The following is a 72,089-nucleotide window of genomic DNA, read 5'->3' as shown; positions in this document are numbered from 1 at the left end:
GTGATAAGCTCAAGTTATAAGAAACATTTGCATATGTGCAAAGCTGCATTCAGCTTTCTCTTTAAAAGGGACTGAGTAAATCTGAAACAGAAATGTAGGCTGGTGAAAAACCTATAATAGAAATATGATGTATGTGTGTTATATTTTAATGAGGTATGAATAAGATTGAAATAAACGTGAAATAATAGAAATCCTGTTATTTGTTGGTGCTTATGTCGCCTCTAACATATTTAGGTTAAGTAAATACTAGAAAGCAGATTAGAGGAGTGTCCTACAAAGTCTGTAGCTCCGGTTCTGTAATCCATTCTTAGGCACCCTGACTGTAGATTTTATGGCAAGTGGAAGAGTAAAGCTCAAAGGACTGTTCACTCACTGCACAAAGAAGGGTAAATGATTGCTGGAGAGCTCAAAGGAGGGTGCAAGGTTTGACTCAATAGAAATTAATGATTTCAAACTAAACCTTTACAATATGGATGATCACCAGATGTTTTGTCAGGAGTGATGACAGAAATGTGGACGTCATTTGCATTTTGGAGGAGATGGGTAGAACATTCACCTTTCCCTTAGCTCTCCTTTGTAAACAAAAAAGAGCACTGATATTCCAACTGTACTGCTTCCTTTATAAGAGTGAAGTGAGAGTTAATTTAATTAATAATTTATACTTAAGAGTTACATTTGAAAATCAGAATTAAAACACTGTAGAACTTGTTAATAAGCTGAGTGTTTTTACATATATCCCCAAGTGGTTATACTTTGCTATTCCTCCAACTAAGAGACTTTTCTAGATCACATAGAAATTCATATTCATTCTTTGAAAACTAGCTTAGTGACAGTAGCAAACCATTTTAGAGGCTTCAAACAAATAAAAAGTTTCTTTTTTATAAGTTTGTTTTACAATGTATGCTTACTGGTGCCATTACTATTAATTGTTATAATTGGCCTGTATGTCTTTCCAAAGCATGTGAAACAGGAAGGTAAAAATTCCATTTCACTTATCACCTTTCAAAAACTAATGTTAAAAATGTCTCTCACTACTGACATGTGATCTTGAAGAGACTGAATTTTAAATTATGTCTAAGACTGCATTGTTATTTTTTCTGATTAAAAAGAATGTTGCTGCATATAGTAAACAAAGATTAACAATTTGACTTTAAATTTTGACTCTTCAATTGATTGGTAGTCACTGAACTCCACCCCTGAAGTAGTCTCCAGAGCTGTTTATTGCCTAAGTATAAAACAAAGAACATAGACTGTTCTGCCCTGTGTACTATAGATGGAGTAGCGGATATTGGGCCAGGACATTGGCATAAAGTAGAATTGTATACGCAATAATTGTATAAATAAACTTGTTCCTGTATTAAGTACATGACTAAAAGTCAATAGTAAAACACTCTTAAGGGCAATTAAATGTGTCACTATCAAAGAGATAAACCTAAAATGTTTACTCTGGAAGACTTTTGTTGCCCATTCACAACATATATTCTCTGGACTTTGATGAGATTTTAGTGTTTTGATGATAAAACAGGAGTAACAATATAAACCAGTCATTTAGCCGTAAAGATACAGTTGGTAACTTTCATGCATTTGTTTATGCCTGGATTGGAAGTTGAAGAACTACCAGATTTAACCCTTTTCAAATTATAACCAATATACATCAATAATCTGTAACGTTAAATTTCGGATATTTGATATCTTCAAGTACATATGTCATATGTTCTTCAATGCTTTCTGATGTATAAAATATATATATATATATATCTCCCAAGTAGTTACTGATTTAAGGAAGCTTTCTTTTCTTCTCAGTGAACTACTACTACTGTATTCTGATGGTAGAAGGGTTGTCATTCTGAGCCAGTGTCTAGTTTATTGGAAGTAAATTATGTTTTTCATCTCTGCCTAGCATTCTTATTTGGCCATGTTCCAGAGCCTAATCAGATCTTCTGCCATTCATTTGCTGTGATGAAACATTGTCACAGGTGTTTTTGATTAACATAAGTTTCTCACAGATATTTTTGTTTTGTTTTTTTGAGACAGGGTTTTTCTGTGTAGACTTAGCTGTGCTGGACTCACTTTGTAGACCAGGCTGGCCTCGAACTCAAAGAGATCTGCCTGCCTCTGCCTCCTGAGTGCTGGGATTAAAGGAGAATTCTACCATGCCTGATTCTCACACATTTTTTATTCCTAAATTTGATTTTATGTGTTTTGGAGAAACTCCTGGGCAGTTTAGTGAGATTCTAAACTGTCCCCACATTTCAGTTACAGCAACATATCTCACAGTTTCTGGGACTCATCTGGTGGTTTGTGTTATTTCTCTCTGATTTTTCTGAAGATATCCTCATAGCTTTGGTTTGATTTGGCATCATTCTACTATGGTTCTTCCTAGTTTGCATATAGTTTCCTGTTATATAATATTAACCTGACAAATCTTAGATTCACGTAATACTGACAGTTTCTGCCAGCTTAGTCTCAAACAGTTCCTTGCTGGTCTCTTGTACTTGGAAAAGGGTCGCGTTTGCCTCTGCTGTCCTTCCCAGTCGGTTCTGATGCTTTCTGCCCTGGACTTCTCTGACAGAAGAGGTAAAACTGCAGTCGGCCTGGCTTGAACGAAATGCAACCTGCAGTAGGCTTCCCCTGGGTTTGCTAAATTCTCTTTCTAAAGTGATTCTTTGTGTTCTCCTGGGGTGCTATACTATACATGAATGGTGCCCCCACATCTGGCTGTGGTATAACTGAGCTTCCTGAAAATCTGTGTTCAGTGAGGCTATATGCTTAGTTCTAACAAATAAGTTGTGAGCAGACTAGCAGTCAGTGATAGGGTACAACAGTCTCTCATTACCTTCTGATATTGTAGTTACTGACTTTCACAGTGATGGCCATTCCTTAACATGAGCCTCTTGGACTTCCAATGAGAAGACCCACCTATGACCTACACTAACCCAGCATCTCAATTGCATGAATAAGAAATTAATCTTTGTGATTTCAAGTAGTAAAGTTAAATAATTATTTGTTATTGGATAAAATGACCCTTTCCAGCAGAAATATACATGTACATCTCGGATGGCTCTATTAGGACTTTTAGCTACATTTCCTAGGGTCTAAGAAACATATTTTTCTCTGGCTACTCACAAATCATTTGTCCTCTTGACCCTGGAAATCTGGAAATCTATCACATCTCTTGCTATTACTCCATTGCTCTGAACATTTTTCTTGAATGGAAGTTGAATCTTTTCCCAGAAAGGCTTTTTTTTTTTTTTTTTCAAAATTATAACCTTCTTTGGTTTTGAGAAATGCTTGCAGAATCTGGCTTCTTCTAGGGAATATTTATCCGGCACCTCTCTTGGCATTGATATTTCAAGATTACTCTCATCTATTTTAATTCAACTTATAACTGACTTAGGAATTCTGGATGGCACGAAAATATTCCTAAGAACTCCCTACTGCAATGATTTTGGAAACCATTTCTTACATATCTTAGACATTAGTGGTTGTGAGCCTCCATCATTTTGAAGGTATCTGAAAGGTTTTGTTTTTGAGGTGGGGATGTGACAGTGATGAGATTTATAACACAAGCAGAGCTCTCCTACCCATAATATTTTTGACACTTCAAGTGTCACTGCGTTATAAGACTGAATTTGAGAATCTTTCACATGCTCTGTATAGCTTTCATTAAATAGGTGATACCCGACATGTTTTAGTTCTTGGCTCTGGGTTTCAGCTGAACCCAAGGTCTCCTCCATTGGTGTGAAAGGTCTCTCATATAAACACTCTGTTTGAAGCTATTGCTGCAGATTCTACTCCAGCAGGATATTAGGATGCAATGTGCTCCATTCTGTGTTTTCAGTACACTCATAAAATGAATTAAAAATACATTTTCACACAATCACAGTCCCAGTTTCTCCAAGGAAATGTCTGAAGATGTATTTGAAGTTCTAGTCAGTTGTTATTTTGCTAAAGTCAATATGATCCATTCACTCAGTGCTTATTTAAAGTTACTTGGGGTATTTTTAACCAGGTTGTAAAGTGGAATTAACTAATGAAATTTTAAAAATGTTTTTGTTCTTTCGGTGTTTATAGAGTTCATGGTAAAACAGTCTTTATAGTTGATCAATGGATTTATCTGACCTCAACTGTTAGTGACTCAGTGTTCCGGCTGAGGGCATGAAAAGTAATTTGGAACAATCTGTCCATGAAGGGAAAGCACAGTGGTAATCAAATAAAGCATATTGCTAAGGATAGACTGATGACTTTGGCTGGTGCTCCCTATAGAAATTAAAACTTAAAACCAAGTGGATGTTTAATTTTGTGTTGGAACATTAAGCAGTTTGAGTTTTCAAAACCTTCTAATGTGTTTAAGTACCATTATAAGTGTCCCCTGGAGGGGGAGACCTGGTGGCACTCAGAGGAAGGACAGCAGGTAGCCAAGAAGAGACTTGATACCCTATGAGAATATACAGGGGGAGGTAATCCCCCTCAGGAACAGTCATAGGGGAGGGGAATAATGGGAAAATGGGGGGGGGAATGGGAGGATACAAGGGATGGGATAAACATTGAGATGTAACAAGAATAAATTAATAAAAAAATAAGTATTCAAATATTACTTTCATATTAGAAGTGGTTGCATTGCATTGTCTGTCTTATAAGTCAAGCTCCTTTATATGACAAGGACAATGAAAAGAATCTGAGTGAAAGTACAGCATTCCATGAAGAGACATTTGAATCAATCTTTTGAAATTGGTTATGATTTGACTTATAACTGAATCTGAGCAGTAGAAGTTTCTGATTAGCTTATAAAGAAATATTTTCTATCTTTGTTCTAGGCAGGTTTGTCATATGGCTGGCAATTATGTAAAATTATAAAGTGCTATCTTCCAATATATATTGCCTATTTAAACTTCATGTTTACTACCATCCTATGTTTTAATTTGTAATGTCTATGCAGTGTGAATGTAATGCTTATGCACTATACATATGCATAGATTATGTGATCGCAGATTTGAACCCTGCAAACACATGGTGTCCTAAAGGAATTCTGTCACTTGAGTCTACCACCTAACCCTTTGGACTCCATGTGATGATACGCAAGGCAGAAAACCCTATTAACCTTGTTTTATATATTAGGAAGCTAACACTTCCAGATATCACATACTGGGCTTCATAGTGAGATCCTGTCTCAAAAATAAAAATAAGCACATACCATGCAGCTAACAAATGGCTAATCCTAATGAGTAACAAGAAGCCTTATACTGTGTAATAAAACCCAAATAATCTATTTAGAAAGAAAATTGAGGGCATAAACAGTTACTTTACTAGAGGATATATTGACAGTAGAAGACATATAAAACTATGTTTAAGCTCATTAGCCATAAGGGAAATACGAATTAAAAACTAAGATGAGATAATAATACACACTTAGGAGAATGCTTAAAAAAACATAAAATGTTGGCAAGGAAACACAGATAATTCATGTACGGCTGCTCTGAATTTAAATTTTCTACAGCCACCTTATAGAAATGTTTGTCAGTTCTTTTCTTTTCTTTTCTTTTCTTTTTCTTTTCCTTTCCTTTCCTTTCCTTTCCTTTCTTTTCTTTTCTTTTCTTTTTCTTCTTTTCTTTTCTTTTTCTTTCTTGTCTTTCTTTTTCTTCTTTTTCTTTTTCTTTCTTTTCTTTCCTTTCCTTTCCTTTCCTTTCCTTTCTTTTCTTTTCTTTTTCTTTTCTTTTCTTTTCTTCTTCCCTATTAAATCTCTGTGCGAGGAGACATCAAATCCAAGGAATCATGCATGGCAAATAAGTGGCCTCCTATTGATGCACTTACAGAGCCTTGGTTTGGCAGTTTCTCATAAAACTAAACATGTCTGTAATACATAGGCCTTATGCTACATTCTTAGGCAGTATTTACCATTGGGAAATAATCTTTAAGTTTACATGCAGACAAAAATTTATATGTGCATAGTCATAGCATATATTTTCATAATGACTCCAGACAATCATATAGTATTAAATGTGTGGTCACTTGAACAGACTGTGGTATCTTATCCTTAGAATACATTGTACCAACAAAGAGGAGATACAGGAACTACCTATCAACATCTCTGAAAACCTAAATAAATCTTGAAGGAATTTTACTGAACAAAATTATCCAATCCAAAAAGCATTTGTAGTGTTCAGGTTAATTTGTTTAATATCTTTCTAAATGACAAAATTACCAAGATGGAAAACAGTGTAGTATTTGATAGGGTTTTGGAATATAGATAATAGGTCATAAAAAGGCAGCACACATCTTCCTTGTTGTATTAGTTATTTTTCTACTTCTGTGATAAAATACCAGGAAAAAAAGCAGAGAAAGGGTTTATTTTAACTTATGGTTCCAGAAGGAATAAAACATCCTAGCAGGAAATGGATAACAACAGTCACTAAAATCATGGGAGCAAGAACAGTGAGCAATGTGATCACAGTTTTAGCTGTGAACAGGAAGCACAGTCAGAACAGGAAGTGGGCTAATGAGCCCTTGATGCCAACTTGCTATGATGTAATTTCTTCAAGAAGGTTGAACATATTTAAGTACCGCCAACTGAAGATCAGGGGTTCAAATAGCATAAGCCTATAGGGGACATTTCTCCTATTACATCATATTACACATATGATATGGACTTTAAATGTTTTACAGCTGGACTGAAGTCGGGGTGCAAGAACCTATGAGTGGCTATGAAATTGTGCCAAATTAAAATTCTATATTCTGAACGTTAGTGCCTGTCACACGGAGAAATCTGATGAATGGTTTACTTCAGTGACAGTGTCCTGAGGACACTGAGTGATTGTTCTATGGGATATTAACCTTGAGGAAATCTGGGTAAAGATTCTATGAAATTTCTCAGAAAAGATTTGAAGATGGACAATAAGGAACACATGAAACATTCTCATTTTGTTGTGAAACTATGTAAGAACCCATTGCCACCTGTTAATCAGAGCTAACTTACTGCAGTGGAAGTAAGTGCAGTGGAAGAATTTGTGTCTTTCCTTGGAGCTTTGAGTAAAATGAGGCCTGTTATTTGAGCATATCGAGAAAATCAAAGGAAAAAAAAGAGCTTGTCTTGAAGCTGTGCAAGATAGCAGAACTGAGAAAGTGAGCTGGAAGAATGTCCTCTAGGTCTGTGAGGATGACATCTGCTCTGGTGGGATGTGCATGCTGTACACAGTAGGGAGCACCAGGGAGAGGGAGCACTAGATGTAGGCCTTGTGCAGTGAAGCACAGCAGTGTTGGCCTTGGAGTGGGACATTTAACAACCAATTAGGGAAGCACAGGGCAAGGCAGTGTGCACCACAGAGGCCTGTATGCTGCAAACTCTTATCACCATAGGAGTGCAGATCATAGAGTTTTCACAGAAGTTCTCTCCGAAGGGGCCAACATTGGAGGCAGCTAAGTCTTTATTGAATGTTATCTTTGCAACTTTTCCTTTCGCTTCTATCTTTCCAGCTCAGTAGAAGCCAGAACTAACAAAATATGTGTCAGGAAAAAAAATTGGAAGAGTGAGGCAGAAAATGTAGTGAAGCCTTTTCTCTTCTCATTTACTGCTACTCCTATTCAAATTAGGCAGCTTTCCAAGTCTGAGGCAGTGAAGATTAACTTTAAATTCCATTACAAGACTTGATACCCTATGAGAATATATAGGGGGACGTAATCCCCCTCAGGAACAGTCATAGGGGAGGGGAATAATGGGAAAATGGGGGGGGGGAGGAATGGGAGGATACAAGGGATGGGATAAACATTGAGATGTAACAAGAATAAATTAATAAAAAAAAATTACAAAAAAAAAAAAGTAGTGTTGGGCATAAAAAAGAAAAGATGGGTTATCAATATATTTCAATGATTCAAGGCCTTTGACATTCCAAGGGTTGAAAAGAGAAACACAATAAGTGGACTAAATGACAATAAAGAAAAAATGTTTATAGGTTTGCATTCCACTGCATCTAGCCATTTAAAGATTGCTATATGGGTGAATTTAATGTATTTCCCACACTTGGTTTTACTTTTTATTGTCAAAGTGATATTATTTATTCCAGCTCTCATTTTCCTTTGTGAAAAGAACTCTCAAGACAATTTTTATTTTTACATTAGAAACATACCATGTGATTTATGTATACATATCATAAAAACATCATGCATATTAAAATATACACATTGTAATCTCTACACATAGGGTTGCATTTTCTCTTCAAATCATCTATGCAGTTCCATTTTGAATATTTTATCAAATTTATTAATCTTATTTATATTTTCTACTTTTTATGATGCATTTTACTTTTAGAATTTATAATTTCAAGACAATGTTTAAAGCATTTTGAGCATCAATTGAAGAACTTTATAAATGCAACACTACATGAAGGTGTTATGAATAATTATTCTTCTAACATCAAAATTTCAGAATCTAATATTTTCAGCAATAAAGGAAGAAATAATCCATGGTTAGCTAATTTTTTAATCCATACAAATCTTATATATCTTTTCACATGGTAACATACTCATTATCCTTTCATGTGTCAGATATTTCTAAACACAATAGAACACATAAGATCCATAAGTGAGATGCAGACAGTATGAATCAGAATATTTGGGAAAATTGTATCTGAGCTGAATGTGTAGAGATGTTTTGTCAGTATTTTCTTAGCCATGTATGACAACTATTTTCATTGGTCTAGATACAGGAAATAATTGAAACATTATTGAAAATTTACATGAAGATGTTGTTAGTTTATAGGCAGATATCAGGCCAATTTATACATGGGCCTTTAGCATCTGAAAATCCATGGAGTAGAGATTCTTGAATCAACCCTCAAGCATAGTTGCAGAGGAGTGCAATGCAGTCTAAAAGAGTCCCTTTCCTTGAGCAGCTTAATGTGGACAGAAGAATCAGTACAACAATACAAATTGGAGTGGATCATGCTAAGTAGAGACACAGAAGTGGTATTACAGAATCACAGACACACAGCATTGACTGCAGCCAAGGGAGAGTATAAGCTCATCCTATTTGAGCTAAGACTTGAAAAGAAATAGTGGGACAGAGAAGTAAAGTGGAGGGTATCAAGCTTCAGAAACATCCTGAGACGGTCATGAAGACTGGAAGAAATATGAAACATTCCTGTTGACACTAAACATGAGGAACTGAGAGGTGGGCAAGGCTCAACGCTAAGTAAGCAGGACAAGGCTGAGTGCTAAGTAGGTTGCAATGATGTAAAACAGTTTATTAGGATCCAGAAAGCACAAAGCAAAGGCTGAATTCAGTGTTACTCAAAGCAAATGAACCTAAATAAAGATAGTCATACTGGAATGCATTGGGTACACATTATTAATGTGCTAGAATGGGAAAAATGAGGCCAAGAAGTAGAGTCAGGAATAACTTAGCCAGTGCTGATATGAACTTCTAATTAAACCCATTAAACTGAGACCAATGTATTTCTTTTTTTTATTTGATTATTATATGTTTTGCTTAAATTATATCATGTTTGAACTATTTCCTTCCTGACTCCAAGACTGAGCTAGTGGGAGATGATGCATGTTTGTAATGGCGGTACCTGTCCGGACTCTCTCACCAAGAAATAATGAGTTGTATAAATTAATACATTTCACATTAATGTTTAAAATTATGTAGAATTATTTTGCTTGTCAAATTCTTAAAGTTTTAAATAACTTTTCTTGGAGAAATGTGAAAAAAACAACTGTTCACTCCAGGTAGGACACCGACAATAGAACAATGAAATAATTGCACCAAAGTGTTATCTGTTGGATTGGATGTTTATTGGGTTACTTATAGAAGGCAGGTGTGTCACCAAAAAGAGTTTGCGCCAGCATGGGTAAAGACCCACAAAGGCACATCCCTGGATCTCTCTACAAGACAAGCAGACAGCCTGGATGACTGGTAACTCTTTTCCAGGAATCATTACTGCAATTAAAAACCTTCAGGGAGCAACCCTACAAGAGGAACTTTTGTGTTTCAGGAGCTTTTGAGATATGGGAGTGTTGTTTACTTCTTGAGCCATATGGGTATCAAATATTTCCTGAGTCTTAGTGAGTTTTTCTCTTTCCTCTAGGAAAGAATATTTTAGTTTGGTGGAAATTACTATAAAACATCTATAGGAGACCTTTTAGGAATCAGGAAAATATGCTGTTTCTTGAGAGATAATAAAAAGTGACCATCTCTGGCAGAATATGAAGAGGTACTGTCTTGTAAGTCATCTCAGATGCTATAACAAGGCTTTACAGTTTGGCAATATGATTGTGTCTGAGCCCATATTTGCCCCTCAGTGTGAATACCCTTTGCAAGATGAAGAGAATTTACAAGCATGGAAAAGAATCTTGGTATTGGAGCAAGGTTTATGAATTACATAAATCAAACTAGCATAAAATACAAACATTTTATGTGTGTTTAATTGAACTGGGACAAATTAACAATATGTAATAATGATAAAATTCAGAGAAGAGAGAACATGTAAGAACTGTTTTATTACCAGGATGTTGTTTTTCTAGAAACTGACAAAATGTTAATGATTTTATGATGAAAATACTCCTTTCTGTGTATATAAAGAGATCAGAGTTTTTGCTTTAATTTTTTACAGTATGTCTTGGGCCAATATGACTTCCATAGCTGAAGTGTCCATTTTAATAGCTAAGATTAAAATGGAAAAGAGCAGTAAAGAATAAAAATGCAGGTTTACATTAAAAAATCACCTCTTTTTAGCTGTGCCTGTAATATCACCTACTTATGAGGCTGAGACAGGGGTAAAGTAATGCCATCTAGTATACAAAACAAAATATTAAATATGGGCCAGGGCAAAGAAGCTCAGTGGAAGAGTGCTCCTTTATATAGGTGACACTTCATCTTTAATCCCTGTACTAGAAAAAACATGTCATTCATTTCTCAGAATATATTATACAAGTAGACTAAAAAAAGGTTATTTACAAGATATTTTCTAGTATCTTTTCTTATTCAAAAGCAGGTTGTTATACTCTGTAAGAACTACAGAATTAACACTAAAACAAATTATGAATTAACTAATAAAAATTACTATCTAATTTAACTCATTAAATCAACACCTTACAGCAGAAACTCTCTTATACATAACTTTGACAAGATTGCTAATAATCTTTTTCTAATAATACAGTTCACAATATTGGTCCTGTGACTGGGAGAAGGTTAAAAACCTGCAGAGAAGTTTATTTTGTTTAGATATATTAATTATGTCAGCTGGTCAATACCACATCTAAACCCTAGAATATTTTTTATCAACATTGTTACTATTTTAGTGGAATGCTAAGATTACCCTGAGACAGTATGATCCTGACTTTAAAGGTGAACTCAGAAGTCAACTTGGAAGCCTCCATAGAAATCACAGGGACCAGTGATCACTAGAGAAAATGTTCACAACACATAGATTGGTGTTATTTATTTCTATATGATGTTACTCATATCTGTATCCTGGGATTTTAGCACAGGTTCAGACACTTAGTGTTAAAGTAGTCATTAATAGAACAGGAACTGCGATAACATCTAACCACAGCCTCCACCACTCTGCTGTTAACAGCAGAGAAGCCAGACAGTGAAACATATAGAAAATGATTTTTGTTCGCTCAGATGAGGCAGTTGGTGCATCTTTTCAGATAGAAGATAACTTTAAAAGTAATGGTGATAGTAAGACTTGGTTCACTAAAATCAAGCTCCAGGTGAACAGGAATGCTTCTTTAAAGTCTTTCTCACCAAAACAACAAAATTGTACTATAAATCACAATTTCACCAAACTCCTACCATAATAAAACTATAGAAGCTAGTCCTTGTGGCTGAGTTTGTAATCCCAAACAGGAGGATTACAGGTTCCAGTCCAGACTAAATTAAAGGCTGATTTTAAAGCCAGACTGGCCAACTTAGCAAGATTCTGTCCCCAAATCAAAACAGATGGTTGGAGATATAGGATAATAGCACAGTGTTTGATTGACATAAAGTTACTCTGGGCATAATGCCTAGTGTCCATGTGTCCATCCCCAAACAAAAGAAAATAATAAATAAAACAAACAATAAAATCCCAAAGTTACACATACATCAGAACTAAAATAATATATATATATATATATATATATATATATATATATATATATATATATATATATATATATATCCCATGCTCCCATTTCTTACTTGTAAATAAAATGTGAGCCTTGTATATAGTGTTAGAAATCCTCAAATGATACAACTTAGTTTTAATGTTTCCTTACATATGCCAAAGCAACAGTGAATGAGGCAATCAGATACATCTAACATTCTGAATGCTCCCTAGGAAATATGTTAATTTGTGTATTTCATTTTGACTTGATTATTGTAAGTCTTGCTTAAATTATATTATGTTTGGACTGCTTTCTTGTTGATTCCAACACTGAGCTAATGGGATTTGAATGTTTGCAGTGGTAGCACATGTAAGGAATTTCTCTCATTTCAAGAACTAATACATGATATACATTAATATCTACAACCTTGCAGAATTATTTTGCTTGTCAAATTCATCTAAATAGGTAAGAACAAGATATTGGCTATCCTATGTTTGAGAGTTCTTATAGAATTTCTCTTTATTACCAAAATTAGTTTGACTTTAATCTCACTAAAGGACCAGTAAACCTTTATTAGGAGTTCTACAAATAAGTTAAATTCTATGTATACTCAAAAATTGAAGATTATTAAAATTAATAATCTTCAGCTGACCTGCTGGCTGTTTAGCATATAGTTTGAGTGTTAATGATGTTAAATTATTATGTTTTCATAATTAGAATGGAAATTTTGAACATTAAAACACCTACAACTTTACATGTTATAGTACCCTGTTTGTTTTTCCTCCACTGATAATACTTTTGTTTTTGTGTTTGAATTATCTGAGATTAGCACATGAATGCATAATTACTGTGTTGACATTTTCCTCTGTCAATTTATTAAATAGTACTGCCCAGTCATTTTAATTATATGAGCCAACAGAATATTTTCCAGGAATCTTTTGAAAATAAATACATAAATAATGCTACACTAATATTTTAAAACAAGTTAGCTTTTTTTTTGGAATAAAATAATATGTCTTGGATATTCATTTAATTCATTTAAATGGCAAGTAATCCAGTAGAAATAATACAGGCAAGTTTACTAAAATCTTGTTTTAATGAGCTTTTCAGCAAATAAAATATGCTTAATTATTATAGTTGTATACTTTGTACATTTTATTTCACTTAGATAAGCCATCTGTCTTATGGCTTTTTAATCTGTTGTGTGTGGTAACAATCTCTAGACTATGACTCAGTTTTGGCTGCTCTTTTAAATAGAAAAATGATTTTTATATTATTATTCACTCTATTGTGGTACTTCTTTCTTTCTTTCCTTCCTTCTTGAATTTTTTTTTTTACAATTTATTTTAAATTTATATATTCACTTTAAATCTCTATATCAGCACCTCCCGACTCTATTCTTGGTTCCCTCCCTCCTTCTCTCTTCCTCTTATTTCCCCTCCCCTTATCCTCAGAAAAAGGGACCCCTGCTCCACCAACCTACCCCACCATATCAAATTGCACCAGGACTGAGTTCATGCACTCGTCCTTCTCCGCTGAGGCCAGGCAAGGCAGCCCTATCAGGGCAGAGTGATCTAACCAGGTACCATGGCACACACCAGTTAGCTGGTTGTCCCAGCACTCAGGAGGCAGAGGCAGGCAGATCTCTGTGAGTTCGAGGCCAGCCTGGTCTACAAAGTGAGTCCGGAACAGCCAAGGCTACACAGAGAAACCCTGTCTTGAAAAAAACCAAAACCAGACAAAATAAAAACTGAAAAGATTTTTTTTTTAGTACTAATTCACTACTGAAGTATGAGGATCAAAGTAAGCTATTTCTCCAAAAATTAAGTTGTGTGCTTTTCAATTTTCAGATTGTATAATTACAGAGAGATGGACTATGTATAGTATATACAATTATATGTTAATATATAATTATATTATACCTTATCTTTTTATTAAACAATATAGATGTTGCAGGTTCCTCTTCATTCATTTTCTTTCTGCATTGCCCCCCAACCCATTAGGGGCTTCCCTCTCCACTGTTTTATTTCCTCCTGCATATCACCTCTACTTCCTCTCAAAACACATGGTTCCTTTATACTCTCACGGTCTCTGAGGTCAGTACCAACGAACATGCCGATGCAGAAGGTGGACAATCTAATAGTGCCTGTCTAGACAAGAGCTATAGGTAACTAGTGACTGCTGAGAATGAGAAAGAGAGTTAGCCTTTCCTCTCGATAAGTCCCTGTTTGTGACACAGGTTGCCATCTGTGTTTGTGTGTGTGTGTGTGTGTGTGTGTGTGTGTGTGTGTGTGTGTGTGTGTGTGTGTATAAACAATAATCAAAAGAGTCATGCAAAAAAGGTCATCAGTTTGAGAGTGTGAGTGAAACAGGGTTGGAAGGAGCGGACATAGGAAGGGTTGAAGAGATGAAAAGGAAGGGGGCAACTGATGTAATTACAACTTAATTAGAAATGTAGAATATCAATTAAAATATGTATAGCGTCAAATTGTGTTCTTGTGTTTATTTTATAAGACATAGTGGTGAAAGGTTAGACATAATTCAAATAATCCCAGATGTGTGCCCTAACTGTGGATAATCCTCAGGAATAGGTCATCTTTGTTATAATATTTCTGGAATAACACTTCACATAAATGTTATTTATAATTACCTTGCTCTCTCTTACGTTCTCTAGCAGAGTGGGCCAGGAGTAAATATTATTTTTTAAACTTGCATTTGGAATCTTGGTTGGATGAATGATGGTCCATGCAGATGGATCGACTGTGGAAGAGCAGTTTATCTGAACCTGTGACACAGTGGGTAAAGTCCCCAACCTAGACTTCCAAACCTTCCTCCAATTTCTGTTCTGTGCTTTTGTTAGTTTCATGGTTGTGCAAGAAGCTTAACCTCGTGGCAGCTCTTGGGAATATATAATGGTTTCTCTGTCTATAATCACAACATTTCCATACAAAAACAAATGAGAATTCTATGAGAAACCCCTGTGAGATGGTAAAATGCTACTTTTGTTCTACACATAAGAATACAGTGTGATTTCATTTCCTTGTGTTCCAGGCATTATGTTACCTGCCCTGTGTACTTTAATCCTCAAAGCAGAGATGCCCAGTAGCTTTGCCAGGAGTCCTAAGCGATGAGGGAGAAAATTGGCTCTTCCCAGAGAGTGGTGACACCAAAATGCCAACACTTTTTCTAAAATCCATGCTGTTATGAAGTATGCTTTAGGATATAACCCAGTGTATTGCTTTATGCTGAGATATCTATTCTAGGAATGAAGTGGCAGCCATATCAACCATAGGGCGATCTTTAAGGCAGTGCAGTTTTCCCTCTCAGTTGTGTTAAGAATATTTGGAAACCAATTATCCAGAGGAGCAGCAGTTCTCAAAATGTCTCAACATTTGGTAGACTATTTTCATTGTTTGTAAATGGTCATGCTTGTTAGGAATAATGAAGTTACTAAATGTTAGTGCATTTAAACAGTGTTGATCACCTAGGGTGCTTCCAGTTCCTGGTGATTGTGATAAGAACAGCAGTAAAAGTGGACCAGAAAGTATCTCTGCAGTAAGTCAAAGAGAACTTTGCAAATATGCCTTGAGGTGGAATAGCTGGGTTATATGGCAAATCAGTTTCTAGTGAAAGTCTTCACTTACCAGGAGATTGGGATAGATGTGAGAACATCCTACTGAGACTCTAAGTAAGAGAAATATAGGAGATGGGAAACAGAAGGACCCAGAGGGTCCTAGAAACCTACAAGAAGAACATTATGATGGATGGATCAGGGCCCAGGGGATCTTCTCAAACTATTGCCCTAACCAAGGACAATACAATAGTAAACATCGAACCTCTACTCTGATCTACCCAATGGACGAGATATTCTCCACAGTCATATGAAGAGTGGGGACTGACTTTGACATGAACTCTGGTGCTCCATATTTGACCACCTCTCCTTGGAGAGGAGGCCTGGTGGCACTCAAAGAAAGAATAAACAGGCTACCAAGATGAGACTTGAGAGCCTATGACCATATAGTCAGGGAAGAGGTCCCCCTTGGTCATAGACCTAGGGGAAGGGAATAGGGTGAAAGTGAGAGGGAGGAAGGAATGGGAGGATACAAGTGATGGGATAACAATTGAGTTGTAATCTTCATAAATTAATAAAAATTTAAAAAGATTTAAAAAAGAAACATCCACGTTTATTTCCGTCATAGCTGTACCAGTTGTATTCCCACCCACAGTTGAAAAAACGTTTCCCTTTTCCAACATCCATGTCAGCATTAGTTGTTATTGTAGGCCTTTTCTATATCTAATGAGGTGATGATGAGCATTCTGTCCTTGAGGCTATTTGTGTTCATTGATATACATATGGGAACTCCCTTTGCTTCTCTGGATAAAACTGGGTGGACCATGGTTGATAATAAATTTGATGTACTTAGATGTTTGTGCAATGTTCATCATGGAGATCGGCTTATAGTTCTTTTGGCTGACAGCTCTTGGCCTAGTTCCGGTGTCAGTAGATGTGTTCTTCCCTTTTTTATTTTAGAGCAGGCTAGCCAAGCTCACATTATCAGTTGACACCCTAGGAAAAAGAACATACAGCTAGTTTCAAGTGGATTCAATGTGTTTGAAAAACAATGAATTTAAGGAAATATTGGAGAGGGTGGTAAGGGAGGACTTGGTGGGAAGGAAAGTAGGGGTGGATTTGATTAAAATACACTATATGTATGCATCAAATAATAAAAATGTAATTAATTTTTAAAATATTATGGCCACTGAATATGTGGTGAGGCAGACTTTTATCATACCATATGGATGCCTTGCTGAGCACTTGATGAATGGAAAGCACACATACGGAAAGAGAGAAAAGAAAGCATTTATTATTTAATGGATTGTACTTTAAGAGTATATAAAAAGTTTTGCAACTCAAAGTCAATTTTAGATCTATAGTTAAACTGCAGTTTATTTATTGCTTCCTACACATTTTAGTAAGCTGTAATGTAAATGTAGTCAACAAAATTTATCTGAAAGGCCTTCTCCTTCAAGTTCCTCGATTTATGAATGAAAAAAAAAAAAAAAGAAAAGAAAAGAAGAAAAAAAAAAAGAAAATAAAAGAAATTGAGAAATACAGTAACATTGCCCAACTCAAAGAAAAACGACATACTTTGGGCATTTTCAGTGGAAGGAATTTGACTGACCTGAGGGAAATATGTTTGAGCTGGTGAACTTGAACAAACAGTCTCTCCAAAGGGCCCCAGAGCTTAGATGTTTGATATTAAGGTTTTTGCATCACCAGTGGCCCTTTGTCCATTACTTTTAGCAAAACCAGGTTAGGTTCTTGAGACACATTCTATGTTTGAACCTTTAAAAAAAGAATCTATTTTGATCCCGGTATCTGGAAGAAATGCAAACCTTTTACTTCGGGAGAATGAAATTGCACATTGTGAGTATGAACAATTCTCAGAGGGTTTAGTTTCACAAATCCACATTGCCTAAAGCAAAGACATGTACCTTAAAAACCCATATTGCTCAAACACAGTGAAGATTATATAAATTCCTCCTATCAAATACATAAATTGATTTCTATTTCTAATTTTTTGATGAGAAGTAGGCTTATTAGTATTGTAACCATTTTGATCACTACATGCCTCTTCTCTTGATCTGATTGTGTGGCTTTGAGTGTGTTTTAGGTAATGTACTGAAGATGTTAAGTGTACAAATAGTCCCTTGTGTATAGTAAGTATATGTGGCAAATGAAATGCAGAAAGTGCCTTCCTTATTCACGTTTCAAAGTATTCATGCTCCTTAAAATGCTTCTTTGTTAGCCTTCCCATCAAGAAGTATATTTTTCCTCACCCCTTGAGGCTTGCTTTGTTATGTAGAAGGTTATTCTGAAATGTACCATTTCTGACCTAAGCCTCAAAAGACCTGGTATGTTCTGTTCTTCTGAGTTCTGGCTGCCCTATTAAAGGGTTCCTGATCCATCCTAGAGAAAATTCCCGTGTGGAGTCTTATTCCAGAAGCTTACTCTCTTCTCATCCACCAGATCTGGGAGTAAGCTCACGCGAATCCCACTGAGCTGGGTGAAATCGAGGGTGCTTCTCATCTGGCCCTGCAGTCTGCTTATGCTCCTGAGGGAAAAGTGCACTAATGTTGTCATTTTGAACTACTCGATCCTGGCAGGGCTTGTGACAGAGAAATAGCTGACTGACAGCATGTACAGCCAAATAAAGTGACATTATTGCTATTAGCATTTGCACATATGCTATACATTTTTGGATATAGTTATTATGTGTATCTAGCAACATTTTTGGCTTACATTATAATGTAACTGTTTTCAACCTTCAGAGAGCCCATTGCAAAAACAAACAGAATCAATAATGAAGGATATAATAATTGGAATTTCTGCTATATAACTGTAAAAAAAAAGAATGCATTAGAATTAAGGTTGTGCATTATTCCAGCAATTAATTATTCAGTTAATTGCTAAGTTATAGACACATATGTTCTGAGACTGTTTCATACTTTAATCATCAACCTGGCTTATAATATTCAGAAGTATGAAGTCATCTTTTTCTGTTCTCCCTCCTAGTAGATTGTGTATTTCATGTGCTTTGAAATACATCCTCTTGACAGCCCCAGGAAAGATAATCAAAACTTTGGATACGACATTGCGAGTAGGTTGGATGACACTTTTAGAGCTGATGTAGAAGGTACTTTTCAGTTTTCAGGACAGAAAGTGTTTCCTCCTTCCTTTATTATGAATCTATCTGATTGCAAGCTCAGTGGGCCACTTGCTCCCCGTTTGAGCAACTTCTACAACATGAAAATGACACAGTCTACTGTATTCTTTCTGAACATATTTGGCATTTTAAGCAGTGGTTTCCTGAATGTGGAGCACACTTAAGCTGCTGTATTTATGTAGGAAGATATATCTTGTCCAATTACTTTCTCCATCCCTGTTATTCATGTGGTGGTGCTTTAGATAAGAGCATGTTCCTTTGCTACAATCTTCTTATTAAATTAACTTTATTTTTAAGAAGCTCTAAAGATGAAAAGCTCTCCGGATGTTGAATATCATTTAGGTATTATATGAAGTGTCTCTTAAGTGTTATATTTGCAGATGGTGTGTGTGCGGGGGGAAGGGAGAGGAGGAGGGGAGAAGGGAGAGATGAAGGGAGAAAAGGGGGGATGAAAGGATGGAGGGAAGAAAGGAGCTAAGGAAGGAGGGGGAGAGTGGAACTGTGAGAAGAGAAAGAGAAAGGAAAGAATGGAGAGGCAGGCAGGCACTGTTTCAATGGGAAGTGTAGGAGCAACTTAATGGTTTGTGTTGCTGCTTTGAGTCTGATCTTTAATATTCTCTGCTTTCATCAGGGGCTTAATAAAAAAGAAGCACTAACTAAGAGGAGAAAATACCTACTATCCAAATAAAATTTGGATTCTTGGAATATAAATTAAATGTTTGTTGACTGCCTCTTCTTTGTGTTCAGAATATCAGCTTACTAACTAGAGGACATTTTTTTTTTGTCATCCTTCTACTAATTGACTTGCCAGACTCAGTCACTGATTTATACTCAAAATCCTATGCCATGAGAATTGGTCTACTCTCAACCTGGCTCTCACCCTTATTGATGGAGCAGGATGATGGAACTGCAGCACTGTGATGCTGTAAGCCTCTCAGTTTAGCCAGTGAAAGTCTGTGGTGTCTCAACATGTAGCCTAGGGTTTTTCATAGAAAAACTGACCAAGAAAAAAGATATGTAAAGGCATAACTCTATATAGTTTTTCACCTAGTCTTTTGCTGATTTTCTTTTCTTTCTTTCTTTCTTCCTTTCTTTCTTTATTTCTTTCTTTCCTTCTTTCTTGTTCTTCTTGTTCTTATTCTTGTTCTTCTTCCTCCTCCTCTTTTTTTTTTGGGGGGGGTGGCAAAATCAGTTCCTTGGATCTTCCAACAAAATCAATTGCCCCTAAGCTATGAAAATCTATCTGTTGATGACTTTTTGAAAAGTTCTTTAGAAATAGAAAACTATTTTCTTGATATTGTGGTCTTACTTTATCATTTGAAAATTTATATTCCTATTCAATTCACATTCTTCCCCCTGGTAACATGGTTGTATGCATGCGTTACTTTGCATTTTCCTTTGTCTTTATGGGGAGGTTTGCTCCCATTCCTCTCACATACTTTTGCATCTACACACCCTAAGTAGGTGTTACTGTCTATTAGTATTCATATGAGTGGCATTGGCTGTATATTTTTATTCTTCGGATAACCGGCTGTTTTCAGCACATATGTTGTCTCTTGCTTACTTTGCTTCTTTGGAGAAATGATTTAAATCAGAAATGTGTTGTAGATTTAAGAATATGAAAATTTACACACTGATCTTCTCACTTTATTCACATCTCTCACTTCCTGTCATGAAAATTATCAATGGAAGGCATAAAAATATAACTCAAGGACAGGGGGAAAAATGAGAAGAAGATAAAAGAATACAGAAAAAGATTTCATTTCTTCATTATTTTGCTTGGTTAGTAGGCATAACGCATAAAGTAAAGATTTTTTTATTGTCATACTTTTGATTAATTTGCCGGTTTTCCGTAGGTAGAAATCTTGTCTGGTATGTCTGTCAATATGGAGACCCAGAGAACTGGTGAGATTATGATGCTCATCTCTGGACCATCTGCATTTACATCTGTATACCTTTTACTTCTATCGTGGCCTCTCTTTTATCTTTACATTTTATTTTCCTACAAGTTCTTAAAAAAGCCCATGTCTGAGCCTGAACTATGCATCTCCTTGTGTACATCCTGCCATCCCTGTATATTTTACAAAATAATCATTTCTACATATTTATGACAAATAGGTAGGCTGATGTGTCTGAAGGTACCCATGGATTTCGTGTGATTCTTTCTAAGTAATAATTCGTTGGGAGAGTGATAGATGTAAATGTTTTTATTCAAAATTAAGCATATAATGCTTTAGCTTTCCTGAAGACATGTACGTGGCATAGGCATTTTAAGTGCGCTGGCAGAAAAAAATTCCATCATTGCCAATTGTACCTCATAGTCAGTGTCCATCCTGAACTACAAAGCAATCATTGCTGATTTTCACAGTGGCCCCATGAGGTCAATATCTTGGTCCCATTTCAGAGGTAAGGCTTTTAGAAGTTTGGTGAATTATTGAATGCCACTGGCTCACTAATAGTAGAGTTAATATTTTTATTCCACCTTTCTAATTCCCAAACTTCTCATCTAACATATATGTATGCATGCATACAGCAAGCACCTTGTTTCTATGATTGCAAAATGTTCTTTTCATAGATGTTGACCCTAATTTTTCTTTTTATTCTTCTTTATTCATCTCTCATATAATACACCCAAACACAGCTTCATACCTCCCTGTCCCTTCTACCTCTTCTATCCTCTAGATCCACCACTACTCCCTTTTTAGGGGAGGTCTAGGAGGGACACATGAATTTCACTTAGAATGGGAAAAAGAACAGATGCTATGGATAGACTCGGGGATGGGGATGAGAACAAGAGGAAACAGATGGGAAAGGGAGGGATGGAGGGAGACAGTACTGGGAGAGCGGGCTGGAATAGGTGGACTTTAGAAGGCTATGTGGAAATCTACTGCAACGGAAACTTTATGGAACCTATGAGGTGGATCCTAGTAATGGAGAGTAAGGACCCTTATCTGGCCATCTTATGTAACCAGGCTAGGCTTCTAGTGGTGGAATCAGGACACAAACACAGCCACAAAACCTAGAACACAACCTGTCCTGCATGCAAGATATGATAAGACAATGGTAGCACAGAACTTGTGTGATTGACCAGCCAAATACTGGTCTAACACGAGGCCCAATCCACCCAAGGGAGGGAGCTTATGCTAACACTGTCTGGAAGGTAAGATTCCAGAAGTTGTGTGGCTCTAAAGACCCTGTTTTTAAGAAGGAAACTTTAGTCAGAATCACTACATCCAAGCTAAGCAAAAGTAGATAAATGGCTTGAAGGTTTTATAGACTGTACATAACTGTTCTGTCTGTGAAATAGTTTTATGCCTCTTTGTTGTTTATGTTTGGCTTTCTTCCATTTCATCCCTTGCTGCTATTTTTTAGTTCCAGGTACTGTAGTGAGGACTTGACTGAACACTTGCTTCAGTGGATCTACTCTGCTTGTTTTCCTTTAGCCATTATTCAATGGAAAGAGCCCAGATACCCTCGGGGTATTTGGAAACCATTTAAACTAAAGCAATGTTTTATACTATGGGAAGGTGTAAAATTGGAGCTGTGTTCCAGAAGCCCTTTTTTCCCCAAGTACTTGACCATATAAGGCAAACAAACTGGAGAAGTAGAGGTTTTGAAATGTATTAAATTTGGTGCTGGAGAGTGATTAAGAAGGAACAAGTGAGAGACATATTGGAATTGCCTTATCTTTTGCCTGGATTTCAGAACTTCTGGTTCCTGAGCCAATAGGTAATGTCTTAAAGGTAGAAGACTGCCTGTAAAAACATGGTGTGAAAGAATATGCATGTTCTCAGATGTACCATGGGAAACTCCATTAGGTAATAGGCCCATGATGTGTACCTCTCATTCATAATCATAATTTTCCATACGATTTTAGGTTTGAGTAGAATGCAACAGGAGCCTACAGTTGTACTGAATATTTTAATTTCCTCTCAATCTTCATGTTTGTGAGGGTAAACGAAAGGTAAGAAAATGCCTATATCCTCTTTGATTTGTGATGAATGAAATAGATCAATTTAGATACTCTCCCTCTTCAAGAGCCTTTTTTTTTTGTAGTTTTGGGTATTTTTCATATTTTTACATATACATTATATTATTACACATATATACAATGGACTACCTATAGCAGTAAGAACCATGACACATCAGGAATTATATAAATGTTGCATTCTTAGTGATTTGGCTATTTGTATTTTGGTGAGTCTAAAATTCAGAATGGAAATCAATCTCTATCACATCTTTGCATCATCAACTTAAAACATCTATCTAGACCTAAAAACATCTTAACCCCTAAGGAACTAAGCTTCGTTGTATTACTAGGCTACCTGGTCTTCAGTCCTATCAGTGTCTTGAGAAGGACTAAACTTGATTACCTGAATATACCAGGAATGCAGGTTAGTAGCTTTCCAAATGAGAAGATGACAGATAGTTTTCTGCCTGAATAATCACCCAACACTCTCTGTAAAGTTGTAACATCACTATCAGCCTTCCCAATATATCCGACAGACATATTTGTGAAGCAGGAACTATTGAGGACTTGCTTAGCCTGTCTTGGCAGAGTTTGGCCGACAACTCTGCCTGCATCCAAGATTGCCCTTTTTAAAAAAATTTTTTATTAATTTATTCTTGGTACATCTCAATGGTTATCCCGTCCCTTGTATCTTCCTATTCTTCCCTCCCTCCCATTTTCCCCTTATTCTCCTCCCTTATGACTGTTCCTGAGGGGGATTTCCTCCTCCTGTATATGCTCATAGAATATCAAGTTGAGTGGAGAGTGGGGTCTGACTTTCACATGAACTTTGGCGCCTCATATTTGACCATGTCCCCTGGAGGGGGAGACCTGGTGGCACTCAGAGGAAGGATAGTGGGTTACCAAGAAGATTGCCCTTTTTTAGGCAGAATTCTATCTGTGGTAGAAGTCAGGACATTTTTTTTCCAGTGGTTTGTTTGCTACATTTGAATCCATCTCCATGAATATGTTCTTTGATGCTCATCATCCTCTTTGATGTAGGGTTGGTGTTGCCAGTAATTAACCTGTCTCGTTGTCAGTGAATCTTTAAACGAATAAAAATATTTCTACATGCCATATTCTGCATGTCTCTGATGTTTGTGAAGACCTTATATAACTATCCTACCTTATCTTTCTATAGAATCATATCTATCTGCTGCACCTAAGATGTATATTCTTGTGATAAAAGTAGACTAGCAATTAACATGACCATGATTTGATCAACTAACAATTAACTTGTATAACTATTTATCTTAAACAGCCTGCAATATCACTTTCGAACTATTGGGAATAAAATCAAGAGCCTTTTAAATAATTTGCAATGCTTTTCTCTTACCTACCTAGTCATTGATCATTTTGAATATTTATTCATTCATGTTTATAGAATATATTTTTCAATAAGGTAGTTGAACTGATTGCTTGTTTTAAATATAACTTTATTGAATTTCGAGTCTTGATTTTGAAAATAAATCATTACAGAACTTCAAAAATAGTATCTTAACAATTATGATGAGACTATAATACAGGCTTTTGCCTAAAGCCCCCTTTTTTGTGCATTTCAAGATATTGTTTACTGTAATTTATTTGGGAATATACTTCCAAACAATCCACAAATATTTTTAAGTATTCATTAAGCCACAGGAAAGGGACATACAAATGCTCATGAAATAAATGCTCACACTAAGAAGGAACTGAGCATAGCTCAAAGCAGTTTTGAGGTTTTTCTAGGTTAAGTGAGACTGTAACTGTGTTTTCTTAGGGGGGAAAACTTACCTAGGAGTCCTCCTTTGCTTGAAGGCTATCAATAAATTAAATCATCCTGTGGTGAATGGATATGCTATAAAGCAACACAGATAGATTGAAAGGAGATCTACATAGGAATAATTTCAGGCTTATAGTATTAAAGAAATGTTTATCATGTCATTGTTGAAGAGTCAAAGATCAGATCCTTTAACAAGCTCTCTGGCCTGAAGTTTGGTGCTTTCCTGTGTCTATTTACTCACATCAGAATATAAATTCACTTGTACGTCTAGGACTCCTGATAAATATATATAATATCTTGAAACACAAGGGGAATTTAGCACTCACTGTGCTGTCAATTATTTGTTATTCCTCTTTCCTAGGATATATGATAGGAGGGACAGTGATTCTTTGAGTCACCTAAATATCATTTTCTGGTTCTCTGGCCAATCTATGTAGCTGTGAATGCTCACTGGTTCATTAAATTAGCAAATAGTGGCTAGATGTATGAATGTATAGATTGTACACTATAATTATATTTATAGAGAAATGGATTTAGAATAGCAAATAAGGAGACAGGAAAGGAGACAAATAGGAAATAAGCAGCAGAAGTCATAGGGAGATGGGGAATGATGGTGAAATATGATGAAACCTGGGAATTATTTTTTAAAGAGGTGTGATTACAAGTAGCAGAACTTAATAACCACTGGTTTTAGTGTTGACCCTTGAAAGGTAAACTCAGATCAATGCTGTCAAACTCACATTTGGAGTTTTGAATTGTTTTGAACGTGGAGGGGGGGTCTTATTTATTCATCACTATTTTTTTATATGGTGGTGTTGAGATTAACCTATTTTCATATCCACATAAAAAGAGCCTTCACTGGCCCTCCTTTAGTCTTGGCAGCCATGCTCAGGCAGCATGCCCATTTCTAAAAGCTGTGCCCAGTCAGCTGTGGCCCTCAGCCAGCTGACTGGCTCCTTCTGAAGGTGCTCAACCCGTTTCTAGTTGCTCAAAGCTTTTTCTAGTTTCAAATTCCTAGTTGTCAGTCAAGTGCAAATTGTGCCTTCAGGGAGTATGGTTATTGGATAACTTCCTTTCCTTGCTGCTACTGGTTCTTGTTAGTCTGTCAGAATTCATAAGAAAAAAATAATTATAATAAAAGTAAAAAATTGCACTGAGGCTTGAAAGAATTTTGGTTTCATTTGTAGAACATCTGTCTCTTTAACTTGACAGTTGCTCATATTTCTGCAATTCTGCCTGTGCTCTCTGGCCACAGCAATTCTTAGAAATGAATTACTGTATTTTAGCTTCCTTTCTTAGTTGTTCAGTTTCTTGCACAGAATGTAATTAAACCTCTATGAGTATAAACTTAAGGACAGACACACAAATTAAGCACAATTTGCATAATACACCATTTATATATAGCCATTTGGGAATATTTAAAGGAAATCCAGTATGGCCAATCGTGTATGTGTTTGTGTGTGTGTGTGTGTGTGTGTGTGTGTGTGTGTGTGTGTGTGTGTGTGTGTGCACACGCACAAATGTGAAATGTTATGGAATGGAGACACTAGACAGACAGGAAGAGTGAAATAATTTTCAAATTGGGTCTGCTTTTCTTGCCACTTCTCCTCTTTGGGGGAATTTGGGGATTTGGTGTTATTTCCTGCAAAGGGCATGTATCTGTTGCAGGCCTGGTAGAAGGAGGCGGGGCAGTAACTGAAACAGCATCATAGAGACAAGGTGCTATTTGGTGAATTGCTTCTCTTCTCAGGATATATTTTACTTTCTGTAAAATAGTAATCACCACAGTCAACCAACATGGATCCTGTACATACTAAATATGACAAAACACATGAAAGTACTGGAAGTTCCTAGATCTGCAAAATGCCTTTTCCTCACAGAATAGATTTTTAGATGGAACATGTACACACCAAGGGCTGTGCACCAAGCCTGGACCATAGGAGACTCCTGACTGTGCAGGGCTGTTGTCAGAGACTGAGCGTCCTCTCGTCACACATACAACAGGCAGCTGGGGTCAGGGTGGAGCTTAGAGGAAAGAAAGAAATAGAATGGGTAAAGACTGGAAAAAATTTGGAAATAAACTTTTGTTTAAGAGCCTTCACTTTGTATTCTCAAATATGCTGTTTAAAATGTTGCCCAGGAACTCATATCCAAAGAACTTGGTTATGAGTAGGCTTCAAGAACCCTGAGATAGGCCATAGTTAATCTTCATCTTCAGAGCAATTGATTAACACGTTCAACAAAACATATAATAAGATATAAAGAAACTGTTTTTGAAAAGGACAGAAGTAGGTCTTTCTAAGTCATCTTCTTTATAAAAATTCTAATAACATACTTTTTAGCCATTTTTTCAATGAACAGTGATCACAGAAATAAGAGTGGCTATAATTCTATTGATTGTCTCAGACAGACAACTGAAAGATTCTCGCAATGTTGACAGGGTGAATGGCTGATGGAGTGTTAATGCTGCTCTTTCTATTTAATAACTCCCACATGAACTATTTTATATTTATAAAGTATCTTAAAATATTGGCCATAGAAGGCTGCTGTTGAATGACAGCATAAGTTTTTCAGTCAGTCTGGTCTACAGAGGCCAACCTGGGCTACAGTCTGCTCAGTCTGATCTACAGAGGCCAACCTGGGCTATAGTCTGAACTTTAACCCAAAACAAAAGCATTAAACAAAAATGTTGTTGCTTTGGCCAACCGCATCTGCCATTCAGATGTTTGTTTTTGAATTTTAATTACTTAATTAGCAAATTAATTTTTATGTTTCTGTGCATGTGTGTGTACTGAATGCATGTATGGTATATGCACGTGTGTGTAGGTGGGGGTGATTTTACATGTCCATGTATAAGCCAGAAAAAGATGTCAGAGTTTTTACCCTATTTTATCTACCTTATTCTTTTGAAACAGCTTCTCACACTAAGTTGGCTCTAAGCTGGTGACCAGAAGACTGTCGCAGTTGCCTTGTCTCCAGCCGCCACATGGATGGAGTGTTAGTTGCCTATGGTCACGTTCGCATTTGTATTTTATTTTATATGTGTTTCTTTTTAAATACAAAAATTTTAAATATTAAAAACAAGATAGAATTTGTTTCACAAAGTGTCCTGATCACTGTTTTCTCTTCCCTTATTTCATCCAGGCCTTCTATCCCCTTTCCACTGAGATACACACCCTTTTGTCTCTTCTTACAAAACAAACAGGCATGTAAGGAATTATATTAAGATAAAATAAAATAAAACAAAAACAAACAAATTATATTAGGACTAAGCAAGCAAAAACGCCGAAGAGAAAGCACGATAAACAAATAAAAGCTCAGAGACCCACTATTTGCATATACAGTAATTTCAGAACACATAAAACCAGAAGCCATAATACATATGCAAAGGACCTGTTAGGTTAAAAAAGAAAAGTTCTGACACAACATTATACTAAGAGAACCTCCAAAAATGCAACTGAGTTTGTTTTGTGTTGTTCATCTACTGCTGGCCATGGGGCCTTCCTTTAAGAGTGGTTTGTTTTCCCAGTAAGACTCCATTGGAGAAAACTAATTTTGCGTTTATAAGTGCTCATCAATTAAAGCTACTACTGGCTTAGAGATGGGGGCATATGTCCTTTTTTTCATTCAGGTCTATGGCCCTACCTGATGCAGACACAGCCAAGGCCCCGTGAATGCTGCTATCGACTCCCTGAATTCATATGAACACCAGACCTGCTGGGTCTAGTGTGCCTTGATTCCACACTCTCCTTCATCTCCTCAGACTCGGACATTTTTCCTCTTCTGCAGTGTTTCATGAGCACTCAGGGAATTTAATGGAGTCATCCCTTTTAAAGCAGAGTGTTCCAAAGTCTCTCACACTGCATGTTTTCCGGCTGTGGGTTTCTGTGGTTCCCATCTACTGCAGGAGGAAACTCCTCTGATGATGTCTAAACAAAGCATTAATCCACGAATAGCAGAATACCATTAGGAGTCATTACACTTCCATATCCCTTTAGTAGAACAGTAGAATTCGGTTTTCTACTAACTCCCTGACCCATGTAGTCTCAGTTTCTTGACTGCTCAAGCAACACTGGGTATGAGTTCTAGCTCATGGCCTTGGTTGACAAATACAGTTAGGTGTTGGTTGGTTATTTCCACAAGATTTATGCCACTTTTGCACCAGTATATTTTGAAGACAGGCCACAATATAGACCAGTGAGTTTGTAGCTGGTGGTGTTTACTTTTGTCTATTAGTAGTGTGCACAGTAGCTTCCAGTACAGTGGACACTAGTCTGAAATGGTGAAGGCAATAAATAGGCACCAGATCAGCTTCTCTATGAACAATAACTTGTATAGGTGTTGTCTTCGACAGCAGGGCCTTACTGTCAAGCCCTTAATTTGTAGAGAGCCACCAAGAGCTTTGGCAATAGCCTATGTGGTTGAGGTGTTCCCATAATACCCTTTAGCCAAGAATTCACAGAGATGTAAACCAAGTTCAGTACAGGAAGCTTCATTTTATGATGAGAGCTGTACATGTGGGCCTCTGTCTTCCTCATTGTTTGGCAGTTTCATTCATATTGCGTATATATATATGAGCCTACCGTATTAAGTTTCCTTACTACTCTTCAGATAACTCCTAGTTTAGCTGTCTCTTCCCATATTCCTCCCTCACCCATTTTCTCCCTTCCCCCATGCTTGATACTCCTATTCCAGTCCTCTGACCCTTGTCCATTCATTTTTATTTCTCCTTCATAGGGAGAACCCTCCCTTCTCTCTTGTCTCTGATTCTCTACCTACATTTTGTAATGATACAGACTGTAGATTGCTTTTCAGTAACTTAAGAGATCACTGCTGTATTTGTCTTTCTGGGTCAGAGTTACCTCACTCAAGATGAATTGTTCTGGTTCAATCATTTATTTCGGAATTTTATTTTTTTTTAATGACTAATATTTCAATGATTAAATGTACCACATTTTCTTTCTCCATTCTTCTGTTGATGGGCATCTGGGCTGTTTCCAATCTGTGGCTTCCATAAATAACATGCCCAGCTTTTGAAATGGGACCCAGACTCAGGATCGTGCTCTTGTACAAAAGTTCTTACACACTGATCCCCTTCTCTAGTGTCATCTGGAAAGACTTTTGCCATTCAAGAAAAAGTGTAACCTGAAATTGTAGTTCCACCATGCCACTCCACAGCCTGCCATGCATGTAGCCCATAGAAGTGTAGCCTGAATTGGAGTTCTACCCTGCCTAAGTTTCATGTGCTTCTTTTGGACAAAAGTGTTTTTATTTTCACTATTCATGGCCAGCAAATGTGTAACTTCAGTAGTTTTTTTAGCTTATTCTTTTTTTTTTTTTTCAAAAAAACCCCTCACTTTATTTTTATTATGTATATGAATGTTGACGTGTGTATCTGTTTTTGTATATACATTTATGACAACCAGAGCCTAGAAAAGGACACCAGATGCCCTGGAACCAGAGGCATGACATGCCTCACACAGGAGCACACAACAAATATTGGGCACACTGAAGTAGCAATAAGTGGCCCTACCTGCTGAGCCATGCCCTGCGTCCCCCGCGCTTTATTCATAATAAATAATAGATGGAGGTAGTTTCCTCCAGGCATAAAAGCTATTCCACGTAACTGCATTTAAGATTATGTATTTTTTAAAAGTTTAGTCAAAGGAATGAATGGTGTTTAAGAAACTGATTTGGACCTAGGAAACAGAAAATAATAGGAATTGCTATCTTTAAGTGATATACCTTTGTATGTGTATAACATGAAGGGTTGAAAACAGTTAGAGCTAGTTTAATTTAATCCGTTGGTTAGTCCAAAAAAATTTTTATTTTGCCTTTCACCAATATAATTTTCAGAAAGGATACTATCTTGTATAAAACTTCTTTAGATTTATCTAGATGCCCTGCAGAGGAAAAATGACAAGTCCAAGGAGAAAATGAACACTATAATATTCAACTTTATTTTAACCAATGTAAAAATTGACACATAAACAGTGAAATAGAACATCTTATTTAATTTTAAAGCTTGTTTTTTAAAAAGGATAGTGATTACTTTTTCATATTTTATATTAAGTATACCATCATTTTAGTGTGGTTTTCTTAAGCAGATAATTATCTCATGATAATGAGATGATATCAAGTGGATGCTCTAGCCTAAGTGGTTTTTCTTAAACCAATTTGAAAATGATTAGTATATTTGTTTGCATTGCAAGAATCCTGTCACTGTGTGTAATACATGTGGAGAGGTGGAAAGAACACAGTTTCCAAAGAATGCAGGACATGAGTATTCATAATCATTTCAATGAAGCAAGAGAGCTTACTAAAAATAGGTTAGAAACTTATTCTCATTTTCTGATATTTTAATTTCCTCCTTGCCCTAGTTAGATATTCCAATGAATTGCACATAATAATAATTTTAATAGTTATTTTATGAATGTGGGCTGACTTTCCCTTTTATATAGTCCAAGGATTTCCTTTGAGACTTTACTATATATCTTTCTTTTTTCCTTCAAGACATGTAATGCTTCTTCAGAGAGATGAAATTCAAATAGCTACTGTAGTTTAGTAGATTTATTTTCACAAGTGGATTTCAAGTGGCAGATATACGAGGTATATTGGAGAAGACAAAGTAATGAGGGATTAACAATAACAAGAATGGATGGAGGTTTTTTTTTTTTTCTTTCTGTAATCATGTTTGATTTTCTTCTCCCCAAAACAAAACAAAAAAAAGTTCACAGAGACTAAAGCCACTGAATATGACAGAGATGTAGCTGGGAAGCACTGGCTTCCTGCTGAGATATGGTCAGAGAGAAAAGAAAAGCACTTACTACAGTTTTTGCATTGAGAACCTTCCAGTATCCGGTGCTTGCTGTCAAGAGAAAAGCATGTGTTCTCTTATTATTAATAAGATGAATTGTAGCATACAGAGTTGAACCCTAACTTACCTACTGCTGTGTTAGAAGCCACTATTTCTCCATACTTTTCCAAATTATTGAACTACACTGAGTCTTGAAGTAGCGACTCCAAGGAGCAGAAGATACTATTGTAAGCATGGATAGGTGGCTGCCCTACTTCCACTTCAGGATTTTGTTGTTGTTTTATTTTGGTTTTTGTTAGTTAGTTTGTTTTGTTTTCAGTCTTTTGAGTAATAATGCCATGCTTGTATGTGTGCCTTTGAGTGTGTGTGCTTGTGTGTGTGAGCACACCTGTGCCAGAGTTTGTGCAGAGAGCTCACTCTGAAGTTAGAGACTGTCACGTATGTAACCAGTCAAATGGTACCCACGTATTCCATTGTGTGTGTACAAGCTCGTTCTTTATTTCCCACTTCTTTCTTAGTTTTTTTCTGGTGTCCCTGCATTTTCTATAGTGTTGTTGCTTCCATTAAGTAAGGCTTGATGAAAGGAAGATGTAATTACAAGTGTAATAGTTGAAACACAATGATACGATAACCACATTCTTAATGATTATTATGATTTACTGGGAGGATATAACTTTTCTTCTGTAGGCTGCTGTTCCTTCTGCTTAACATATCCCTATATTTTCCAATGATTTTTAAATGTTTCACAAATGTGTCTGAAATATCTTCTCTGAAATTAAAAGCTAGTTAATGTATTTCTCTTTGTCTTGTGACATTTTTGGCTTTAATAACTTTTTGTGACTAAATGATTTTAATAAAAGAGTGCAGTAATTTGAAATTACTTTGAGGATTGACTGGGTCCTAATTTGTAAGTAAATGGAAGAGAATTTTCTTTGTGAATAATTAGAAATTAATGATACATCACTGTTTGCCAAGAGTCATATTATAGCAAGTGAGTGGATGGAGATTATCACTTATGGCTGGTAAATTGGAATGTCCTTCTCTATGGCTTTCATAATAAAAATAAGTAACAATCAAAATTCTCTAATAATGTTTATAATTCTGTGAAAATATATCAGTATTTCATTCTCAGGAAGTACTTATGTTTAATTGGTTTTAACAAAACCCGTGGACAGATTTCTTGTCTTGGTTTTAGACAACTATACAATGCTTTAATAATTGCGAAGAATGTAATAGTTTTACTGTCTCATAACACTCTGTTTACTTTGAATAAAAATGAACTTTTTAATTGCATGGTAATATTTATATGCATTTTATAAGTCACAAGAAACATTCATAACAAAGATGTTCAAATTTGTAACTCATAAAAATGTAAATTGTTCATCATATACAATTCTAGTATGTTTCCATCAGTTCTCTCAAAATGTATCATTAAAAAGCAGTGTAGATGCCTTTCTTTGAAAAATAGCCTACTGTAATTCTGGTTTTTCTGCACATTAATGTATATGGGATGTATTTCTTACAAGACACTTCATTCTATCTTCTTATTTTAGTAACTGTTTAATATGATTGAGCCATGATCTGATATTTGATATTTGATATGTGACCTGTTAACTTGTTAGTGAGAAATTTATTCTCAGATATGGCCTTTTTAAGAACCACAAACTCATGGTCATAGGTTGATTTCTGTGGTGTTGGTACATATCTAATTGAACAATTAGTGCCATATGGGAACACTACGAAAAATCCTCAACAGGACTTTGCTCACAAATAACCAAAATGAGAAGGGGAATATGTAATATATATGGAAGTGTGGAGACTGAATGGAAATAGAATATAATACAAGTTCCACTGGAAAATAACAAATATGATGAATGTTATTAAGTTTTTACATTTTGTACATATGACCATATGATACTGGTGAAGCACTTAGACCAGCAACTAATGGTAAGTGCAATGCTTTCAGTGCACCATGCAAAAACAGCCTCACATTGTCATTTGGAATTTGGCAAGTTAAAGAAAGGAAGTAATATTTATTTCATGTTCTCCATATATCTGGTATATGATTTCTATGTTTTTAAATATTTATCAGCCATTGTGATTTCATTGTGGACATTGTCTATTTTGTTTTGGGGGAAATTCAAAATACTCTGAAGAGTATTTCTTTAGCTTAGAACATAACTATGTCTTTTTAGCTTATATCTTAAATTTAAGCATTATAAGGCAATATTTTCCATGCATTCCACTACTGCATATTTCTTAGAAAATATTGAATTGAGCCAAGATTTTAAAAATTGTTCTTATCATTATTAAAGTTAAAAGTAGACACATTTTGTATCTTTATAGTTGCAATACAACTATGAAATAATGCATGTCTCAGTAGAGAAGAAATACTTTGCATATGATGATACTATGAGGAATAACATTTCCTATAGAGAGATATCACACCCAGCTTACTAGTCATAGCTGTCAGTAAGGAAGTGTAACTTTTCTACCATCTGTGACTGAATACTTTCTCCTAAATCCAAGTAGAAATGTATTAGCTATAGGAACAATAATAAAACGTGAGTCATTCAGGTAGCTGATTAGTTCAGGGGCGTGGCCCTCATGATGGATTACTGCCATTTTACCAAGACTGGGGCTTTGCTGTGAGGGAGTACCTTCCTACTGTGTGTAGGCATGAGCAGGCTTGTTCGTGGGCTCCTACCCTTTCCCTGTGTGGCATGCGCTCACTTGCCCTTCCATCATGCTGTGATGAAGCAAAACAGCTCTCACAGTCACCTTCCCAGAAGGACTCCAGGTACAGAGCGGAGAGAGTCCTCTGATAACCCGACATCAATTATCTTTCATTCTAAACAGCCAGAAGAGTGCTACTAGACAATATTTTTTAGAAAAATGTTAGAAAAAGATTCAAAGATGATCAAATAATAAGAGGCTACTAAGTCTAATATACAAATAAAAGGTGTTAAATTTACAGTTATTTTGTATGTATTAGTCTTGGTTTTTCTGGCACTTTTTTTCTTTTTGAGGTTATAATAAAGTTACACTGTTCCCCTTCTCTCCTACTCCCTTCAAACCAGCGCACACACCCCTCTTTCTTCACTTTCAAACTTATGGCCTTTTTAAAATTACTAATTACTAGTGGTGAAATATGTTTTTCAGCATAAATATATGCACCTAAACATAACCTCCTGAGTTTGTATAATGGTAATCATATTATATTTTCAGGGATGACTATTTGATAATGGAAAACCATTCAGTGTGCTCAGCCTTTACAAAGACCATTTCTCCAGTAGAGGACTCATGGGCTTTCCACCTCCACATTGCATGTCTATTACTATTTTGTTCACTCCGGGTGTAGATAGTCTTGTTGGGTGATATTTATGGGGTGTAACTTTTGACATTCCTTAGAGTCACAGTATCGCAACAATCCTTGATCCTCTGGCTACAAACACATGGAAAGACATCATCACCAGAATTCAAATTTATCATTTTTTAATTAACGTACTTAAGCATTATAGAATGCCCTGTTGGCATGAGAAATGTACATAACAAGCCAAGTTAAGTAATTTCTCGCAAAGGAAAGCACTATTACTTGAATAATGTTGTATGATGGTATTCCTGCAGAGATATGAAAAAAATATTTTCTCACCCAGAAGACAGAACAAAAGATACCCAGAAGGGAAAATTTGGTGAACCAAAGAATTTCATTGGGGTGCCTTACTGGAGAATAGGCAAGGGCTTATGTAACAGGAACTTATATAACTCAAAGACAGCTCCATCACTGAGTCCCACTCCTGCACTGGTGACATCTCAGGAAAGCTAGAAACCCAAAGCACATTGTTCACCCTGCAGTCAGCTCAGCAAGCTCGAAAGTGTCCTTTCTCACAGGCTCAGGTGGTCTAAGTCTCTTTCACACAGAATGGCAGGGCACTGTTTCTCTCAGGTTGTTCCTTTTCTCAGGGAACTTCCAAGCAGGTTGGCTTGTCAGCCAACATCTCTCAGTAGACCTCACAGCTTATATATGTTGGAGAATGAGGACCTAGTGAATCTGCCATACTGGGACCAAACATGATGGAAACCTCAGCCTCACCAGGTGGAAGTGTAGGGGAAAAGACTTCCTGACTTTCAGGAATGTAACCTAACGGTTTTGAGCAAGGCAAAGGGAATGGGGAGAAGGCAAGGCCTGCCAGAACCAGGCTCTCCAGAGTCCCTGCATTTGTACTCGTCTTTTTTCCCTCCTAACTATTAGAAAGTAATCTTTCCTAATTATCCACCCAATCTTATATTGTAACAATTCATCCCAAAGTTACCTAAAATTCCACATCAACAGCTCTTCAGACTTTACTGTTTATACATCTATCTCTGCCCCTGTCTCTGCCTTTGTATGTCTTTGTCTTTCTCTCCCTTCATCCATTGTTCCTTCCCTACACATTTCAAATGATAATTCAGCATTAGGGTCATTGATATCTGAGGATCTGGTCTGCTGACAGCCAGCCAAGGTGAAATCCCAGCTGAGATAAACTTAAGTATGAAGGCAGAAGGATTTCCTTAGCTTCATTATGAATATTCTACATACTTGATGTAATAAAATATGGTCTGTCCAGATCCTTATTATGGTATGATCATTTAATTTTATTAAGTGTATTCTTATACAGGAGAAATGCAAACTGACAATCCCATGGATGTGTATAATACAGTGTTGAATCATATAATCAAAGTAAAAAGTAATAATTTCTGAATTACCTAATTTTATGTTACTTAAGCAGATTTTGGTTGTATTTTCTTCCAAATGGAAATTTTAAAACTGCTTTTTTTGTGAAAATAATTCTAAATTAGTAAGACATTTCTTGAAAACATTATTGAAAATAAACATTTCTTTTTATTTATGTATTTGTCTGTGTGTCTTAGAGCATCCTCACTGTCTTTGCATATTCTTACCATTTCTTCTTTTTTAGGGTGGGTAGGAAGAAGATCCATATTATGAGAAAGTAAATCAATTTTGAGGTCTTCAATAAATTTAGAGCTACTTTGTGTGGATGGGTTTTAAATGTCTTAAAAAATTAAAGAAATTAGCTGAAGTTATTTAAGGACTTTATCACACATTTATGTTGGGTGTGCATCAGACTAGAAGTTATATATTACCCTGTAAATTTAAAATATTGGATCAAAATATATAGTTATACATTAAAGTTCTATAAAATACAGTTAATATAATAGCAGTAACCCTGTTTATGTGACCTATACTATTATGTATCTTCTCAGCTTCTTTGTTTGAGTTTGTAAAACAATAGGCTGAGCAGGCAGTCATATGTGAAATAGCTGTTCAGAAAAAGATTGACAGGGATAGAAGGGAATCTTTGAACTAAGGAATTGAGTTCATGTTTTGTCTAGGTTGTGTCAGCATCTTTACCTCCTCACTCCCTCCTGTCTTCACATTGATAGCCTACTTCTGAACTAAGATTGTAAATAACATTACACCCATGTCTGTTTCTGTTTGCTCTTGCTTTTTAAAAAACATAATATTTTTATTGATTATATGGAAATGTCACACAATGCACCTAGATCACATTCACTCCCCAGTCCTCCTGGTTCCACCCCACCCTTGTTAGCTCCCCCAGAACAATAAGAAGAAGGTGAAGAAAGGGGAGGAGGAGGTGGAAGAGGAGGAGGGGGAGGAGGAAAAGAAGAAGAAAAGTTCAATTTATGTTGCCTATTACACAGGTGAGCATTGTCATATTTTATGAACTTTGGGGCAGATCATAGGGAAGACCTGGACTAATTAAGAATTGTTTGAAGGAAAGTTGTTTAGTACAGATAGTATAGACCAATGAAATTTAAATTCTCAGAAAAAGATCAAGGGTTTAGTGAGAAAGGCACCTCTTTCATAATTTTTACTGACATGGCTCCTAACTGCAGTGTACAAAGACCAAAGGAAATGAATAGTGAATCTAGACTAATATCTATCTATCTATCTATCTATCTATCTATCTGTCTGTCTGTCTATCTATCTATCTATCTATCTATCTATCTATCTATCTATCTATCTATCTATGTATCTCATGCGCATGCCTGTGTGTGTGTGTGTTAAAAACATTCACACGTGTATGCACTTGTCTTCATGCATATATCCGTGAGCAATTTATTTTAAAAAGGTGTAATGATGTTTGCTTATTTTGCCTTTGGTTTTATTCTGAAGTAAATTGTATAGCTTGATAAAGAAAAATTCTTTGAATATAGGTAATAGTAATAATAGTAATAATAGTAATAATAATAATAATAATAATAATAATAATAATGATAATGATAATAATATCTAAAGAAAGTTGTCTTACATTTCTGAGAGACATGGAGTATATTATTCCCAGGGAATATTTTATGCAGAAAAAGGGAAATGTGCCTTATTTTTAGATTGAACTAAAAGATATATGTGAAATTAATATCCAAAGAGCTATCTAAGAAGCCTAACCGTTACAATGTGTTCCTTGAGTAAAGAAATGTTACTTTCTGGAGAAACAAATAACTTTTTAATGTACTTTCAGTCTTAAAAATCATCAGAAAGAAGTTAATAGCATGAAATGTATACTGGAATTTTAGGTTTATTTATTGAAATTCTATTTATATGCATAAATGAGATATAATCATGTTCTGAAGTACATTTTTCTGTTGTTTCAAGATTAGGACTAGGTAAGAAAACCAGCTAGAAATGGAAAGTGTTTGTTTTATCTTTCCTTCTAGCCTAAAGCTACCAGTTGATTGACTGTTGTAATATGAATTTAGAGGTAACTAAAATCCCAATATTGTTGAAACTATACCTGTATATAATCTTTGAGTTCTTAGTGATGCATATAAAAAGCAGATATATTTTCAGCATCTCAGTGTTTCGTGAAAAGTATGAAGGGTTTTTTTTCTCTTTGCAATTTCTCTATAGCCTTAGAAGTTGTATCCCAAGGGCTGAGTTCTCGTTTTACAGTGAGCTTCATAATGAGGAACACACAAGGCTCTGCTGTGCTTGTATTCTCTTAAAGCCCTTCCTATGTGCACGTTCAATCAAAGCCACGTATGGAACCATGTAGAGAAGAAGAGGACACAACTGTCATTTTAATGTCTACTGTAGGATTCCCTGTGTGATATTTTCATTGCCACTACTGGAATGTTATGCTAAGAGGGTTCCAGATGCCCAGTTGATAATCACTTGTTAGTGTTTCTTTGTCTGGCTATGGCATCTCAGGACAATAGGAGTTTTTGTTTTTAACCTCATAAAGATGAATTTTCTGTACTCTCATCTTCCTTGAGATGGCAGTGTAAGCTGTTTACTTTGTAATAAATTGCATTTTTTATTTTTCATGAAATAAAACAAATGTACCTTTCTTTGATGCTAATATATATTAATGTATCTCAGAGTTTCTTAGTAATTTGTCTGGCTTTTAGTCTTTTAGATTATGCCATTATAAATAGACAAACTTTATTTATAATTTTAGAGAAGTTTCACATTTTTAGAAAAGCTCCATTTAAGAATTTTTATGATTATTTTTTAACTTATGTTTTTATTCACTTTACATTCTGATCATAGCTTCTTCCCTACTCTCCTCCTGGTGCCACCCTCCCTCCCTCTGCCCCTATCCTTATTTCTCAGAAAAGTGGTGCCCTCCCCTCACCAACCCACCACAGCACATCAAGTCCCCTCAGGACTGAGCACATCCTCTTCCCCTGTGGCCTGTGGGGGCAGCCTGAGATGCCTCAGTCAGATGTTTGCTTTTGTTAATTTCTGGATCGTAGATACTTGTGAAGAAGAGGTGTAGTCAAAACGTCACAATATTTGTGTCTCACGTCAGTATCATGTAAGGCACAAACAGTGGAGTAGAGGTGATAGAAGAGAAACAGCTGTCTTCCCATCTGCAAGGGATAAGCCCATTAAGACTGTATTTTCAGGCTGGAGCCTTGGGGTATTCCTGGAAGGCCAGGGTTTGGGATTTGAGGCAGGAGAACTAATCCAGGATCGAAGCCAGCCTGATCTACATGGCAAGCTGTGGGTCAGCTGGCATTACAGCACTGTGTCAAAAAAAAAAAAAAAAAAAAAAAAAAAAAAACAAAACAAAACAAAACAAAACAAAACAAAACAAAAAAACTATTTTCTACATTAAAATTTATTTTGATGATTTTTTAGTTGATAAAATGAACTCATTTTTAGACTTTCTGCCAAAAAAATAAATAAATAAAAGCACAGTTGATTGTTCCAGGCAAAGAGCAATGTGAGAATGCGCTTGTCCTATTGGTTGGAATTTGGAGTAGGCACATTTTTATTTTCTCATAAAGTGATGATACTCTTAACAATACTCTTTATAATTTTTTGGGAGAAATGCTTCCTATCATTCCATATGATCCTTTCTAAACTCATGATACAATAACTTTTTTTTTCCTGCTACTGAGGAAGTGTGTGTGTGTGTGTGTGTGTGTGTGTGTGTGTGTGTGTGTGTGTGTGTGTGTGTGTTTAAAGAAACTGATGTCACCAAGAAAGTAGAGATGGAGTAGAGGTCATGAATCAACAGGTATTTAGAGTTGGTGTTCACTTTAAGACAGAGACTTTCGTTTTGGAAGAAACAATAGTATGGCAATTAAAAAATTATTTATTTATTCACTTTACATCCTGCTTGTAGCCTCCTTTCTCTTTTCTTCCTGGTCCCACCTTCCTTTGTTTTCTTATTGTTCCTCCTTACCTACTCCTCTGAAAAGAGGTCACCCCCAACATCCTACCCCAACACATCAAGTCACATCAAGATTGCGTGCACCATCTTCCCCTGAGGCCAGCCCTAGCAGCCCCACAAGAGCAAAGCGATAAAAAAAAAAAAAAGCAGGCCCAAAGTCTGAGACAGTGCTGGCTCCCCTTACTAGGCGGCCTTCATTAAGCCTGAGCTACCCTTTGGCTACATCTGTGTAGGGACTCACGTCCAGTCAATGCATGATTCTTAACTGGTGCTTCAATTTCTACAAGCCCATCTGGGCCCAGGTTAGCTGGTCTTCTTGTGGAGCTCCTGTCCCCTCCACACTCTTCTGTCCTCCCAACTTTTACACAACACTCCCCATGCTTCTTGCAATGTTTGATCGTGAGTCTCAGTATCTGTTTTGATCAGCTTCTGGATATAGCCTCTTTGAGGGCAGCTATGATAGGCTCCCTTCTGCAAGCATAGCAGAATATCTCCCATGGGGTAAGGCTCAGGTTGGGCCAGGGATTGTTTGCACATCCCCTCAATCTCTGCTCTATTTTTATCCTTGCACATTTTGTAGGCAAGGTAAATTTTGGGTTGAAGGTTTTTGTGGGTGGGCTGGTGTTCTTCTCCCTCTACTAGAAGTCATGTCTAGCTAGAGCATGTCCTATTCTGTCTCCATGACACCTCTAGTAAGAGGTGTCAGATAAAGTCACCTCCATATGCTCCCAGAAGCCTATCCTGTTGTAGGTCTCCAGTGTGTCACAGAGGTGCCCCAGCACAAGGGTTTTCTTCTCCTACAGCTTTTCACAGAGATGCCCCTGCCCATTGTTTCTCTTCCCTCTGTCCTCCTGCCTCCACTCTCCTAAGATCTGATCTCCACCCGCATTTCTCTATACTTTCACTCCTATGGTATCGTTTCTTCAACCACTTCCACTGTTTATTCCATTTCCCCTTGTGGATGAGATTTAAACATCCTATCTTGGATTCTCCTCGTTACTTATCTTTGCTTTCTTTTTTCTTTTTCTTTCTTTCTTTCTTTCTTTTTTCTTTTCTTTTTTCTCTTTCTTTCTTTTTTGCTCTGTGAATTGTAGTATTTTTGTCCTGTACTACATGGCTAAAATCCACTTATAAATAAGTACATGCCATATGTGTTTTTCTGGGTCTGGGTTACCTCTCTCAGGATGATTTTTTTTTTTAGATCCATCCATTTGCCTGACATTTTTATGATTTCCTTGTTTTTAAGGGCTGATAAATATTCCATTGTGTAAATGCACCACAGTTTCTTTTATCTATTCTTTATTTAAGAGATATATAAGTTGTTTCCAGATTCTGGCTATTACAAATGAATTTTCTATGAACTATAGTTGAGCAAGTTTTCTTGTAGTATGGTGGATAATGTTTTGGGTATATGTCCAGTAGTGGTATATCTGGGTCTTGAGGTAGAGCTATTCCAAATTTTCTGAGAAAGCCCCAGAATGGTTACCAAGTGGTTGTACAAGTTTGCACTCCTACCAGCAATGGAGGACTTTTCCTCTTTTTCCACATCCTTCCCAGCATGTGCTGTCACTTGAGTTTTTGATCTTAGCCATTCTAATGGGTGTAAGATGGAATCTCAGAGTTGTTTTGATTTGCATTTCCCTGATAACTAAGAATGTTGAGCATTTCTTTATGTGCTTCTCAGCCATTTGAGATTCCTCTGTTGAGACTTCTCTGTTTAGCTCTGCACTCCATGTTTTAATTGCGTTATTTGGTTTGTTGGTGTTTAATTTCTTGAGTTTTTATATATTTTGGATACTAGCCCTTTGTCAGATGTAAGGTTGGTAAAGATCATTTCTCAATCTGTAGGCTGTCATTTTGTTATGTTGATAGTGTTCTTTTCCTTACAGAAGCTTTTTTGGTTTTTGTGGTCCAATTTAATAATTGTTAATCTTAGAGCCTGGCCTGTAGGTATTTTGTTCAGGAAATATTTTCTTAGGCCCTGAGTTCAAGCCTCTTCCCCAATGTCTCTTCTAATAGATTTAGTGTATCTGGTTTTATGTTGATCTCTTTGATACACTTGGAATTGAGTTTTGCGCAGGGTGATGAATATGGATGTATTTGCATTTTTCTACATATACACATCCAGTTAACAAGCTCCATATATTGGAGATGACTTTGCCCCCCCACCCCCACTGATTGGTATCAGGTGTCAATAGGTGTGTAGGTTTATTTCTGGGTCTTTGATTCAGTTTTGTTTATCAACCAGTCTATTTCTATGCCAATACAATGCACTTCTTTTCCATTTTATTATTTTATTCATATTACATCTCGATTATTAGCCCTTCCCCTGTTTCATCCCATTCTTCCCTCCCTCCCACTTCCCCCTTCTCCCTTCCCCTATGTTTGTGATTGAGGGAGACCTCCTCCCCCTATATATGCTCTTAGAGTATCGAGTCTCTTCTTGGTAACTTGCTATCCTTCCTCTGAGTGCTGCCAGGTCTCCCCATCCAGCGGATGTGGTCAGAAAAGGGGCACCAGAGTTCATGTGAGAGTCAGATCTCACTCTCCACTCAATGGTCGAGAATATCATGTTCGTCGGCTAGGTCTTGGTAGGGGTTCGAAGCTTACTGCCTATATTCTCCTTGGCTGGTGCCTTAGTTTGAGGAGGACCCCAGGACACAGATCTGCCTGTCATAAAGTTCTTCTTGTAGGTTTCCAGGACCCTGTGGGTCCTACTATTTCCCTATTCTTCCATGCTACTCTCGCCTAAAGTCTCAATAGGATGTCCTCTCCTCTGACCCATTTTCTTGGTAAGTAAAGTTTTTCATGGGATGTATCTCTTGGACTAGTGTTTTGATATAAGTGAGTATATACCGTTTGTCTCTTTTTGCTTCTGGGTGAACTCACTCATTATGGTAATTTCTAGATCAATCCATTTGTCCACAAATTTCAGGAATTCCTCTTTTTTAATAGCTGAGTAGTATTCCATTGTGTAAATATACCACAGCTTCTTAGTCCATTCTTCTACTGAGGGACACTTAGGCTGTTTCCATGTTGTGGCTATTATGTATAGAGCAGCTATGAACATGGTTAAGTGTATGTCCCTGTTATGTGGTAGGGCATTTTCTGGGTATATTCCAAGGAGTGGGATGGCTGGGTCTTGAGGAAGCCCTATTACTATTTTTCTGAGAAAGCACCAGATAGCTTTCCAAAGTGGTTGTACTAGTTTGCATTCCCACCAACAATGAAGGAGTGTTCCTCTCTCTGCACATCCTTGCCAACATGTGGTGTCATTTGAGTTTTTGATCTTAGCCATTCTGATGGGTGTAAGATGGAATCTCAGTGTCATTTTGATTTGCATTTCTTTTATGACTAACAAGGACGAGCATTTCTTTAAGTGTTTCTCAGCCATTTGATATTCCTCTGTTGAGAATTCTCTGTTAGGTTCCAAGCCCCATTTTGCAATTGGGTTGTTTGGTTTTGTGCTGTTTAATTTCTTGAGTTCTTTATATATTTTGGATATTAAACCTTTGTCAGATGAAGGGTTGGTGAAGATCATTTCCCAGTCTGTAGGCTGTCGCTTTGTTCTATTGACAGTGTCTCCTGCCTTACAGAAGCTTCTCAGCCTCATGAGGTCCCAATTATTAATTGTTGACATTAAGTCCTGGGCTGTTGGTGTACTGTTCAGGAAATTGTTTCCTGTGCCTATGTGTCCCAGGCTCTTCCTCGCTTTTTCCTCTAACTGAATTAATGTCTCTGGTTTTAAGTTGAGGTCTTTAATCCACTTGGACTTGAGTTTTGTGCATGGTGACAAATAAGGGTCTAATTGCATTTTTCTACATGTAGACATCCAGTTAGACCAGCACCATTTGTTGAAGATGCTATCATTTTTCCATTGAATAGATTTGGCTTCTTTGTCAAAAATCAAGTGAGCAAATGTGTGTGGATTCATCTCTGGGTCTTCAATTCGATCCCATTGATCCACCGGTCTATTGCTTTGCCAGTACCATGCTGTTTTAATTACTGTTGCTCTGTAGTACAGCTTGAGATCAGGTATGGAGATTCCTCCGGAGAATCTTTTGTTGTATAGGATTGTTTTTGCTATTCTGGGTTTTTTATTTCTCCATGTGAATTTGAGAATTGATCTTTCAATATCTTCAAAATATTTTGTGGGTATTTTGATAGGGATTGTGTTGAATCTGTAAATTGCTTTTGGTAAGATGGCCATTTTTACCAGTACAATGCGCTTAAAAAAAAAAAAAAAAAAAACAAACTACTGTTCCTTTGTAGTACAGCTTAAAATTACGGATGACAATAGCACCAGAACTTCTTTTATTGTATAGAATTGTTTTAGTTATTCTGAGTTTTTGCTTTTCTGTATGAAGTTTAGGTTTGTTCTTTCATGGTCTGTAAAGAACTGTGTTGCTATTTTGATAGGAATTGCACTGATGTTCGGGATGTAGCCAATGGGCAGCTCAACCCTTCTATGGGTCCCTGGTCAGGGTAATGGGAGCTGACTCTGGCTTGGCCTCTGTCGCCTGCTTTTCAATCACTCTCTGCTTGTGGTGATACCTGCCCAGGACACAGGAGAACAGGAAGAGCTCAGCCGAAATGAGACTTGATATGCTGAGTTGGGTGGCTGGGAGGGGGTCCCCCTTTCTGAGGAGTAGGGGAGGAGGGATCAGAGAAACAAGGTAGGAGGGTATTACTGGGAGGAGAAGAGGGTGGGGCTGTGATTGGCATGAAAAGTGAATAACTAGTGAAATAAAAGAAATGTTAAAAAGGAAAAAATTGTTCACACGTTTTCTTTGGGGTGAGGCATTCTTTTCTACCTTGTGTGTGTCTACACTTTGAATCCTAGCAAAAAACGAAACTGAATTCTTGTTTTTGAATATTAATATGATGAAACTTTAAAAGACATGTTGAAAAATTGATACTTCTTATTGTATAAACGGCTTGGTCAAGTGAGTGGGGAATCCTTCTTACTGAGGGCCAAGTGATCAGGCAACTTTTCTTCCTGAACTGAGTGCAAGATACGTATGAAATAAAAAAAAAAAAAATCACACAAGATATTACCATGACAAGTTGCATGAGAGAAAATATAATAGTGAAAGAAAATAAGATGATCATGTACAGGCATTAAACACCAAGAACTTTAATTGAAAATTTTCTTAGTGCTACAGATTTTATAATTGATTTATTTTAATATTTCAACATGAATATCTAATATCACTGTAACTCCTGAAGTCAAGAGCTATGCCAAAATACAGGGGACTTTGCTTCTGTATTAGGTATTGTATTAGGTACTTTTCTGTCACTGTGACCAAAATCTATAACAGACTTTGCATAAGTGAGGAAAGGCTTATTTTGTTTCATTGTTTCAGAGGTTGTCGGTCCATTAGGACAAGGAAAGCATGCTACAGCATATCAGTCATTAGTTGCGGAAGTGTGTGACAGGGGTTGTTTACATCACTGTATGCCAGGATGGAGAGAAGGAAGTAGGAATCACGTAAATTTTAAGGGCATTATGAGTGAACTGTGTCAGCTTGGCCCAATCTCCTGACGTTTCCACAGCCTACCCAAACAGAGGCAACTCTTGGGAAAGGAACCCTTCAAAGCCAAACCATGGCAGCATCTCTAGGGAACAATAATATGCATTGATTCTTTTTCAAAGCTTTACATGCCTTATTCCATTTCATCTTGAAAACTTAAATAGATATTTTAATTAGCATTTTATATGCTGAGAAAGAGAAACCCAGAGGGGAATGCCTGAAGTTAGTAGGGTTAATAACTAACTCTAAGACACTATGAGATGTTTTATATCCTTTGGGGGAAAGAGAGTAGGATATGGTGGGCACAAAATTCCATCATGTTTAGACTGCTTTCTGCTTTCATAAAGGTTTAGTTTTGAACTTTGATCTATTCAGAGATGGATGCAATCTAGGTTCAAGAGCTACTGCTGTCATTCATGATTTGTTTTAATAATGTTACTTTGTTCCACTTTTTCTATAAAATTACAAGCCACCATTTCCTATATTTTAATTTTTGTTATTAGACAAAGAACTATAAGTTAGCCCCAGTAATTGTAGTGCCTACTTACTAACTCTAACAATAAATTAATAGGCAAAAACATGGTGGAGTATGAGTTGTATGCCTTGGATTTTATTGGATGCATAATGCTGTATATACATATTTCTATTTTATTTTTTATGCCAATATGAAAATGTTGCTTCTATGTCAACCCATAACTGGTCACAGGTTGATTCCATTTTAGCCCTGATATTTGCACAGTTCTGTACCTATGTTAGTGTACAACCTAACGCTATGTATCATGGTAACTGATTATACTAGTATTTTTCATTAAATAGCAATTAACTCATCACAAATTACAATTATTTAATATTATGAATAATATGTTACTCCAATTTGTAAAGCATTTAGCCTACTTAAAATTAATATTTATAAAGCTATGACATTAATCTAATTATGGCTAATTAGTAGTAATAAAGCATACAATGTAATATTAACCTTATATAAAATGAAGAATACTATATTCAAATACATTATACAGTGCAATTGCATATACAATGAGTATTTTACTTTTATGTTGCATTTTCAAAGATTTATTTATTTTAATTTATTGTGTGTTTTGTCTGCATATGTTCATGTATGCCACGTATGTGCCATATTTCCAGGTACTGGAGTCACAGATAATTGAGAGATTCCACCTGGGTTCTGGGAACTACACCTTTATCCTCTGTAAGAGTACCCAGGTGTTAACTGCATATCATTTCTCTGGACCCTCATAGTTTATTCTCTGAATGTGAGTATTGTTATAAGGTCATATTATTTAATACGGATTATATGTGGAAAAACTAGAAGTATGATGATAAGATACTATTGTTTTGATGAAAAACTATGGCAAAAAGTTTGCTAGAACAAATTTTAAAAAGCAAAAATAGTACTCAGAAATTTACAAGTTAAGACACATTTTATAGCCTTGAGAATTGTAGCAGTTAAGGTTCACCAATGTTCTAAATGTTTATCTATTAGCAGAAAAGCCAAACAAACATTTTTGTCTGCAGGTAAAAAGCTATTTATATTCTGCTTAATGTAGATTATAAACAGTTTTCCCATGACCTTGGACTTTTCATCTGAAAATTTCCTCAAGTTGTGCTGACAATGTCTGTGAGAATGTTGACTGATAATTTATGTGAATTGGCGCTCACCCACTATGGGCAGCACCAACCGTAGGCAGATAGCCGTGATATGTATAAAAAGCTAAGTGACCATAAGCAAGGAAGAAAGCTAGGAAAGAATGTTCTTTACAATCTCTGCTTTGGTTCCTGACTTGAGTTTCTGTTCTTAATTCCATCAGTCACATACTGTTATGTGGAAGTCTAAGTTAAATGTTTCCTTTCCTTTCTCAAGTTGCTTTGTGTCACCATGTTTATTCTAGCAACAAAAAGCAAATCAGAACAGAGATACTTACAGTTGTGTTACTGGATTGAACTTAATTTAATGAACTAAGAACTAGTGATCTTCACCTCAAGTTCTCTTTTTCATAAGAACTAATAAAAATAAAATCAGATATTTAAAAACAATCATTAGGACAGAAAGAACCTAATGTGTCATTATTAGATTTTTGTCAACTTCACAGAAACTTTGACATGCCTGAGATGTGGGGGATCTAAATTGAAGAATAATATGTATCCTATTGCTCTGTAGGCATTTCAGTGGGGACATTTTCTGGATTATTACTTTATTTAAGAGGGTCCTTCCCACTGTGGGTAGAGCCATATTTGTATAGGTCAGCCTGTGCTGTATAGGAAAGGTAACCGAGCAAGCCAGAGGGAAGAAGTCAGTAAAAGTAGCTTCCTCCATCTCTCCACATCATCTGCTTCAGTTCCTGCCTTTTGCTTCCTTGAGTTTCTGCTTTCGATTCCCTTGTTGATGGAGTGGGAGTTGTAAGCAAAATAAACCTTTCCTCCTTAACATGTGCTTTGTCAGGGTGTTTATCAGAGAAAGGGAGAGGCAAATACACTAATATCTGGGTGAGTTTATCCCCAAACAGTTTCCCTATTCATAATAAAGAATAGTAAAATTGTAAACATTAAAGAAAATCCCAGCCTTTTGCTTAACCTTTGGCATTTGTTGGGATGTGAGTAATTTATTTCATAAATCTTGTAGAATGGACTCCCAGGACAACCATCCACACCTGTAGATTGGTACCCACAACAACACTAGAGTGGCTTCTAAAAATTAGTGGGCTCTATCACATAGACATAAGCTGACAGCTGCTGTCAACTATTTATGGCTTCTATGGTTAACTGTGTTTTTGTTCCTTTTTAATATTTAATCTAGCATGGAGAAGTCAAAAATAAGGAGAAATGAACGCCTTTCATGTAAAATGTTGCTACACACCCAGGATACAGTACAAATACAGTGTTTGAAGTTTGGATAGGTTGTCATGATACAATGGTTGTATTGTAGTGAACTGTGAACAATTAGAGAGACTGTAAATGCCGAGCCTGGAAGTTACTAGCGGTTGGGGAGAAATTATTTGGCCAAGATCAGAACGTTCGACCCTCTGTTCTCTTCTCTAGGTGAGAAAAAGAATCATGTTTTGTGGGAAGAATCAGCTACCTGTGTGAAATGATAGTGGGATTGACGTAATTAGAAATTAAAAATATACCCAGAATTTATGGAAAGTTTCATTGCTGAGAGGCAGCAGTAGTTCACTGTAACTATTAGGTATTATGTCTATGATATAAGCCTTTACATTATTATGTAAAACATCTTACAAAAACATTGTTATAAAAACAGATACTTGTCAGAAATAATACCAGGCGAGGAATCTTTAAATATAACTTTATTGTAAGTACATGAAATGTTTAGAAATGTTTGTTGGAAAATAGCCAACGAATCACTAAAAACATATACTCATTCTCACTAAGTAGCTTATTTCATTTTTCTGAAGCTTCTGAACATTTGTTTATATTTCTGATACTTTTAATTTGTGGTGGTTTTAATAAAAACTGAGATATTCCATTACACAAGCAAGTAAGCCAGAATCTATCTGTAGGTATGTAAATAGATGTGGTATGGAAGTTTTACTATTATAAATATCAAACATTATCTAGGCTTCAGAGTGGCATGAGGTATGCGTTTAGGACTGCTTGAGGTGTATGTTGATTCTTACCAGTTGGGCTTTGATGATTCAAAGGATGAAATTAATGAAAAAGGGCCATGCGTTTTAAAAAGAGTAAGGATATATATATATATATATATATATATATATATATATATATATATATATATATATATATATATATATATATATGAGCGTTTGAATGGGGTAAAGGGAAGGAAAATGATGTGATTGTAATCTAAGAATAAATGATAAATGTCAAAAAATTAATTAATTAAAAAGTATAGAGATGGTTCTGAGTATTATGGAGTCTTTGGGAGTAATTCATATGAGACTTCCGAAGCTCACTGATATGATGTACATACATTCTATGAAAAGTGTGTACAAGTCCCCAAAGTGAGTCTTTGAAGGAACAGTATTGGCAATAATTTGGGTTGACAAAGTTTTAATTAACACATATGTAGGTTGCAGGATGAAGTAGTAGCATGTGATTCTAGGCATGGATGTTATAAATTTATTATTTTTAAAAAGATTTGTATACTCTGTACTATATAGTGGCACATATATTTTTAGTAAATTATACCTGATATTTTATAGGTCTAAATTAAAAAGAGCTATTTATTTATTTATTTATTATGTATACAGTGCTCTGCCTGCATGTACACCTACAGGCCAGAAGAAGGCATCAGATCACATTATAGATGGTTGTGAGCCACTATGTGGTTTCGGGAATCAAACGCGGGACCTCTGGAAGAACAGTCAGTGCTCTTAACCTCTGAGCCGTCTCTCCAGCCCTACATCTAAATTTTTTGGACATTGGATCTCTGTAATGCTACTACATTCTCTTTAAATATAAGCCATATTGTTCAATGTCTCATGTCATTTCTAAACATTAAATTATAAAACATGTAGGAAATTTGAAGAAACATTAATTTTATGGATACAGTTGAAAGGTGTATCCTTCAGTATTTAAAAAACAAATACTTTATGTAATTCTTATCACCAGTTTATTAAATCACATATCCTGAAATGAGGTCCTAACAACACAGAATCATAGTTGAAAATTTATCCTGATCCATTAAAAATAAAAATTACCTCTTTATGTAGATAAAAGATTGAAAAAGGTGTTAATTCCTTACTGGGCATTATATTCATGTGATAATAATGCAATAATATTGTTCAAAATAATGCACTAAAATAACTCTCAAAGTAAACAACTATGAAACTTAGAGACTCTTGGGTGTAACTCAAGATATTTCATGTTCCAATATAGTTAGAAGAATAAAAAAAATCTCTGGTAACAGCAAAGATAATTGGCCAGATAGACATATGTCTGCACACCTGCATCACCATGCTGCAATCCTACAACAATCAAACTATACAACTGATGACACTGACACACTATGAAGTTATAACTATCTCTAGGGGCTCCTTTGGATGACTTATTACTCCAAGAAGCAGCTGCCAGAACTTCAATTGTACTTTACACAAATTTCCTAGAAATACTTTTGTAATTAAAGAAGTAATAATGCACCATTCTACTATAGAGACATTTCTGACATAGGACACACACATACACACACACACACACACACACATACACACACACAGAAAATATCAAACATTCATTATCCCTTTTTTCCCTCACAATTTACATAAAATAGCACAGATGGTAAATGTTATTACCAAAACATAGTCCTTTTTGCAAGAAATGAGACATTAGGAATACGCACACAGACAACAAAACCATTAATCCTCAATATGTTAGTTACTCATGGATTGGTGTCTTTGCCCAGTTAAAACTACTGGATTGTGCTATTCTCCTGGTGGCAAGTGATGCCTCATGATTATTTACTGGAAGCCCTTTATGTAAGACATCCCTCCCTACTATACAAAATAAATATTGCTAATCACCTGGTCTGTGAAAGTGCTCAGAGTTTCAGCTTATGCCAGGAGAATGGAATTATTTTCTGTAATATGTAATAGTGAGAGAGACAAATATATATATATATATATATATATATATATATATATATGTGTGTGTGTGTGTGTGTGTGTGTGTGTGTGTGTGTGTGTGTGTGTGTGTGTGTGTGTGTGTTTGTCTGTGGGGGTGTAATATTGGGTCAACATCCTTAACAGACCTACTGAATTCACGTAGCACTGTTTCTATGTACTTGTGTTTAAGGCTGACCACTGGGAGCTCATCCATGATGATGATGATTCTCCCTCTCTCATCAGTCATTGGTTACCTTCTTCTATGGTGGGGACTTATGAAATTTTCTCCATCAGTGTTTGGCATGCCAACTGGATTTGACAATTTCAGGTATTATTTAAAATACCATATTATTTGAGAGTTCATGGGTTGAACATCCCTTTAATTTCTAAGAGATATTGTTCCTGGCCTTTTATTTCCATTTCTATAATGGTTCCCCAGAAATTTTATTGGACTTGCATTGACTCTACATTATTGTGCCTAGAACAGAACTTTTTACAACAAAACTCTTCTACTCCATGAACAATTGACTCAGTGTTTGACATCTTGGTGCAAACACTTCTATTTAGAGGTGGCTTCACTTGTTTATTTCAGATAAATTTTATAATTTTCAGCTTTCTTGGTTGTTTATTTGCTGGATATTGTATATATTTTGTGATATTGTAAACAGAGTTATTGCTACTGATTTCACTTTAGATTATTTGTTATTGTCACTATGGGACGGGGACCCTTTTGGGAGTCCTTGGTTTCCTAACATTTTAAAGCTAGCCAGATGGGAATTCACGAGGGAATCACTGGATTTTTTTGTGAGAAATAAAACCAGTAGGAGAAACTTGTAATTTCTACAGCTTCCCAGAGATAGGAGATGAAAATAGAAGAGAGGCAGAGAGAAAGGACAGTTACACATTCTGAATTAGAAGTCAGGAAGCCCCAAATGGGCAGCGGCTGTGAAAATACTTGTTTGTGAAGTGATGACTTGGTAAGTACTTAGGCTGTCAATGGGATGGATACCCCTTCCTTCTCCTCAGATATATAATACCTCCTTTTGGAGTTAGAATGGTTTTATTAAAGGTTGTAAACTTGGATTTTTTTTTTCATGTGTAGGGCATGAGGAGTCTTATCTTAAAAGAGCTCCAAGGGCTTATCCAAGATATGAGAGGCCTGTTGCCCACACCCATGAAGGGTATTACTGAACACAGATCATTTCCGTTGTGAAAGGGATTAGTTCTTATTGACTATTGGTCATGATATTTATGCCGGAGGAAGCTAACCTAAGGACACTCATAATTCAATGGTTCCTGGGAAGCAGATGATGCCTTTTAATTCACTTTTATCTGCCAAGGATCTCATCTTATTATTAGTGTGGAGTGCAGAAATAAAGCTGGCTTTTCACTTTTCTGAGCTGATGCTTTCTTATACTTGTTAAACAGTGTGTGTGAGATTGAGTTTTCTATAAACAAAATAATTTCATCTTTCAAGAGGGATAATATTTTTATGTCTAAATAGATGTCATGTTTCTGTTTATTTAGTTACAATTGTCCAAGTGTTCTGGCTAAGACTTGAATATTATGCACAATAAAAGTGTCAAACCATTTTATAAGCACAGAGGGAAATCTTTCCTGGATGCATTTGATATTACTCTGAGTCTTTCATGTATGACTTTAGTATGCTGGAATAATTCTTTTCCTACCTAATCAAGTGAGCTTTTTTTTAAACCACAGAAGTATGTTGAATTTTGTTAAGTGCATTTTTCTGCATCCATTAAGATAGTCTTGTAGTATTTGTTATTTTTTATGGTGCCAACATGTGTCACATTGACCAGGTATAGTATGTTGAACTATTCATGCATGCTTTATAAAACTCTCATTTGTCATCAGGTATGGTACAATGCAGGTGCTGTTGACTTTGGTTTACTTGATGTTTGGTCTTTTTCCTCCTTTCATCAGGGATATTGCCCTGGAGTTGCCTTGATTGTCAGACGTATCAGTGTCATATTGGCTGCTTCTGAGAAAAAATGCTGAGAGTTCTTTCCTTTCCATGTTTTCATGGTGTTTGACAAGGGCAAGTGATTTGCAAGTATTTGTTGAAAGAAAAAAGTGTATGATAATCATCTAGCATTTGGATTTAATTTGCATATTTATTTTACATTATTAATTTAGTCTTCTTAATAGAAACATATTCAGATTTTTTATCCCTTAATAGTTCAGCCTTAGTATACTGAATGTGGAAATCTCCTTTCTATTTGTCATTCCTTTCTCACTTAGTTCTGTCAATGTCAGTGTAATAATACTTTTTCATACATGTCACTACAATGATGGTAGGTATGTCAACACTTCTTTTGGTGAATTTACTTGTCAATATTTGATGCTTTTTTATTAATTTATTCATATTACATCTCGATTGTTAGCCCTTCCCCTGTTTCCTCCCATTCTTCCCTCCCTCCCATTTCTCCCCTTCTCCTCTCCCCTATGTCTGTGACTGAGGGAGACCTCCTCCCCCTATATATGCTCTCAGAATATCAAGTCTCTTCTTAGTAACTACCTATCCTTCCGCTGAGTGCTACCTGGTCTCTCCATCCGGGGACATGGTCAGAAAAGGGGCACCAGAGTTCATGTGAGAGTCAGATATCACTCTCTACTCAACGGTGTTGGCTAGGTCTTGGTAGGGATTTGAAGCTTACTGCCTATATTCTCCTTGGCTGGTGCCTTAGTTTGAGGAGGACCCCAGGATCCAGATCTGCCTGTCATAAAGTTCTTCTTGTAGGTTTCCAGGACCCTGTGGGTCCTACTATTTCCTCTTTCTTCCATGCTACTCTTGCCTAAAGTCTCAATCGGATATCCTCTCCTCTGACCCACTTTCTTGGTAAGTAAAGATTTTCATGGTACGTATCCCTTGGACTAGTGTTTTTTTTTTGTTTTTTTTTTTTTTTTTTAGTGTTTTGATATAAGTGAGTATATACTGTTTGTCTCTTTTTGCTTCTGGGTGAACTTACTCATTATGATAATTTCTAGATCAATCCATTTGCCCACAAATTTTGGGAATTCCTCATTTTTAATAGCTGAGCAGTATTCCATCGTTGAAGCCTTTTTAATGTTGGATAGGTTTTAACTCTGTCTGCTTTATGTGGTGTGAATCCAACAACTGTGCTTCTTTTTGTTTTATAGTTTGTATGGTTTTTATTTTCCATCCTTTGTTGCTTTTTATTTTAAATTACCTTTTGTTTGTTCACTTTACATCCTGATCACCCCTTCCTTTTGGTCCCACCCTCTCTCTCTATTCCCCCTCCTTCCTTCCCCTCATAATCAGGAAAGTAGAGCATGCACACTGTCCCCACATACACGCACTATCAACCCATCACAGCACATCAAGTGTGTTAGTACTGAGAGCAACCTCTTCCACTGAGGCCAGACAGGCAGTGCTGCCAGGAAGTTGTGATACAAAAGCAGGCAACAGAGTCCATGCCATAGCAGCCCATGATCCCCATATGCAGTTATGACCACAAGGATATGCATAGCTAGATCATGGATGCCTGAGCCAATTTAATCCACAGTGGGATATACTTCCAACACCATCACCCACTGCTTTCATACATCCTACTTCATTCCTCATTAAAGTGCAGTTACAGACAGAATATTATTAAATATAATCATTTAAAAATTTTTATTTCACCAATATTAAATTTAAATGTAATTTGATCATATTCTTTTCCTCTTACAAGTTCATCCAGATTGTCTTCATCCCACTACATTCTCAATTTTTAAGTTATTTCTCAAAAACAACCCAAAAACTCAATAAAACAAAAAAGTGCTCAAAACCTAGAAAACAAAATACAGCATCACCAAAACCTCCCAAACAACAACACTAAAACACCAAAATATAACCAAATAAAAGCAAAAACACAAACAAATAAGACAAAACAAAAACCAGACCCCCCCGCCTCGAAAAAAAAAAACAAAACAAAACAGCAAAAACAATGGAGTTCATTGTTCCTTGGTCAAATACACCCTGGAGTTGTGATATGCCCAGTGTTATCCCATTGTAGAAAACTGACTTCCCCCTCTCCCAGCAGGTAAAAACAACAATTCCATTTTTACCTTCACTTTACTGGCTAGGTGTACTGGTTATGTATAACTTGTTTGCTATCTTTGTAAAAATATAATACAATAAAATATAATATAAAAGAAAAACTGTCACATCAAAGTTGGATAAGACAAAGCAACATTTGGAAAAGAGCCCTAGAGAAGACACAAGTGTCTTGTTCACATAAAGGAATTCCATAAAAACACTAAATGGAGAGCTATAGTGCAGATGCAAAGGTCATGGAGCAGATTCTCACAGGCCCTATATCTGTGGCCTCAGTCACAGTGAGTTTATCTGAGTTCTGTTCATGTTGACCTAGAGGACAACTGCTATCTTTTGAAAGAGCATTTTTCCTGAGGGGGAATACATCCCCCTATATATTCTCATAGGGTATCAAGTCTCTTCTTGGCTACTTGCTGTCCTTCCTCTGAGTGCCACCAGGTCTCCCCCTCCAGGGGACATGGTCAAATGTGAGGCACCAGAGTACGTGAGAAAGTCGTATCACACTCTCCACTCAACTGTGGAGAATATTCTGACCATTGGCTAGATCTGGGAAGGGGTTTAAAGTTTACCTCCTGTATTGTCCTTGGCTGGTGCCTTAGTTTGAGCGGGACCCCTGGGCCCAAATCTGCCTATCATATTATTCTACTTGTAGATTTCTAGGACCCTCTGGGCATAGGGGAGGGGAATAATGAGAAAATGGGGGGGGAATGAGAGGATACAAGGGATGGGATAAACATTGAGATGTAACAAGAATAAATTAATTAAAAAAAAAAAAAGAAAGAAAGTGGGTCAGAGGAGAGGACATCCTATTGAGACTTTAGGCGAGAGTAGCACGGAAGAATGGGGAAATAGTAGGACCCACAGGGTCCTGAAAACCTACAAGAAGAACTTTATGACAGGCAGATCTGGGTCCTGGGGTCCTCCTCAAACTACGGCACCAGACAAGGAGAATGTAGTCAGTAAGCTTCGAACCCCTACCAAGACCTAGCCGACGATCATGATATTCTCCATCGTTGAGTGGAAAGTGAGATCTGACTCTCACACGAACTCTGGTGCCCCTTTTCTGACCATGTCCCCTAGATGGGGAGACCTGGTGGCACTCAGAGGAAGAATAGCTAGTTACCAAGAAGAGACCCGATATTCTAAGAGCATATATAGGGGGAGGAGGTCTCCCTCAATCACAGATATAGGGGAGGGGAGAAGGGGAGAAGTGGGAGGGAGGGAAGAATGGGAGGAAACAGGGGAAGGGCTAACAATCAAGATGTAATATGCATAAATTAATAAAAAAAGAATACAAAGACAAAAAAAAACCAAAAAAACAAAAAAAAGAAAAAAAGAAAGAGCATTTTTTTTAAATTTTACTAATTTATTCATATTACATCTTAATGGTTATCCCATCCCTTGTATCCTCCCATTCCTCCCTCCCTCCCATTTTCCCCTTACTCCCTTCCCCTATGACTGTGACTGAGGGGGACCTCCTCCCCCTGTATATGCTCATAGGGTATCAAGTCTCTTCTTGGTAGCCTGCTATCTTTCCTCTGAGTGCCACCAGGCCTCCCCATCCAGGGGACGTGGTCAAATATGGGGCACCAGAGTTCGTGTGAAAGTCACACCCCACTCTCCACTCAACTGTGGAATTTTAAGTTCATAAGTTCAATCCAAAGCACTGCTTCTATGCTTTTATATGCATTTTCCCATATACTTTGTGGTTGGTTGCATTACACCTTTTGATATTGTGTATCTGTTATTCTTTTACATTTTTTGTTTAAATGTAAAAGCCACATTAAATTATTTATTAATTACCATTTCAGTACCAAAGGATTCTGCCTTTTTCTGAGTATTTACTTTTATTAGAAGCTTGATGACAGTATCTAGTATCCTTTCATCTTGAAATCTTGTTAGCTTTTTGCCATTCATCAAAAACCAAACAGGCTTTTATGTGATAATAATAAAAAATAGTATAATATGATAAAACAGAACTAATATATTAGAGTCAGACAAAACAAACAAAAGGAAAGAGGCCCAAAATAAGGCACGAAAAACAGAGACCCACTCTATGTACAGTCAGAAATCCCATAAAAACACTTACTTGCGAGTCATGATGTATATGAAAAGGACCTCTATGGATTAAACAAGAGACAAAAACTGTACAAAAATGTAAATAAAAATAATAAAGTAAACTTTAAAGGAAGAGTGAGCCCTGTCAAAACACTATAAGACAAGGATTGTCCAAAGGTGCTGTTGATTTTATTTCATGTTGTTGACATATGGCTGGGCAAGCAGCCTACCCTTATGAGTAATTTGATTCCCTGGTAAGACTCCTTTGGAAAAAACTAAATTTTCATTTGCACTTGACGATGGCCTTTAGGTTAGGAATGAGAGCATGTGTCCACTTCTTCCTTCTCCTATGAAGCCATTTGTTACAGACTTGTCAGACCCTGTACGTGCTGCCTAGGTCTTTGAGTTCATATATGCATTCATCATGTTGATATAGAGAGGCTTGTTTTCTTGTTGTCTTCCATCTCTTATGGCCCTTACCCTCTTTCTGCCACCTCTTCTACATGTTTCCCTGAATCTTGTGTAGAGAGATATGATAGGGATTTCTTTAGTGCTGAATCTACCAAGGTCACTCACTCTTTATATATTGTCTGGCTATGGTTCTCTGTTTTTGTCCCCGTCTTCTCCTGGAGAAAGCCCCTCTTCTGATGGTTGTGCAAGGTGTTGACATATGAACATAATGCAAGATCACTAAGAATCATTTAATTCTTAGGGTTTTTTTTTGAAAAGTAGTATTTAGTTTAGTTAGTCTCAGGATTATCTAGTCTCAGGCTCTTGGTCACCCAAGCAGAACTGAGAATGTGTTCCATCTCATGGAATAAGCCTTAAATAAAATTAGATATTAATTTGTTACTCCCACAAATTTTGTGCTACTATGACACTAGCATCTCTTGCAATCAGTACACTAGTGTAGATCACAGAATTAATGGGTGGATTGATGTTTACACTTCACTTTTAGTAGCACAGTTCCTTCCAATACCAATGACAGACCTTAGAACACAGTGGTAAAGGCTCTATGTAGGTACCAGCTTGACTTCTCTACGGGCAATGAGTTTCGTAGGTGTTGTCTTCAGCTGTGGGGCCTTTTCATCACTTTATGGTGAGCAACCTATAGTCTTGGCAATTGGCTTGTTTTGGGGTTCCTTTAGAACCTTTTTTGCCCGCAACTCAAGTAGACATAATTCAACTATGGTATTGAAACCTCATTTGGTGACAAGAAATGGCTACTTGTGTTTTGTTGCCCCTGCCATCCACCTCCATTATTCGGTGATGTAATTTAGCTCACTTTCATATATGTATATGTTTTAAGGAACATGTACATTTTAAGAGCTCTTCAAATGGCCCTTAATTTTAACTATCTCTCTCCCTGTATGTCCAGCCTCATTCACCCTTTTACTCCCTCTCGTTTCTTGGCCATCTTCTTCTAATCCGCCCCCACCCATCTATTACGTTCTATTTTATTTCCCTTTCTTAGTGAGATCTATCTGTCACCCTTAGCGCCTTGCTTTATACCTATCCTCGGTGATTCTGGCTTGGAATTTCTATTTTTGTAATCATTGAGTTACAGCTAATATATCCATATAAGCAAATACAGACCATGTTTGACTCTGTGAATCTGGGTTACCTCACTAAATATGGTTTTTATTTTCTGATCTCTTCCATTTTATGGGAATTTCATGATTCATTGTTTAATGGCTGAGTAATAGCCCACTGTATAAATGTACTCAATTTTCTTCTTTCATTTAAAAATAAAACTTTTGAAAGCATAGTGTTTTTGTTTGTTTGTTTGCTTTGTTTTGTTTTTAGTTTTTGAGACCTCATATCCTATATTTCAGGATAGTTTCACAGGTTTTTTGAACTTCTTGTACTCTAACCCCCAAATCTCAAGTGCCAGGAAGTGTTGAACAAATGGACTGATACCTACATGTGGCTTCTTGTTGGAATTAGCCATAGTCCCATACCTTATAGCATCTTCAAATCAAATACAGATAATAAAATAGCAAGTACATATTGTTGTATGTGAGAGCATACAACAAAAAGTCATAGTTTTTAGGAAATTTACTTCAGAAGTGACATTCTTTGTCAATAAGAAACTCCAAAAATATAAATTATTTACACTGACAGAACAGAGGACCTATATACAAATATTAATCTAGATACTTAATTAATCATAGAAGAGATTTGTTAACATGTAGTTTAATACCAGGAGTTGAAATGGCATTAGGACAGTTCTACGATGATAATAATAAAAAGTAACATTTCTATTATGGGTATTTTTATGGCATGAGAATGGTTGGGAACTGCAATATTTCAAGCCCTCTTTGTATATTACGTCTTACATGAGTGTGTGGAATTATTCAGTTGGCAATGATCTTGATGGAAGAAGGATTTGAAAAGAAGAGCAAATCACTCAGAGATCAGAGAAACTAGCCAACACAATGTTGTACAATGACACAGCAAATAAATATTGTAAAATTGAAGTATATAAGCAATCATACCAAATGCCCTCAGGAACCAGCCAATAGAATGACTAAATGTAAATTTAATTTTACAACTAAGACGTTCATTAATGTAGACTAGACAATATCCTGAGGGAGTGTCAGACAATGAAGTAATGCATAAGATCAAGAAATAGAGAATATTTCAACTAAATGTTCAAAAGTATAATTGCTATTGGAAGCAAAGAGAGTATTTCATACAATGGGAAATTTTTGATAGATATTTTCCAAAAAAATTGTAATATAGAAAACTTCTAAGATTTGAATATCCAAGTGAGAAGAAATTGAAGAGTATTATGGTGTGAAAATTCAAGTCATGCCTGCCCTTATCACCCTCATTTCTATATTGCATTTATGAAGGAATTTGATCTGTCCTATAAGATATTCATATAAGATGCTTTCAAGTAATAGTGGATATCCTGAAAAGGAACTGGGTAGGATGTGATCGGAATTCCAATCTATGTAAATTGGAGGAGACTGGTTTTGGTTGTGAGCAGATTATCCAAAGGACAATAAAATGCAAGACATGTACCCTTAAAAGGAGAGGGGATTCTAATACATTGTACAGTACGAGCGGAATCTGAGAACTTTTTACTAAGTGGCATTACTTAGTTACAAGGTGACATGTACGTATGATCCCACTTAATGTTTGCAGAGTAAGCAAGCTTTCACAGAGAAGAAGCAATACTGAATATCTCCACTCTCTGGCATAGAGAGAGTGGCAAGTGTTTAAGAGGCATATAGAGCTTTCACTTTGTAAGATAAAAAATTCTAGTGATTGGGCGTATGATATTATTAATCATTATTACTAATTATGTGTACACTTGATGCATGGCTACTTCCCCTAAATTAAAATATTCCCTCTGAGCGGACCTTTGGATGGCTTGGGAAGCTAGCTGAAGCATACGAAGCCCAGAAAACTCAGGGCCTTTTAAAGTTTACTCATGTCAGTGGAGCCCATTGCAAATTGTTTGGGGCAACTTTTCAGCTTTTGAGGACTCCCAGCCTTGTAAGGGTTTCCTTTGCACTGATGCTGCAGCCTATGAGCCACTTGTACTATTTTTAAGGTATGCCTCTACCACACTTCCGCAAATAAGTCTAATAAAGCCCAATATTTCAGAAAATTAGACTTGGGTAGAATAATTTCTTTACGTTGCCAGCAGTGCTTCATCTGAGATGAGTACATATTTGTTCACGTCTATGCAGAAAATCATGTAAAAACACAATTTCTATAAAATGACATATAAATATTACAATTAAGAAAAAAGTTATATTTCTGTCTAGTGGTTTCAAACCTAAATCTCTTACCTATTCACACAGGTTGGAGGTTTATATATGTATACCAATACGCCAGTCAATATGTGCTCTAGGGTGAAAGAGTAACACACTTGTCATGGATGCAAACACCTGATGTTGTTGTTTTGATAATGTGTGTGATGGGCCTGTCACATTGCATTCAGAACATTAAGGTTTACATTTATAGAACCCCATGACTCTCGATTCAATCACGCATAGAAGTGTTTTTGTGAGAGGCAGTTGTTAATACAGAGATTCATAACCAGTGAATTTTCTGAGAATAAATTACTCTTTCTGTAGCACAGGCATCCAGTGAACACTAAGTAAAATAAAAAAATCATGTAGAAAATTTAGTTGAGACATTCCTAAAAATGTTATGAAACTTTAGTTAAAGAACCACTGTAGAACACATGACAGCGATTAAATCACTAGTCGATAATGATGTATTATCATTTAATCGTAGAATATTTATTTTAAAATCTATCTTTAACAACCCATAATGACTTTGTCTACCTTTTCTTTATCTAGTAAGGCATCTTTATTTAGCTGGATGCTCATAGATTGTTTATTCAAATGCAGGCGATTCACATTGTAAGAAAGTTGTAGGTGACAATTTGTTGTTGTGCTTTCCTAGAAAAAATATGTTCAAGGTGAGACTTTTTTACATTGTCCCATAGTATGTTCAGTTATCTACTGCTTCATCTGTGAATTACAGAAAATATATATATGTGTATGTATATACCAGTGAGGAGACTTTAGCTTCTAGGGCGTTTGTCATGTAGGATGGAGTAACATCAATGTAACCCTTGCTGATACAGAGTGCTCTATGAAGGAACAGTTCAAACCTCTCTTTGGGGATGTATTGTAAATGCGGACTTCCAGCCCTTCTATCAGGCCCAGAACTCCTGGATGAAAACCTACCTACATTTTAACAAGATCCTAGTTGATTCATATGCATCCTAATGTTTGTGGCATACTGAGCTAAAGACGTGACCTATAACAAAGGATTGGTTGATTATTACAGTTTGTGCAGAACTTAGCACACAAATTAGCATTGTTTGTTTTTTGCCTGACTGGCTGCATGCACGGTTGTGCTGTGTCAGTGCAGGGATGTTCTGTTTTGTTTGGTCTTGTGATGTAGGATAAAGAATAGCAGCACATTCTGTTTCCTATGTGCTTTCCTGTCACTGCTATCCTATTACCTTTTGCCAAGGAGACAAAGTCACCTTTGAAATTTTTTACAGATGAATAAGAAAAAGTGTATTTTGAAAAGATATGATGCTATTTGATCTTGGTGCACACTAAATAAAAAGATTGTAATCCCCTTTTCCTCACCTGATTGTATCTTAGTAAATGCTTAGAAAGGCATATTTGCTGAAATGTTATGCATTTTATTGGAATGTGATACTATCTTATACACTTGGCCTTCCTTCTTATGAGACAATGAATCCTACATGAAGCAACATTGGGTTTAATTATGTGTTTTTATCAAAGCCTGAATATCACCTGAAGCTATTATGATTCTCTTGACTGAGAAAACTGCATGGCCCACTCAGTATGATTAGTATTTTGTCCCCACAGTGTGACAAAGTACTATAGTTTCCATTTTGTCAGAGAGCCATTGACTTTGTGAAGTATCCCAAAAGTATTACACCAGGAAATGAGACTTTTCTCCTTGAATCATATAATTTATAAAAATAAATTTTTGGTTGATAAAAACACTTACTGAGACAAATGAGTTTCCCTTTTATTTAAGTTAATTTTTGTGACATTAATGTTCTTGTTAAGTAGGTCTTAAGAATGAAACAATTTATATATGAACATCTCCTTTTCCCAGCTTTAAGGTCCTCATATGAATCTACTTTGTTTGATATTTATTTCACATTTCCAAATAATATAAGCAAATATCTGTACAGTGCCAACTGCCATAATAATATGAACAAATACTAGTACTAAAACATATATCATGATAAATTTCAGATAATTAAAAATAAGGAGAGTGTGAATGCTTCCACAAATAATTTACAAGCAAAAGCATAAAATAGAAAGTCAGTGGCTTCTTATTTGCTAAAAGGGAAAACAGAACAAGGTGTCTACAAATGTCATAAAGGTGTATCTTCGACAGGTTATTTTTGTTCTGTTGATGAATATATGACCTTCTACATGAACAATGAATCTTTCAGTTTTGGGTAAATTGTATCACTTAATCAATTCATGTGACTACTTCTTTCCATTTGTCTATATTTTAACATATTTGTTTATTTTATTTACTTCCGTGTGTATGATGATGCAGGAGTTTATATGCACCAGTTTTGTAAAGCTGCTTGAAAGGGTCAGAGGGCATCAGATTACCTTCACTTAAATTTACACATGGTTGTGAGCCCTGTTTTGTGGATGCTAGGATGAAAACAGGGTCCAAATCAAGAATAGTTTGCCCTCAAGGCTCAGCCTCCTCTCTGGTTTAGCTCCTTGAGAAAATTGGTCATTGAATTTCCTTTTACCTTCTATTAAGATTTGGTGCAAATTTAAAAATGAAAAAAATTCATTTCACTCAGCTGAAATGCCAACATTCACCTAAGTATTTTCTTGCCTATAAGGAGATATAAAAGAAAAGTATTTACATTCAGAATTTTAGACTCACCAAGATAGGAAAGAAGTTTTTCCTCAAGCTTCCAAATACAAATAGCCAAAACATTATGAATGTAACATGTATATGTTTTCTGATTGTTGTGTGATTATTCTTGCTGTAGGTGGTTTATTGTATAAATGTGCAATAATATAAATGTATATGTAAAAATAAGAGCAAATAAAAAGAAAACTACATGTGGGAATATATTTAATACTCCATGGAATCTCTTATCTGACCTCTTGTACAATTTTGCTTTTCTTAGTTCTTTTCACAATTGTTTATTTAGTTAGTTTGTGTGTGCACACCCAGAGACATGCCATGGAATGTAAGTAGAGGTCAGTACAACTTTCAGGGACTTGTGGGTTCTGGAAATTTAACTCAGGTCAACAGAATGTGCCTTTAACTGCTATGCCATTTCTTTGGAACTTTCACATATAATTTTCTCCTCATCCTGAAACCTAATGATGAAAACTTGTGTTTGGCTCACTATACAGCTCAGAACCCTTTAGTCTATTTTTACTAACATTTTTTTTTGTACAGTATATTGTGATCACGGTTTCCCTTACCCGACTCCTTCTATATCCTTCCCACTTCTCTACTCATCTAACTCCATCCCTTCGTTCTCTCTTTAGAACACAAACGGGCAAACAAACAAAAGCAAAAAAATTATAATGAAAAACAAAAACAAAGAAAAAGCCTCGAAAACACACACTCATAAGCATAAAATCTATAAAAAAATTGGTAACCATAATACATACACAAAAGACAAATAATACAAAAATTCCCAAATAAATATGAGGCAAAGCGTCTACATAAATATTACTAATTTAATTCTGTGCTGACCATGTACTGCTGGACCTCATCAGGCTTTAGTTTATTATGAGCACATTCTATTGCTTTCATTCAAGCCTGGGCCTGTGCATATTTATTAGCCAAAAAAAAAAAAAAAAAAAAAAAAAAAAAGAGTTTAGCAGCAGCATCACACTTTATGTCTTATGATTCTTATTAATTTTTCAGCTGATGATTACTCCATGTACTTCTAATCCAAATTTACCTAGTTTGTATAAGTAGTTATTAATAGATACAGATAAATGTGAATTATTGTGACTGAAAATAAGATGCAGAGATTATATATGCAAGTAAAGTTACTGTAAGTTTATCTGCTGAGGAATGGGAATCACAGTTTAATTAAACGTTAAGCAGTATTTATAATATGCTTCAATTATAGAGATACATATATATTGTTTATAATATTAATCTAAAGCCATTGGTATATGCTTTAGCGTTTTCATTATCAGGTTCTACTATCATGTCTTTAGTCTGTGGGAGAGAGTTCTAAGGAAAATACATATGAAGAAAGATAGTAATATGTAAACAAAGCAGCTGAAATTCCAACTGAAAGAGGTTTCATTTCATGCTAGTTAAAATGACTATTTTGAACACACAAGTTTTCAAGGATACAAAGTTTCAGTGTTATTGAGGATGCAGAGAGATAGGACACCTGCATCTTGTGAGCGGGACTGCCAATTGGTGGAATCACTATGAGAACAATACAAGTCCCTTAAAATATGAAAAAAAAAAAAAAAAAAACCCTGACACATCACCCATCAACACCATTTCATGGCATGGGGTATGGGATGGATTGCTGTCTATTTCACAGTGTTTATGTAAATACTAAATGAGTTTGTAAATGGCATTTGAGTATACATTCTGCAGCAGCTTCTTATAAATGGAAACTCTTCAAAATAAACATTTTACACAGTATGGCTTCTGTGGTGTAAAAGAATTGGAAAAAATATTGAATTGTATTCTTATGGGAATAGAAGCAGTGGAAATAAGGGTATTTACTGAGATAGAACTAACATGATATGCTTTTGTCAAATAGCATTTGAATGTTCTATAAGTTCTTGTAGGTTGTGAATTTGTTCAAAATTCAATGTATGCTTATCATTTTATCTTGTTACCTATAGGTAAAATAACTGGTGGTTCAGCTTTGGACAGTTGCCTTAGGTCTTCTGTTTTTGATAGGACATCGCCCAAAATCACAACAGCTACAGCCAGGAGCAAGCCCTGTGCTTCTTTCTGCATTCTTGATTTGTTCTTATATTTTGAAGTGAGGTAGTTTTATAAATTTTTAGAATCATTTGGAAGACTTGTGAAAATACCGACTTAAAGGCTCACTTCCCAAAATTTCTGAAGAAGTGATTCCTAGGTAGAACTAAGAAACTGGCAATTCTAGTAAGTCCACACAGTATGCTAACCCTCCTGGGTCACATGGGAAGAACGTGCTCATATGGGTGTGTGCTCCTTCAGATTTCTGTGAACAATGAGAATTCAACATACTTTTTCTTGAAATAAGGGATGTAATTTTATGACTTTGGGTGAATGGATATATGTTTTATGCCTGATTTTCCATGATATTTTAGAAGATAAAGGATAAAAATACAGTATCATTCATATTTTATATAAAGCAGCTACATTTACAGAAATATTTTAAGATAAACAGACTATATTTTTTAAAAGTTTAAGTATATCTATATTAAAAAGATATCTTGATAGATAGAAGATGACAGATAGATAGATGATAACTTTTTAGAATAGGAAATAATTCAGTTTCGATTAAGTGTTAGAAAATCATAAGAGACATTTCATACATACACACACTAGTTTTGTCTTGAATTTTCGTAAGTGCAATACTTAAAGTGGTGACAGCTGGAATACATGGAAAATGTTAGATTTAACATAAAGCATGTTTACTATAATGGCTACTAATTGAAACAGTCTACCTTCTAAAGATGCAGAGACTATGTGAGCTCCCAGCAGATGAAATACATAATTAAACTTCTGAAATTATGCAGGTGGAAATAAATTGATTTAGTTAAGCACTTTATGCAGTAGCTTTTTATTCACTAGACTTTAAGAAACACCACTCACAAGCAAAATGAGTGGCAAAAGCTTATATCTAAACTCAGGCTACACTAATGGCTCATATATAAATATGTAGATTTCCATTCAATGTTATGCAGAAAATGAAAAGAAATGGGAAAAATGCTATACACTTTAGCAAAAACTGTTTTACCTATTATGCAAATAAAGCTTGTCTAAGTCAAGGACAGAAAAGGAGGAGTTGGAGTAAGTCCACAGTACACTTAGCAGATAATTAGGCTTGCAAAATTCTATTTTCAAGGCAGACTTTGCAATCACACATTTTGTCTATTTGCATTTATTCATGTCACCTGCTTTATTTCCTGGCTAACTCCCAACATATAGTATTGGTGCTGATTTCAATAAATAGCCAGAAAGCAATCTATATTTCTGTAGCCCAAATCTTATAATTAACTCTTCATTATGCATATGTTCTTGAGTTCTGCTTTACTCCCTTCCCTTCCACACATACTGTTCACTCTCTCCTCTTGTTAGGTAATGTTTGCCTATGAATGGCAATCTAATTTTAATATTTACTTAAGTAATGTATAATTAACATGGTTCTGATCTACAATGCAGAACATTTGTGGGTACATGAAAATATGCGTTTAATTTGAGCATCTCTGGTCACTACTGTTAGCCTACATAAGAGAATTTATTAGACCTGTGTAAGTGATGACCTTCCAGAGTTAAAAGCTGTTATACTTTCTGTAGTTTAGTGAATAACAATATTTGAAACCACTGTTAAATATTTTAGCCCAGTTTACTTTATTTGAATCATTTCTAATATTCTTTTTTATTTTTTAATATTTTTATTTAATTAATTTAGTCAGATTACAATTCAATTGCTATCCCATCACTTGTATCCTCCCATTCCTCCCTCCCTCCAACTTTCACCTTATTCCCTTCCCCTAGGTCTAAGACCTAAGGGGACCTCCTCTCCCACTCTATGGTCATAGGCTATCAAGACTTACCTTGGTAGCCTGCTTATTCTTTCTTTGAGTGTCATCAGGCTTCCCCAGCAATGGGAGATGGTCAACTAATATTCTTTTATAACTCACTATACAGAAGCTTTCTAACTTCTATTGTAGTAATTGCTCTCTTCATTATTTTTTCAACCCAAAGATCCTCTTGTTTATACAATGTCAAAATCATACTTATAAGTGTGCTTTCTTCTAATTAAACTATGAAATAATGCACTTGCTAAGTAATGTCTGTCTGCTGTGTAGTCATGGCAAAAGTAACTACTGACCTGGAAGATGAATTCTATGTCTAATATTTTGGAAACCAACACATTTATCTTTGCAGTTTCTCCCACGCGTCTTTATGGCTGTCAGGTGCTACATGTTACCCACAAACATTCAAGATGATTATGCGTGCAGCTGCCAGTGGCTTTCATTTTTAGAGGCTTTTTCTTTTCAATCACAGGCTATATCTTCAACATTTTTTGTTACTTAAGTAATTTATTCAGGTTACATCTCAATTTTTATCCTCTCACTTGTGTCTTCATGTTCCTTCCCATCTCCCTCCTCTTTCACCCTATTCCTCTCCCCTAGGTCTGTGACAGAAGGGGACCTCCTCCCCCATCATATGATCACAGTCGATCAACTTTCATCCTGGTAGCCTGCTTACACTTACTCTGAGTGACACAAGGTCTTCCCACCAAGGGGAAGTGGTCAAATAGGGGGCATCAGAGTTCATGTAAAAGTCATTCTATGCTCTCCAAACAACTGTGGAGAATTTGTTGTCCATTGGCTATATCTGAATAGAGGTTCTGGGTTTGCTGCATGTGTTGTCCTTGGTTGGTACAGTAGTTTGAGCACATACCCCTGGGTCCAGATCTGCCAACCTTGATGGTCTTCATATAGATTTCTAGGACCCTCTGGCTCCTTCCATTTCCCCATTCTCCCATAACTTTCTCACCTGGAGTATGAATAGGAAGTCACAGCATCTATACCAATCTCTTGCTAAGTGAAGACTTTCAGGGGGCATCCCTGTTGGGCTAGTGTCCAATTACAAGTGAGTATATACCATGTGTATATTTCTGGGTCTGGGTTAATTCATTCAAGAGGATAATTTCTAGTTCCATCAATTTGCCTGCAAATTTCAAGATTTTCTTGTTTTTATTAACTTAGTAGTATTCCATAATGTAAATGAATTACAGTTTCTTTATCCATTCTTCAACTGAGGTGCATATAGGTTCTTTCCAAAGTCTGGCTATTACAAATAAGGCTACTATAAACATAATGGAGCATATGCCCTGTTGTGTAGTGGAATATCTTTTGGGTATATTCCAAGGAGTGAAATTTCTGGGTCTTGAGGTAGCCTTATCCCCAGTTTTCTAAGAAAGTGCCAGATTGATTTCTAAAGTGATTGTATAAGTGTGTACTCCCACCTTTCTCCACACACTCACTAGCATGTGCTATCACTTGAGTTTTTTATCTTAGTCAATCTAGTGGGTGTAAGATGGAATCTCAGAGTCATTTTGATTCACATTTCTCTGACGACTAAGAATGTTGAGCATTTAAGTGTTTCTCAGCCATTCCACATTCCTCTCTTGAAAATTCTTTAATTCTGAGCCCAATTTTTTAATTTGGGTTATTTGGGTTTGTAGTGTTTAATTTCTTGAGCTCTTTATATATTTTGCATATTAGTCCTTTGTCAGATGTTGGGTTGGTGACAAAATTTTCCCAGCCTGTAGGCTGTTGCTTTGTTCTGTTGACATTTTATTCTGCCTTACATAAGTTTCTCAGCCTCATGAAGTCCCATTTATTAATTGTTGACCTTAGAGCCTGGACTGTTGTTGTTCTGTTCAGGAAATTGTCTCCTGTGCCATTGAGTTCCAGGCTCTTCCCCACTTTTTCTTTTAACAGATTCAGCGTCTCTGATTTTATGTTGAGGTTTTTAATCCACTTTGACTTGAATTTTGTGTGTGGTAATAAATATGGCTCTGCTTGCATTTTTCTACATGTAGACATCCAGTTATATCAGCACCATTTGTTAAAGGTGCTATTTTTTTTCCATTGAGTAGGTTTGACTTCTTTATCAAAAACCAAGTGTCCATAGGTGTGTGGATTTATTTCTTGGTCTTGGATTGGTTTCTATTGGTCAATCAGCCTATTGCTATGCCAGTACCATGCTTTGTTAACTGCTTTTGCTCTATGGTACAACTTGAGATCAATATGGCGATTCCTCCAGAGGATCTTTTATTTTACAAGATTGTTTTAGCTATTATGGTTTTTCTTGTTATTCCATATAAAGTTGAGAATTGAACTTTCAATACCTTTAAATTTTTGTGTAAGTATTTTGATAGGGATCTCATTGAATCTGTAAATTGCTTTTGGTAATTTTTACTATGTTAATTCTCCTGATCCACAAATAATGGAAGTCTCTCCATCTTCTGATGTCATCTTCAATCCTCTTCTTCAGAAATTTGAAGTTTTTTTCCAAACAAGTTTTTTATTTGTTTGGTTAGAGTTACTCCTAGACACTTTATAGTGCTTGTGGCTACCATGAAAGGTATAGTTTCTGTAATTTCTTTCTCAGCTCTGTTGTCATTTGTATACAGAAAGGCTACTGACTTTTTTGAGTTAATTTCGTATCCATCCACTATTCTGGAAGTGTTTATCAGCTGTAGGAATTCTATGGTGGAATTTTGGGGGTCACCTATGTATACAATCATATCATCTACAAATAGGGATATTTTGACTTCTTCCTTTCCTATCCCCTTGATCTCCTTTTGTTGTCTTATTGCTCTGGCTAGAACATCAAAAAATATATCAAAGAGATATGGATAATGTGGGCAGCCTTCTCTGGTACCTGATTTTAGAAGAATTTCCTTGAGTTGCTCTCCATTTAATTTTATGTTCACTATTGACTTGCTGAACATAGTCTTTATTATGTTTAGGTATGTGCCCTGTATCCCTGATCTCTCCATAACTTTAAACATGAATGTGTGTTGGATTTTGTCAAATGCTTTCTCTGCATCTAAGGAGATGATCATGTGTTTTTTTTTTCCTTCAGTTATTTTATATGGTGGATTATATTGATGGATTTCCATATATCAAACCATTCCTGCATGCCTGGAATAAAGCCTACTTGTTCATGGTGAATGATATCTTTGATGTGTTCTTGGGTTTGGTTTGCAAATATTTTATCGAGTATTTTTGCATCAATGTTCATAAGAGAAATTGGTCTGAAATTTTCTTTCTTTTTTAGATCTTCATGAGTCTTAGTTATCAAAGTGACTGCGGCCTCATAGAATGAGTTTGGTAATATTCCATCCATTTCTATTTTGTGGAGTAGCTTGAAGAGTATGGGTGTTAGCTCTTTTTGAAGGTCTGGTAGAATTCTTTGCTGAAACCATCTGGACCTGCGCTTTTGTTGTTGTTGTTGTTGTTGAGAGACTTTTAATGACAGCTTCTATTTCTGTAGGAGATATAGGACTATTTAATTTTTTTATCTGACCTTGATTTATTTTTGGCAAGTGGAATAAATCAAGACAATTTTCCATTTCCCCTAGATTTTCAATTTTTTGTGGCATCTAAGCCTTTGAAGTTGGACCTAATGATTTTTTTGTATTTCTTCAGTGTCTGTTATCATGTCTCCCATTTCATTTCTGATTTTGTTGATTTGAATATAGTCTCTCTGCCTTTTTGTTTGACTAATGGTTTGTCTATCTTCTTGATTTTTCTCAAAGAACCAGCTCCTGGTTTTGTTGATTCTTTGAATTGTTCTCTTTGTTTCTAATTTATTGATTTCAGCTGAGTTTGGCTATTTTCAGCCATCTAATCTTCCTGGGTGTTTCTGCTGCTTATTTTTTTAGGGCTTCCAGATGTGTTTTTAAGTTGTCTATATGAGATGCTTCTAATGACTTTATGAAGGCATTTAGTTCTATGAATTTTCCTCTTACCACAGCTTTCAATGTGTCCTATAATCTTGCTTATCTTCTACCTTCACTTTCATTGAATTTTGGGAAGTCCTCAATTTATTTCTACATTTCTTCTCTGACCCAGTTGTCAGTAAGTAGATAGTTGTTTGCTTTTCATGTGTGTATAGGCTTTTTGTTATTTCTGTTGTTGTTGTAGTCCAGCTTTAGACCATGGTGATCTGATAGGATACAAAGTATTATTCCAATCTTCTTGTATCTGTTGAGGCTTGCTTTGTGACTTACTATATGATGAATTTTGGAGAAGGTTCCATGAGGTACTGAGAAGGTATAATCTTTTATGTATGAGTGAAAAGTTCTGTTGATGTCTGTTAGATCCATTTGATTCATGACACCAGTGAGTGTCATTATTTATTGGTTAATTTCTGTTTCATTAACCTACCCTTTGGTGAAAATGTGGTATTGAAGTCTCCTACTA

Source organism: Acomys russatus, chromosome 2 (genome assembly GCF_903995435.1).
Source record: "Acomys russatus chromosome 2, mAcoRus1.1, whole genome shotgun sequence".
Classification (NCBI taxonomy): Eukaryota; Metazoa; Chordata; class Mammalia; order Rodentia; family Muridae; genus Acomys; species Acomys russatus.
This window is presented reverse-complemented; position numbering follows the sequence as displayed.